The sequence below is a fragment of the Lissotriton vulgaris genome, chromosome 9, assembly GCF_964263255.1.
Source record: "Lissotriton vulgaris chromosome 9, aLisVul1.2, whole genome shotgun sequence".
Classification (NCBI taxonomy): domain Eukaryota; kingdom Metazoa; phylum Chordata; class Amphibia; order Caudata; family Salamandridae; genus Lissotriton; species Lissotriton vulgaris.
Window position 1 is genome coordinate 256,723,696 of NC_141697.1, and position 71,622 is coordinate 256,795,317.

Consider the following 71,622-nt stretch of genomic DNA (forward strand, 5'->3'; position numbering starts at 1 on the left):
GCCTGTTAGCATCAACGATCCAAGCAACTGATACATTTATGCAAGACTGGAGCAGGAGCTAGCAGTGTGCCTTCCTTCCCTTCTTGTTGATTGCAAGACATTATTCACAGTTCACAAGACAGCTGTTGGATGTAGTCCTAGTGACTCCAATTTGGTGAGCACTCGTAGTTCTTCTAGAAATACATTGGGCTTCCCTGAATCCCATTCCTCACTTTCTCGACATCACCCTCAACATTCCATGTATGCCTGCATACATCATGAATACAAGGATTTAAAAATGAATGCTGCTGATTGGTCGTCTGAATTGACCTTTAAGAAATTCTACTTTAAACCAGTGATGGTGTACCCACCTATGAAGGTTTGACATTATAAATACTGTTTCAGGTCGATTCTGAAAATGTGATCAGTATGTATAATATTAACCAGTATGATACTTTTGGTGCTAGTGTAGTAATTAAGAGACTCTCTTGGTAACGAGAAGTCAGGTAACCAGTTGATGTAATAAAAATGTAGGTTTCTTTAAGAAGTTATAGCTTAGGTTACAAGTTGCATAGTAAATACCCCACCAGGAGCAGCATCCTCCCTGATCAGCCCGCTCATCAACATTCCATGATATCACACACTGGCTGAGCAGAAGGGAAAAGAGAATCTTTGGGGAGGATGCACTGCAACTAACAGCAGGTTATAACACATCCCCTTAGAAAAATAATGAAAATACAACAGGAAATGTAAGTTAGAAAATAATACAAATTGATAAGTCATAAATTATTCAGACAGGCCAAAATAACAAAACCTTCACCACTTGCCCTGCTGCAGTGCACACAGGCTGGGACAGGGACATACAGTTGGCACACCCTCTACTGCACACTTTTGCATATTGGCAGGACTAGTTTAACAAGTGGCAAGACCAGCGAAATCTACACACCCTAGACTACACACAATATCTGGAAACATACTAAACGGTTGCCCTCTACTGCATACCTTGCTGGAAACTGGAAGAAAAGCACTCACCATGTATTACAGCTAACAGCAGGTTATAACTGTTAGTCTGAGGACTTGGCTATGGAGTGCTGGATGGATAGGATCTGAGTCTTTACTTTATGCAATGCGGGTGCTGAGCAGAGTCAAACAACTCATTATGGTCCAAGGTGCTTTGCGAAAGAAGAGGAAGGACTGGACAACCTGTTAATGGACCGAAAGAAGCTGTAATTAGCGTCCTGTTTGTTTTACCCAATTCATGTTTGTGTTATGGGAAAGGCAGCTTATTATTATTGCGGTTACTGCTTGTTGGTTGCTTAGTATTTGCGACTGCCCGCGGCTCATGCAGTGGGCTACCTAAAAAGGCATCCACCTTAGTGCCACTTAGGCACACCAACACCCCCCCCCCCCCCGTCTTGGAGAGGAGTTTGCAGCCCGACACGCAGGCTGCATCCTTTCCGGCGCGCAGAGGGTTAGGGGAAGGTACCCCTGCCTTTTAGGTGCCCTCTTTGCTGTTGGACACACTCTTTCCCGCCCTACCGTATACCCGGCGTGTTTTGCCTGGGTAGCACGGCTAGGTAAGACTATTTAATGTTAGAGTTACAGGGCGATCCGGAGGTGGAAGGGTACTTCTTCGGGAGAACAATAGAGGTGCCTGTGCCTAACCCCAGGAGTCTTTATGGCAGAACCCTGGAGAAAGAATCGTCGGCACACCGCTAGTCCTTCGGGTGGTTGGAAGCCTATACAACCAAGGGCTTGCCTTGCAACGCTCCGCGCTAATAAGGGTGTGAGTAAATTGGTGGACCACTGGTTCACGGTATTCGAGGGGGAAGCCCCTCATAACTGGTAGCACCGATTGGATTGGCCACGGTGCAATTTGCCTCTGCAGGCGGTCAGGGCAGCGTAGGTCAGTCACTGCTGCCTGCCCTTGTCTCGCCCGTAAGTTAACTCACCATGTTGCATACTTTTGTATGGAATAAACCTGCAGCAATCTTTTCCCAACAAAGAATTCTGTCAGGACAGGAGGCTCCGATTATGCTTTCTCATTTCTTTAATGAAATGCTCAGCAGCCAATAAAAACAACCAAAAAACTACATTTCCCATGAACACCAGGGAATAACCATAGAGAGTAGTGTATAAAAGGTCCCAACATTAGTCCTTCTTCCTCTTTCTTTGCTGCTCCGCAGCCAGTTAAGTGCATTATTTTCTCTCTACTAGCATATTGTTACTAGCTTACTTGCTTTAACATTGTTGCTTGCTTTATCTACTGTGCTTTTGCGCATTGTGGTTCGCGCGTTTGGGGGCTCCGTCTCCGTTCTTCGTGCGTGTTTTTTCTCCGCTGCCGGCGTGCGGCTTGCTTTGGCTTCGGAGCGTGTGTCTCACCTCCGTTTGTTGGTCCGGGCGCTTCCTAGCTGCTCGCGTACCTTTGGTGGAGCGGGAGCAGGGGTTTCCGTTTTATTGGGGAGCGCGAGCGCTCTCGAGACGGTGTTTGGTGGCAGGCGACAGTCGCGCATGCGCGCTGTCCTATTTCCGGTTTCTCCTCAGAACTGGTTGAGTGACGACGTTCGTTTGACGTCCTGCCCACGGCCTGTTTCCAGACTTTAACCCCGTCAGACACCGAGGTCTTCTGAGGGCTTTGGTTGCAACATTGTAGCATAGGCTCTGCCTAGAGTGTTTTTTGTGCTGCGCAGGCTTTGGCTCCCTCCACGCTTGAATATCTTTGGAAGTCAGGTTCGCTCCTACTTCTTTCAAAGCCTGCCTTGGGGTCATAACACTGCCCCTTGACTTGTGTTTTGACACTCCATATTGTTGCAGTCGTCTTGTGGGCATTTACTATCTACCCTTGTGTAGAATGGCTGATTACTACGACGCTGATGACGACTATTACTATGATGATGAGGAGGAAGGCTCCTTGGAACAGAATTTGGTGGAGCAGTTGGATAGGGGTGTCCAACAGTCTGTTAACAAGGCACTGGTGCGTGCTATTAACCCCTTAAAGCAGGGTTCTTCAATCTGTGGGGCGCGCCCCCCTTGGGGGGCTCGGCGCCATCCCAGGGGGGGCGCGGGCTCCACTTCGATCTTCCCTTTGTGCCCGTTTCTTTGTCTGGGTGATTCTCCCAGGAGGGGGCCAATTCACGGACTCGACACCTTTGGCTGCGTGCGAGGCAGGGGTCTCCTCTGCTAAAAAACGAAAGCAAACAAACAGACACGCTTTCAGTTTTAGCAGAGGAGACCCCTTGCCTCCCACTGCAGCTGAAGCTGTCAGCTCTGTGAATTAACCCCCTCCTGGGAGAGTTAGCTCTTCCCAGAAGGGAGAGAAGGTTTCGAGGCACGGGCAGGGTGGGCTCTGGTCCAGGGCCCCAGCCTTTCAAGGGGGGTGGGAGTGAGGGGGAGTTGGGGGGCGGGAGTCCTTCAGTTATTTTGGGAAGGGAGGGAGAGGTTGCAATCCAGGTTTGGCCATGAATCGGGACAGTGGGCTCTGGTCTGCGGTCCTCAACTCATGAGGATCTTTGTGTGGGCACCCGGTATTCAGGGATGTTGGTCTGCAAATTCGAATTTGAATCATAAAAGGTGTGAGGGTGGAGTGGTAGATGTATGGGTGGGGGGTGGATGGATGAATGAGGGGATGTATGGTGAGTGAAGGGGTGAATGGATGGTGGGAGAGAGGATGGATGCATGAGTGGAGGGATGGATGGGAGTGGATGATGTGTGTATGGTTGGAAGGGTAGATGAATGGGTGGAGGGGTGGATGAATCAGTGAAATGGTAGATGGATCGATGGGGGGTGGATGGTGGACGAGTCGGTGGGTGGATGGATGAGAGAGGTGATGGATGGATTGATGTATTGATGGGTGAAGGGATGAATGAATGACTGGATGGATGGATGAGTGAAGGGGTGGATGTGGGGATGGATGGGTGATTGAGGAGGGTGGATGGACGGGGGGATGGATGGAGGAGTGAAGGGGTGGATGAGTGGTCAATGGATGGATTCATGAGTGGATGAGTGGATGGATGAGTGGGTGGATGGGTGAAGGGTGGATGGAGGGATCGGTGGCTGGGTGAGGGGGGAATGGAGAGAGAGGGGGAGGATGGATGGATGGATGAGTGATGACATGGATGAATGATTGGCAGAGTGGATGGGCAGGTGTGTGCATTGATGGATGGGTGAGGAGAGGAGCATGGAGATGGATGGTTCAGAGAGTGCATGCATGAGTGGGGGGGAGGGTGGAGAGCGGGATGGATGGGTGGATGGATGAGTGGGGGTTTAGTGGGTGGACGGATGAGTGACTGGGTGGATGGATGAGTGGGTGGGGGGTGGCTGGATGGGTGAGAGGGTGGGTGGTTGGATGGATGAGTGGATGGATGGATGGATGGATGGGTGGAGGAGTGGATGGATGGGTGGAAGAGTGGATGGATGAGTGGAGGAGTGGATGGATGAGTGGGAGGATAGCTTGGGTGAATGGTTGGATGGATGAGTGGGTGGATGGATGGGTGGATGGATGGGTGGAAGAGTGGATGGATAGGTGAGGGGATAGATTGGGTGAAGGGATGGATGGATGATGGATGGATGGGTGAGGGGGTGGATGGAGGGATGAAGAGGTGAGATGATGGATGGAGGGATGGAAGGTGGATGGGTTTGCAAGTGGTTGAAGGGGTTTGGATGTGGATGGGGCTCAGATGGAGGGACGGAATGAATGGTGGGGGAGTTGGTGGATGACAAGGTGTACATGATGGATGGGGAGGGTTGTGATGACTTCCTTTGCTTTCTTGGTGCCATGAGAGCTGTGGTTCAGAGTGGAAGGTATTTGAATTGTTTGGCTGCTCCCTTGCCTATGTGTTACTGTTCTGTATTCTATGTGTGCTCATGTGTGGGATCTATGCATCATGCGTGTGACATTTTGCGTGACGTCCAGCTGCTACTTGAATGCGGGGCCCCCATGGGCAAGGTCGGGTTCCATGTTTTGGGTTCCGCTTGGTCAAGCACCCATGGTGTGCTCCTTATAGTGGGTTCATCACGGCGGTCCTCCCTTTGGTTCACTTGTGCATGGTGCTTTACATCCTACAATGTATTTGTTTATTTGTTGGGGAGTTTGTGAGATTGGGTTCTCAGCACTTGCGGTGTTGAAGACTAGGTACCGTTTAGAACTGGATGTGGAGCATAGCCTGAGGATGGCAAAGGCAGGGATTCACCCACAGATTGAGAGTCTAGGTGTGGCTGGGCACCGGCACACCCGTCACATTCATGTTGGTGGTGTTGTTGTTGATCTGTGTCCTGTGTAAGGCAGGGCATCCTAGTGGGGAGAATTTGCGCACATTTTGTCTTGGAGGATTGTGTTTTGAGCTGTCTGGTACGCCTCTGTCGTTTCGTCACACCCACTCACAGGCCTGCAGTTTACTAGGCACTCTTGTTGTGTTGAGCATTGTTTGCCGGATATGGCCAGTGGTGTGCGCGTGGCAGTCGATCATGTGGTGTGCCGGATTCCCGAGGTTTCTGTCGGGAGGTGGGGGGGCCCAACATCTGGGGGAATTCAGCTGGGGGGGCTCAACCTGGAAAAGTTTGAAGACCTCTGCCTTAAAGCATCATTTGAATCTTTATGCCCAGCAGCAGGGCTGGTTGCCTGATTCCAAGAAAACGGCGAAGTCTCCGGTTAATCCGCATAAAACAGACTTTCAACGCCTGGCTAAGAGTTTGGCGGCTGCGCCTTCCGCTACTTCTACTCTGCATGAGACCGAATCGGACAATGCCCAGTCTTCCGCTTCTTCGGACCATGCTTCTCCACCTCCTACAAAACGAGTCTGCAAGGAACATTTTGTGGATGCCCCAAAGCGCCCTCCGGTGCTCAATTTTGAACCGGCTGATATCATTCACCCGAACTCTTCCACATGGCTGCCTTCGCCTGCTGTGGCTACCTATATTGAGGCACACATTCGACAGCCTTTTGAGGCCTCGTTTCGGGCACGGTTGCGCTCGGAGTGCCCGAGACCTGAGTTGGCTGACCATTTGGCCGAGACTCCGGAGGTTAACCCCATGATGGTCACATACCTGAAAAAATATGCGAAGGACCCGAAGAAGGGCCTTGATAGATCTTGGCGGTCCTGTCAGGATAAAGTACTAGACTTGCTTGGTCCGCTCACCAAGATTTTAGATCTGGGTTACAAAGCAAAGGAGGCCTCTGCCCTGGTGAATCCGACTGAATTGATTGAGTGGGCCCAACGGGCGATATGCTACTTAAGGAATGCCAATTGCGCGATGTCTGCGGAACGTCGCAGATCCATCCTTCTGAAACTTGATCCGAAGCTTTCCGAGTTAGCCACCTCGGAGTCTGGGCCTGAGGCGCAAGGACTTTTATTTGGTCAGCCGTTTCTCAAAGAACTCACACGGTTTGTCTCCACCTTCAGTGGGATAGACAAAGCGCAGGCCTCCTTAAGACGGGCAATGCGTCCGGTTTTTGCAAAGGCCGGACGAGGTAGGGGACGCTCGTTCGGCCGTGGCTCTGCGAACCAGTCCCAGAGAGGCAATTCCTCTCAGCAAAGAGGGTCTTACGACGCCGGTTATTCCACCAGGGCCAACTTTTATCCCTCACGAAAAGGAAAAGACCAGTACGGCAAAGGACGTTCAGGTGGTCAACAAGGACACTACCAGGATACCCACTCTACAGGTGAGCCTGATTCATGCATGCGATGTAATGTTGGGGGGTCGCATTCAATTTTTCCTGCAAATTTGGCGCATGATCTCCAGCGATGCATGGGTGCTACAAACTGTTCAAGGGTTCAGAATAGAGTTTTATCACCCGATGCATCAGACCCGTCCTCCCCCTTGTTTGCATTTTTCTCTACAGGATCAGGTTTGTCTCTCCGGGGAAATAGACACCCTCCTCAAGAAAGGGGCGATTGTTCCAACAACCCGTCATCCGATGGGGTTTGCCAGTTCAGTCTTTCTGGTCGAGAAGAAAGGAGGCGGCTCTCGCCTAGTTCTCAACCTGAAAGACTTCAACGGAGGGGTGGTCTATCGACATTTCAAGATGGAGGGTATCCATCTCTTGAGGGATCTCCTGCGAGAGGGGGATTGGATGGTCCGTCTGGATCTCAAAGATGCGTACCTCTCCGATTCCCATTTACAGGCCTCATCGTCGTTTTCTCCAGTTTCACTGGCAGGGAGTTTGGTACGAGTATCAGGTTCTCCCGTTCGGTCTCTCGTCGGCACCGTGGTGCTTCACGAAACTGTTGAGACCAGTTGTGGAACATCTACGGTCTCGGGGTGTCAGGTTGATTATTTATCTGGACGATATTATCCTTATGGCAGATTGTCCTCTGCAACTTCTGCGACATCTGGAATGGTCCATCGATCTGTTACAGTCTCTAGGTTTCCTGATCAATGTTCAGAAGTCGGTTTTGGTCCCTGCCCAGTCTATAGACTTCCTGGGTTTCCAGATCGACTCTGTGGCTTGTCAACTTCTCTTGCCCAGTCAGAAGATGCGTTACATCAAGAGAGAATTGACGTCTGTTATTTCCAGACCGGCTGTGTCGTTGAGGTCGTTGGCACGTGTAGTAGGTCTGTTGGCTTCGTCCATTCAGGCGATCTTTCCAGGTCCTCTGCATTACAGAGCGATGCAAAGGCTGAAAATCCAGCATCTCCAGAAAGGTCTCAGATACTCCGACCAGATTCCTCTTACGGAGGAAGTACGTTGGGAGATGCAGTGGTGGTTGGACCACATGGAGGCCTGGAATGGTCGAACCCTATTCGGTGCGTCTCCGGAACTGGTGATAGAATCCGATGCCAGTCGGTGGGGTTGGGGAGCCCGCTGCGGGTCTGTCTCGACGGGGGGTCGTTGGTCTCCTCAGGAGTTAGCTCTCCACATAAACTGCCAGGAACTCCTAGCGGGTTCATTTGCGATCAAGTGTTTCTCTCCCCTTCAACCGAGTTGCTGCATTCTTCTCCGGATGGACAACGTGTCCGCAGTCCGCTATGTGAACAAGCTGGGCGGGACCAGGTCCAAGGTGTTGGCGGAGATCGCCAAGGATTTCTGGCATTTTTGTCTTCAAAGGAAGATCACTGTTATTGCGGAATATCTTCCGGGGTGCAACAATCAGATTGCGGATTGGCACTCCAGACATCTTCGGGATTACAGCGACTGGAGGCTTCACCCTAGAGTCTTCAGTGCTCTCCTTCGGCGTTGGGGTCAATGTCAGTTGGATCTGTTTGCCTCTCGCCTCAACGCGCAACTTCCGCGTTTTTACAGTTGGAGGCCGGACCCTCAGGCTCTGGCCACGGATGCTTTTCTCCAGCAGTGGCCTTCGACCCTCTGTTATGCCTTTCCACCGTTTCTAATGATTCCCAGGGTGTTGGCTTACACCAAACGGTTTCGTGCGGATCTGATTCTGATTGCCCCTCTCTGGAGGGCTCAAGCATGGTTTCCGGTGCTTCTGGAAATGTGCTGCGCTCCGCCGTTTCTTCTTCCCCCGTTGTGGAATCTCTTGTTGGATCCTCTCGGAGATCCGCATCCCCTGATCCTCTCCGGCTCTCTGCAGCTGCTAGCGTGGAGGATCTCGGGGATCGCTGGACGCTCCCAGGCATTTCTAGCGACGCTTCCAAATTCCTTAGTGAGGCATGGGCTCCCAATACTCACAAACGGTATAAAGGGGCTTGGAAGCGATGGTGCGATTGGTGTGCTCAACGGCAAGTTGATCCCGTTTCAGCAGATATCAGTATGATTATCAATTTTTTGGCATCTTTGGCCACCTCTGGTCTGGCTTATTCGACGGTCAATGGTTTTCGCTCTGCTATTTCAGCGGGTCATGCCCACATCGATGGGAAACCTGCGGGTGAGCATCCCTTTATTTCCAGGTTGCTTAAGGGAGTTCGTTTTGCGAAGCCTCCCGCGCCTAAATATGTCACTTTATGGGATGTTTCTGTTGTTCTCAGGTTCTTAGAAGCTTGGCCTTCGAACCCTTTGTTATCTCGCAAACAGTTATCTGCGAAATTGACGATGTTACTATGTCTGGTTTCCTGTAAGCGTGTGTCGGATGTCCACGCTTTGGATCTAGCAGGTCGCAGTTTTACTCCTGAAGGGGTTACTTTTCGTCTTTCTAGACGTACGAAATCTAATACGCCTTCTATTACATATCCTTCTTTTCCTTCTCGTCCCAACCTTTGTGTTGTGCAGTGCCTTAAAGATTACGAGGTGAGTACTGCTTCTTTCCGTTCAGACATGCAGGGTCAACTACTGATTGCCTTACAAAAGCCTTTTCGCCCCGTCACTCCAGCTACTTTGGCGCGCTGGGTGCGGTGGCTTATGTCTGAGGCGGGTATTGATGTTTCTGTGTTTGGCGCGCATTCTGCACGAGGGGCGATGGCCTCTAAAGCTTATTCCATGGGTGTTACTCTGTTTGATATTATGAAGGCTGCAGACTGGTCATCTGATTCTGTGTTCAAAACGTTTTATTATAAACCTATTGATAAGTGTTGCTTCTGTGGTGGTGGATCAGCTTTAAAAAAGCATAATCGGAGCCTCCTGTCCTGACATAGAATTCAAAATTTGCAAACATTCGTGACAAGAATTTTCAATTCTATTAAGGACTAGGAGGCGAGGATTATCCCACCCGTGGTTCATATTTGCATACTAATGTCTTGTGACTGTTTTCATGCAATTGCAAATATTTCACTCCTTGTTTTTTCCCTCCCTGGATTGCTCTTGACATTCTTGTTACCTTTGGATGTTACGGCTCTGTATCTTTTCCAGGTTCAGACCAGAAGTGATGTGATTTGTTCCCCTCCGGAGTCTCGTTCTCCTGCTGGCTTCTGGACCCAAAGTTCTTCTGCTGCCTACTTCAGGATTCTCTGGATTTCTGCAGCTTGTTTGGAGTTATTGTTCTTACTTTACTTGGGATTTTACTTTGACTTGGACGTGTTTCCACAAAGAAAGAGGAAGAAGGACTAATGTTGGGACCTTTTATACACTACTCTCTATGGTTATTTCCTGGTGTTCATGGGAAATGTAGTTTTTTGGTTGTTTATATTGGCTGCTGAGCATTTCATTAAAGAAATGAGAAAGCATAATCCTCGCCTCCTAGTCCTTAATAGAATTGAAAATTCTTGTCACGAATGTTTGCAAATTTTGAATTGTGCTGTGTATTAATTTATTCCATTGTGCATGCCAACCTTGCAAAGGGTAGGGAGTGTTGCCTATAGAGGCACTAAGAGCGCAGAAGGTTGATGCAGATTCCTTGTCTGCGTGTAGTTAACAGAAATTAAACATTACGTATCGATGGCTAGAAAATGTTAGCCTGATCAATTTGACATGCTGTAAATGCCATTTACTGGCATGGCTTTTATGGATGATCCACTTTTACTGATAAAATGAAAGCCTTCGAGTTCTGTATCAGAACTCTGTAATAAATGGCAGCTTTGGGTTTAGAGAAGGGGCGCCCTGTATCCTCCAGGGCTGTAGCCGTCCGATTATGGCAGTCATTCCCACAGAAAGCCATAGGAACGTGTGCATCGGCCAAAAAGGTTTGCCTGCGGCCAGCCATGCACAGAGCGTGTTCAACCACCGTTCACTCTAACCACACAGGGTCCTAGTCACCAGTGCCCAGTTCCTTCTCTTCCTTACCGTCTTCCATCCTTAAACCTCTTTTCCCTCCCTTCTACATCTTCAGCATCGCCAGGGCGGTGCTGCCCGATACAGGCTGTCACCCCCAGGTCTAAAATTCTAACTAATCTCAGCCAACACCAAACATTACAGCCCGTCTCGCTCGCCAACTTTCGGAACATGGGGACAGCTCAGAAGCAGTCTGCAGGAAGTACTTCATAGCCAATAAGGGCTTGTCAATTCAGGGGCGGGCTGCGCCCCGATGTGTCCCCCAGTGCTCCAATCCTGTGTCACCTTACACATTAGCAGTACCTCCCACTTTCAAACGACTCACAGAATAGGTTCATGCGCAAAAATAGTTGTCATACGAACCGGAAGTCCTTATATTGGGGCTAAATGACATATTATTTCAAAGAGTGACATTAGGATTAATTCACGGACGACTTGTGTAAGCAGTGGTCAGGTGGTTACCTTACGAAAGGCGGTACCTTATAGTTTTTCCTTTGAAGACGGCGGCTTCTCCTCAGGGAAAGCAAGACGTGGAACGGTGCAGTATGCGATATTGAATGGAACTGCTGACAGCCATATTGGCCAGTGGGCGTGTGCAAAGTCACGGGGTGTCCAATGGAGTGCAAGGGGCGGGCCGTTGAGAAGATGGCGGTGGCTGTAATTCTACGGAGTTTGTTGATGCGACGTCTACATTGGTCTCAAAGGTAAGGTTAGAGGCATGACAGGAGACTGGTTGAAGTAGGAAGGGAGGCTTCTAATTAAAAAATAGAATTGTTTCTGTCACTGGTCTGTCTGGTAACCTTGTTCCGTTACTTCTGTCTGTTCACAACTTCAGTTCTAAGCAAGAACATAAGTCTTACAAACCTGACTGCTCCCCATAGCTGTCAAGTTTTCAGATTGCGTAACTGTGACATTTATACGGTTTCAGTGCTTTGATAAGTGCCATTTACTGACAAACGAGACACACTATACGTAATATTTGAGATAAAGTACCACTGTCTTACATTTTAAGGATAGTGCGTCACCTAGGAGTTCTGTAACCATATAGAGGTCGAAGAGGAGTTTGTCACCGGTTATTTTAACTTGGATTTATCTTTCATTTAAGGCATGTACGCTATTTTATATACAGTTACCTGAAGGTGAAAGACAAACAAAATAATTACAGAATATTTTGTTTACTTTAGCCATGTTTTTGTCCGGAACAACCGACGCTCTGACACCGCCCCCGTTGAGTTCAAGATGAGTTCAGTGCTGTGCTGGACTCAATCAATCAGAACATTTGAAAAATGCACTGCTCACCTGTGGGGGTCTCTGGGCGCGGGGGGATGCTGCTCGAATAGCCAGGTCTTGAGTTGTTTTCTGAAGGTTAGCAGGTCCTGGGTCTGCCGTAGAGTGATGGGGAGGGTGTTCCAGGTCTTGGTGGCGAGGTGGGAGAACGATCTGCCTCTGGAGGTCACTCTTCGGATGCCGGGGATGGTGGCGAGGGCGAAGCTAGTGGTTGGGGGTGTAGAAGGTGAGTCGTCTGTTGAGGTATGCTGGTCCGGTGTTGTGGAGTGCCTTGTGTGTGTGGGTGAGAAGCTTGAAGGTGATCCTCTTGTTGATGGTGAGCCAGTGCAGGTTTCTCAGGTGGGGTGTGATCTGACTGCGGCGAGGAATGTCTAGGACAGGGGTCTCCAAACCGGTCCTGGAGGGCCGGATCCATGCCAGATTTTTAAAATTACTACATGTATCTCAATGGGGATATCCCAAAAATGTGGCATGGATCCGGCCCTCCAGGACAGGTTTGGAGACCCCTGGTCTAGGATCAGGCTTGCGGAGGCGTAATGAATGCGTTGTAATCGTTTCAGGAGTTTGGCCGAGGCTCCTGCGTAGAGGGCGTTCCGTAGTCCAACCTGCTGCTGACGAGGGCCTGGGTGACCGTTCTTTTTGTTTCGGTGGGGATCCACCTGTGGATCTTGCGGAGCATGCGGAGGGTGTTGAAGCAGGAGGCCGTGACGGCGCTGACCTGCTTTGTCTTGGAGAGAGTAGAGTCGAGGATGAACCTCAGGTTGCGTGCGTGGTCGGTGGGTGTTGGTGCTGTTCCCAGTGCTGTCGGCCACCAGGAGTCGTCCCAGGCCGAGGAGGTGGAGCCGAGGATGAGGACTTCTGTCTTGTCCGAGTTTAGCGGAGACAGCTTTCATTCCTTGGTGGAGGTTGGTTTTGGAGGTGAGGGCGTGCTTGGTGATGGATAGGGTCAGCTAGGTGTCGTCGGCGTAGGAGATGATGTTGAGGTCATGTAGTCTGGCGACATGGGCGAACGGTGCCATTTAGATGTTGAACAATGTCGGGCAGAGGGATGAGCCCTGGGGTACGCCGCAGATGATCTCGGTGACTTCGGTGCCGAAAGGGGGGAGGGGTCGGACGCTCTGGGTTCTGCCAGAGAGGAAGGAGTTGGTCCAGTCCAGAGCCTTGTCTCGGATCCCAGCGTCGTGGAGGTGTGTGCATAAGGTGTGGTGGCAGACCGCGTCGAAGGCGGCCGACCGGTCCCGGAGGATGAGGGCCGCGGTTTCGCCGTTGTCCAGCAGGGCCCTGTTGTCATCAGTGGAGGCGACTGGGACAGGTCCAGGATGCTGTTCTCCTCTAAGTAGCGGGTCAGTTGTTCGTTGACGGTCTTCTCGATGACCTTCGCGTGGGAACAGGAGCAGGGAGATGGGACGGAAGTTCTTGAGGTCCTTAGGGTCGGCCTTGAGTTTTTTGAGTAAGGCGTTGATCTCGGCGTGCTTCCAGCTCTCCGGTAAGGTTGCTGTCTTGAAGGAGATGTTTATGGCTTTCCGTAGATGGTGGTGCTGGCTTTGTTGAAGATGTGGTGTGGTGTGGGCATGGGTCTGACGGAGATCCGGAGTGGATGGTGTTCAAGATTTTGATGGTTTGTCGTCGTTTATGTTGGTCCAGGAGAGCAGGGGATCAGTGCAGATGGTGGCCTTGTGGACGGAGGACTCTGTGGATGTCGGGGCGGTCGCGACGTTGAAGCTGTTGCGGACACCTGCAATCTTGCGATGGAAGAAGGTGGCAAGGGAGTCGCACAGGTCTTGCGAAGGTGGGATGTCGTCGGTGTTGAAGCTGGGTTTGGAGAGTTCATTCATGATGTTGAAGAGCCCTTTGCTGTTGTGTGTGTTGTCTTCTAGGTGGTTTTTGAAGTAGGCCCTTTTGGCGGATCTGATGAGGTGATGGTGTCTGCGGGTGGCGTTCTTGTGGGCTGCGTAGCTGTCCATGATCTGTTTCACGGTGCCATTTCTTCTCTAGTTTTCAGCAGGTTTGCTTGGAGGGCTGGAGGTCCTCTGTGAACCAGCTGGCTTTCTTGCTGGTGTGTCTGTTGAAGGGTTTCTTGATCTGTTGGCGCAGTCGTCGATCCACTGTCTGAGGTTGCAGGCGGCAGTGTCTGGGTCCGTGGGTGGGCTCTGGGCGAGGGTGGTGGTTAGCTGGTCTTTGGTGACTTTGCTCCAGCATCGGCGAGGGATCTGTTGGGTGCGGTGGTGCTTGGTGGGTTTCCGGAAGGTGAAGTGGATGCATCGATGGTCGGTTCGGTGGTGTGGCTAAAGGAGACGTGGGAGCTTGCGGAGAAGATGGGGTCAAGCTTGTGGCTGGCAGAGTGGGTGGGTGTTGTGACGAGCTGCCTAAGTCCGAGGTTGTCGATCAAGGTGAAGGAGTTGGTGTCGTCGTTGTTCTCGAGGCAGAAGTTCAGGTCCCGAGGAGGATGTAGTCTGTGGAGGCGAGGGCGTATGTACTGACAAAGTCGGCGATGGAGTCGCTGAACTGTGGCCGGGGTCCGGGGGGTCTGTAGCCGAGGGTTCCTCTGAGGGACTTACCTGTGCCAACCAGAAATGTTGACATAAGTGATGTTATACAATATTTGCTCAGTGATTTGAATTAATATGACAGCATACATTTAAACAAGTATTTGCAATGCAATAGGTCTAGTGTTAGCGAGAGTTTGCGCTTTCGGCATTTTAAATGACAATGCCTTTTAATTATGTGTTTTGAAAACCTGCAAGCTGCGCGTAAACACGCACTTTGTAATTATAGTCATTGCTTACGAGAAGCAAGGTTGGCAGTAAAAGAGGCACAGTTACTGCCAGCCTTTCTTCTCTTAAACAACGACTATAAGTACAAAGTGGGTGTTTACGCACCGTTTGCTACTTTTCAAAACACATAAACATTTACAATGCCAATAGCTCAAACTCTTGCAAATAAGAGGCCTACTGCATTGCAACTTCTTGTTGAGTTCTGCCATGGAGGCAGCAGCCATAGGAAGACAGGGACTGTGACACCAGGTTGTGCATTTCAAACGTAGGAGGCAGCTGCAGCCAAAACAGACCTCGGTCTTTGAAACCACACCGAATGTGTCAAGATAAGAGCAAGATTTACAGTCCTGGTTACAACGGAGCTCTGTAAACCACTAGCACTGGTCTCCAGTGCCCAAGCTTAAAAGGGACTAAAAATATACAATGAATAAAATAAGACAATTTCACACTGAAAGGATATTAAATTTGAGTATCATGATTAAATATGCCAAATGTATCATCCCTTGTAGTGGGGTTTATAGGTTGCCTCACTCTGTGGAGGGAGGGTCTCTTGCTGCCATCCAGCTGTTAGTGATGGCTTTGTACATATTTGTTGCAATGAGTGGAGTAACATTTCAACACACAACAATACACAGTTGACCTTGGTATCCAGGACCAATGGGCCACCGACCTTGGGAAAGAGATTTCCAATAAACAATGGAAGAGTATCACACAACAAGTAAAAAGTGTCTCCAGGAACCCGTGTTTTCAATACACGCAGTTTAACGGCCTACACCAGACTTACCTCGAAACACATACAAAGTTTGTTCGCAGTTAAATCGTTAGAATGCCCCAGATCCTGACAATCTGAGGCAGGGTTCTATACATGGTGTCGGAATGCCCAGTGACCCATCGGGATAGGGGAAAGTGGTGGAGGGTGTTTCAGAGCTGGTAGACCCTAGTGCACCATTGACACCAGCATTATGCCTGCTGAGCTTAATTCAAGGCCTAAAGGTGGCACATTACTGTGCAGGTTTATAGATTTAACTCTTACGCTGTTTAAACAATGTATAGCTATACCATGGAAAGCCTGTATGTCACGTGACATTAATGTTGGCAAAGTGATCTGCAGAAGTAGACCAAAGCCAAAACTGATGTCATTACGCAGGTCCAGTTGAGTGGTGGAAGGGGCCCAATTTGAACAATCTGTGATGTGTAGGTCACAAAACATGAAGCTAAAAATGACATTTGACCACCTTGATCCAACAGATAAATGATCTCACTGGACATGGGGACAGGGATGATCTCAGAGCACAATTTACGGAATAAGGTGACGTGGGTTGGAGGTCTGCTAACCCCATATTAAGTTAGACATGAAAGTCTGCACCCAGAACCTCCGATTTTCATGACTGTTATCCTTCGTTCAAGCCTGTGGAGATAGTGAGATGGCTGCACCTGCAATGGGCAGGACCTCCCAGGGTCCTGGAACCACATCAGCTCACTATTTATACAACCTGATTGCCGCCTTTGTGTTTATTGCTCAATTGTTCATCCCAGGGAACCTCGGAAAGACTCTTTTCTTATGCATGTCGGGTGGACTTGAATTACCAAATTGGGTCCTGTACACAAATGTTTTTTAATAGATGGACTTTCAGTGACATTAACGGAGAGCTGATGTTGCTAGAAACCCACAACAATTTTGCCTTTTTGCAGGTAAATGCCAGCAACGTTGTTACTTGGTCAAAAATAAATGCAGAAATAAAATAATAAAATATTAATAGAGTAACATTTGGAGATGCAGTTCTCATCCTTGCTTAGCAATTGTGGCAGTGTGTTTAGTGTGATGGAAAGCTCAATGTGACCTCCAAAGTATGATTCTCACCTGCAGTGAGCGAGGCTTGAGGTCTCTGTCAGACACCCTACTTGGACTCCTCTTCACCTTTCAAACAAACAAAACTTCTGCCTATACTTCCCTAGTATGACTTGTACTGAAACCCTAGTTCACCCATGCATGCTAGTACTCCAGAGTTAGACAAGAGACTCTGAGTTTTAACGGTAAAAGTTACTTTGTCAGTTCTCTCATTTTTAACGAGTTTTCTGTTTCAATGCACATTATTCAGAAAATTAAATTTCCCAATTTTTATTTATTGTAATTTTTTTTTAAATCACTTTCATTTGTTCTGAAAATTTGCCAGGCATGTTTGCCCTAAAAAAAGTTGTTCATATAATTGATTTCAATGGGCTCATCTCTGGACAACGACTCGGTCTTACCCTTCCTTATCCTCTTTAGAGATGAAAAGCATAAAGAAACATGAATTGGCATTTCAAAGTTGTACAATCCTTTCCTGCCTGTGGACTTAGTCACTTTTAAGCTGGAGTGTTATTAAACACCCCAGATAAAACTTAAAACTTTAAATGTAAGAGAGTAAAGTTTATTGTTTAGTTAATTAAAACCTTACAAGTTTAGCATTGTGAAAACACAGAGTAAACACAGCCACATAAAAAAGTGATGCTTAATAACAGTTCGAAAAGTTATCTTCACAAGTATGGTTAAGTAATAATCCAAATGTAATATCATTCCTGAGTAGTGACGAGATAAACATTTTGTCTAATAATCAATACTATGTGCAAGAGCGCCTGGTACCTGGAACGTCGGCTTAGGGTTTTAACATGTTATTGTGCCTAAGGTCGATTCTGTGTGCAAAACGAGCGTAAAGTGTTTTGTGCTGTTAAACTGTCCTGCGACCCCATTATAAAAGTTGAACAAAATAGACAGTACATTAAGTTCCTTATGCAGAGTGAACTTGGTGGTCTCCAACTTTGGTCATATAACTGCTAAGTGTTCATGTGATCTGAAGTAGTTTGTTTTTGTCCATCACTATGGGGAACACATTTTCTTTTATTACTTCAGCACAAGCATGTGAGTTTGCCATTTTATTTTCTTGGAGTAAAAGCTGATTCCTACTGGGCTGTTGTTCTCAAGGTCAATTCGTATTGTTTTAGATATTTTACCAATTTGCAATTCAGTTGTGGGTCTGACAGGTCTAGATCTTGTATTGATTGATGCTCTGCATGTCCTTATCCCTCTTATGATTAAAGCTTTTCTTAATAAAGAAAGGCATGCTGTGTGCAGATGCGGGCAACTACATATTAGTTGAATAAAATCCTTTTTGTTACCACAGAGTCCGCATGCTGTGATACCATGTTGCTTCCAAGAAGGCTGGTCGGCAATTGATGCCATCAGTTATATTTTTAGGTCTCGGCTAGCGTAGGCTGCGCACATGCGCAGTCTCACTGGCGAGATTTAATGACTTGGAGTAGCGAGGTTAAGCCCCGCCCTGCTTCTCCATTGGCTGGCCTCCTAAACAGTGGCCAGCCATTGGAGAAGAGGTCCCAGTGACGGTCTTCTTTTGATCTAAGCCCCTTCCTTTTCAGATTGGGGGGCGTGTTTATTTTTCGACTGGGGAACGGAGCTTTTAGCTCCGCCCCCAGAGAAATCTGTAGTTTCCAGTATGGGTGCCTTGAATACGCCCCTCTGTTTCATTGGCTAGCTCCATAAATGGAGGCTAGCCATTGGAACAGAGAGGCGTCTGTCATGGCCAGACCAGATTCGGGGGTGTTCCCGAGAATTTTTGGCTTTTGGCTACGTCATGCTACGTCAGCCAAAAGCCGGGAACGCCCCCGAATCTGGTCCGGCCGGGCCGTGCCTGCTGCTGTCCTGCCTTCCTCCGTGTCCCTCCTCCCGCCGTCCCCCCTCCCCCCTCCTCGCTGTCCTGTGCACGTTTCCCGCCGTCCGTGTCCTCTCCCGCCGTTCGTGTCCTCTCCTGCCCCCCTCCCGCCGATGAGCAAGGCAGAACTGCCGCGAGGACGTGAGATCTTTATGTGTGGGGAGCAGGGCTCGAGCTCAATAGAATTACAACCGTCTTGCTTGGAGTAGTACTGGTCAGTCCCACATCATGCACTGCCCTCTGCTGAGAAATGCCGGTACTTTGACTTTGCAGCAGTGGCCGAAACGTGTGCTATCTTGGTCATTGCATGTACTGTCAAATAGCATTGTGAGCACAGAGGACTTGGGAGGGTCTCCGGAGGTTATGATGATCAACAAGGTAGGTTCAAGAAGCACCGCCTATTACGAGACGCTAAGTTTCCACTACTCCCTTCAAATACGGCACAATCTGCGCCTTCAAAGCAAGTGTCAAGTGCAATTATCTCTTCTCCTAAAGATGTCACGCGGCTCGAGCCGCAGAGGCCGACGCCGGTGGCAGCACTTTGTGTCACCTCAGACAGCCTAATCGATAGTTTTCATATCTCGTTGTTCGTGTCTCTTTACTGCAGAGTAGAGGCGGCCCCTTCCATCCTCCCGCGGGACAGCTTCACACAGAAATAGAAATCGCTTACATCGACAATAAATGCTAACATGGACGGGAGGGAAAGCCCTCTTCAGCGCGCTGTCAACCACACAAGCCTGGACCTTGTTCACACCGATCACGCAGCTTCTCGTTACACAGGGTCTGAAACATTCAGTTACGCCTTGCCTGCAGCCTCTCGTTACACAGGGGCTGAAACATTCTATTGCACCAAAACGGCAGCCTCTTGTTACACGGGGTCTGAAACATTCCGTTACACCTAGACTGCACTGCAGCCTTTTGTTACACGGGGTCTGAAATATTCCGTTACGCCTAGCCTGTAGCCTCTCGTTGCACAGGGGCTGAAACATTCCCTTAGGCTTAGCCTGCAGCTTATGTTTAAACGGGGTCTGAAACCTTCCTCTTAATCTAACCGCTGCCTCTAGTCACATGGACTTTGAAACATCCGCTTATTTGGAGACCGCGGTCTCTTCGTATCCTGGGTCTGAAACGTTCCTTACACCTACCTTGCAGCCTCGCGTCACAGAGGGTCTGAAACATTTAAGCTAGGTTTCAAGTACGGCATACATGTGGCCCGGGGCCCGCTGCCTTTCAGTTGGATAAGGCCAGCAGTTTTTCACAACAGCCCACAAACATCTGGTTACATATTACAGGGAGTAAAAGGGCCCGGGGAAACTGTAAACAATAAGCCTGCACTGGTTTTTAGAAGGTGCGCGCGAAGGTCCCAAATAAAATTTTACTCTACCGAAAATAATCCTGGGGACAGGTACTTAATATGGGTAAATTGTGTCAGACCGTAATGACTAATTTGTAAAGAAAAAAACTATCTAGGGCCGATGCCACCCACTTCTTTCACTGGAGTAGCCAACTTCCACCACTCCTGCTGCAACAACTAGAGGCCTTCGCAGCAACAAATGACCAGGTCTGGTCTGGCCAGTGCCGAAAGTGCCGCACTTCAAACTGAGCTTCAAGTGGCCCGGAGGACAGAAAGGGCGGTCCGCCATTTTAAAAACCTGTCGAGAAATAAACGGTTGAGCCAGGTGAGATACAGCCCATCGCTCTCAAGGGCGTTCCCAGGGAAAAGGGGGTCTCCACTCTAGAACTTTTCATACAAAAACCAAAAGGGTCAAATGGCGCACGTGAAGGACGATTTTTCACATTAATTTTCTAAACAAGCATTGGCAAAGCCAATAGGTCTGGCAATGCAAAGGGTGACCAGGCGTCCGGGGTTTGTCGGGGCAGTCCCGGATTTTTCACAAGCTATCGCGTAGATTTTGGGAAATGTAACCCCTGGCCCCGTTATTAAAGAGGGTTAACTGAAAACGGTGGGCGGTGACTTTGTTTTCGAAAGCAGGGATAATTCGCAGCTGTTATATGAAATTAATTTAATGAACAGGCATGCTACTGGCTTTAAAAATTGCATTCCATTTATGTTCTTACTGCCTCTTCTCTAATTCTCTGGTGAGGAGCACGGCCATTCTCTACAGTCGGTTGACACAAAATTGTACTCCTATTTTTGTGCAATGTCCTATTTTTGTACTTTTTTTCACCCTACAATGCGAGAGCTATTGTTTATGTCAATGTTAATGTTTTTTAACCGTCTTTGATCGTAAAGGGGGAGGGGGGTGGGGCATCGCCAGCAGCCGTGGGGGAAGTGGTGATGTAGCAGGGGCAGTCTGAACTGGGAGCAGGATTCGCAGCCGTCGAGCTCGGAGGTAAAGTGACAGGGCGGGGCCAGCCGGCATATAGAATTAGATATACACTTCTTTATAGACACCTTAACAAAAACACGTAAAGCCAACTTACCAAAAAACGCACCCATGCACAGATAGAGGCAGTGTTGCGCAGTATCAGAATTAGGAGTGTTTATTTTATAGACCTTAGAAGGCTAAAGGGCCGAATCGGCCCTGCGAGGAGCATGTCTCATTGGTATCATAACAGAGTGCGGTTTTTAGCGATGACTCAATGCGCAGTAACTCTCCAACACCACCCCTTTACCTCTCTCGGGAGGATAAGAGCCTGAGCAGATCTGCTTGGGAGTTAATTTTCTGACTCATGTATCACATACTTCTCTGCAGTGAGGACATTAGTCATTGAGCTATCTTGCAAGGCTGCACTGGTTCTAGCACGGCCATGTCCAGTTAAGAGGGAGACCGAAGGAGAACAGCAGAGACAGCCTGAGAGTGTATGAGCGAGAGAAAGACAGAAAAAAGTGAAGCGCAAGTGAAATAAACAAAATGAAGAAAGTGACGGGACAGAAAGAGCGAAGCAGATAGTGTCAGAAAGAGAGAACTAGACAGCCTGAGAGTGTATGAGCGAGAGTAATAGAGAAAGACGGAAAAAAGTGGAGCGCAAGAGAAATAAACAAAATGAAGAAAGTGACGGGACAGAAAGAGCGAAGCAGATAGTGTGAGAAAGAGAACTAGCGGGAGACAGAGGATGCAACAACAGACAGCGAAAGAACAGGGAGTGAGAAAGCAACAGAGGTATTGCGAAAGGCTGAGAAAAAAAAAGATGGAGGGAAACTAAGGGTTTTGAGGGCGGTGAGAGCTGTGTGGGCTGTGAGAGCTGTGTGGGCTGTGAGAGCTGTTGGCAATGTAAATAACAATGCCATTTATTTATAAGTAAAAAAAAAAAAAGAAATGTCATGAGCAATGCCAATAGCTCTAACTTTTCCAAAGGCGAAACCATTGCATTGTAAATGCTTGTTTTGACTTTCTTTCTAGGCTGTAAACACCCCCAGTCTGAAAAGGACGGGGCTTAAAGAAAACTTTCGTCATGTCTGCCGCGGCCACAGACGCGACGCCAGGAAAAGCCTCCCTTACCTCAGCTGTGGCCGCCGGTGCAGCGATGCTGCCTCCTTTCTGAAACCCCCAACGCCATTTTGAACGTGTCCCCTGAGCTGCTGCATCTACAACGCAGTGAGTGCTTACCTCCCCTCTGTACCCCGCCCGGTCTAGGGTAGTACCCAGGGCTGGACGTCCCGGCTAGGGCTGCGGCCCAGGGGGGAGGGTTTTTTAAGCCGCTCTCGGCGTCGAGGGTGGTTGAGTTAGAGGCTCTCCCCCTCCGGTTTAGGGGGGGCGAGGCAGGGCCCCTAGCCGGCAGTGCTTGCCTTATGGGGCTACGGGGGTCTCTGCCCACACGGTCAAGTCCCCGAGGCTGCCGCTCAGGAAAGGACCCGAGCCGGGGGCGAGAAGGCCAGTGAGAGTAGCCTGGCTCCGAGCGGCTTGCGGCAGGAGCACTTTTTACACGGTGGGGGAGGAGCGCGATGTGCTCGCATCCCCTCCACCAGCCTGCCACCAGTGGGCCTGGAGGGGTGGGGGCAGAGATCCGCGTGACTCTCACCTCTGTTGTACCACCATGCCAGCCACGCTGTTGCCGGGCTATGCAGGGTAATATTTTCCCCAGCACGGCCACCTCACGCACGAGGTAGTGGGCCCCTGCCACAATGTACCACGTAGAATCAGGTGTAATTGGTTGGCGCATGGGGGGAGAGAACATCCTACCCCGGCATCAGCGCAGAGAGTCGGGGTATTCTTATCTGAGCCAGGCCAGTGGGCCTGTGGGACACCCGATGCGTGGTGGGGGGCGGGTAGTCGCGTAGCCCTGAGGACCCAGCTGTTGGCTGCGAGCAGGCGAGCCCCTTCAGTTAACGCAATGGTGAATGGCAGCCGACCCCTGATGTTATAGTGGAGCCAGGCTCACCGGGCCTGTTGTGGAGTGGGGGAGCGGTGAGTCTCGTGCCTCCCCACCCCCCACGTTGTGTGCAGTCTGCACTGTTTGCAATGGCGGGGGACCCTGACTTTGGGCTGGGAACTGGCTCCGCAGCTGTTCAGTGGGGGTTATCAGCATCGGGGGATGGCCGAATGTCAGTCATCACGCTCCCTTCACTGCCTGCAGGGTTTCCTGCTCAGCCGGAGCGAGGGCCAATGCCGCTGCCATGGCAGGGACCCTGTTTTCAGGGGGAGTGGAGCTAGCGAGCCTCACTATGCCGCTCCTCTGCAATCCCTGCAGCCCAGGTGGTCGTTTGGTGGTGGTTGGGGCAGCCAGGTCGCGTGGTATTTCACACATATTGGATACTAGCGAGTGGCACAGCCAACCAGGAGCGCTGACCGCATGCCCCACGGCCCCCTCTCTACCCAGTGGGGACGGGCAATCAGCAAATAGCGGGCCGCTCACCTCCCACTGTTTCCCAGCACTGGCACTGGTCCACAATGAGTTGCTCCAGTCTCCGAATATATTGGTCCTACTCCCTCTGCTGCCAGTTATTTCAGCTACAAATAGAAATGCAGGTGCTTACGTGTACACGTTGCTGCACGCACATGGGCTAACACACTCTTGCAGAGGCAGGCATTGTCATCATACCCCCTCGGGTTGGCGGCAGTGGGATCATGTGGTTTAGAACAGTAGTTGAAGACCCTCTCAAGCAGCACCGCAATCATTTGCTGAGCAACAGACGCGCCCCCCCCTCCGCAGTGGCGGATGTGACATTGCTATGATAGGTGGCGAGCAGCAAAATATTTCCAGCTTTTGTCCGCTATGCAATGCCCCTGAGTTTTCTTTGGGGGCGGGAGGGGGGCAAGAAAGATTGGAGTTGTTTTCTGTGTGTGTGGGGGGCTCTGTGTGTGTGGGGGGCTCTGTGTGTGTGTGGGGGGCTCTGTGTGTGTGTGTGGGGCTCTGTGTGTGGGGGGGGCTGTGTGTGTGGGGGGGCTGTGTGTGTGGGGGAGGCTGTGTGTGTGGGGGGGGCTGTGTGTGTGTGTGTGGGGCTGTGTGTGTGGGGCTGTGTGTGTGTGTGTGTGGGGCTGTGTGTGTGTGTGTGGGGCTGTGTGTGTGTGGGGGGGTGTGTGTGTGTGTGTGGGGCCCTGTGTGTTTGTGTGGGGCTCTGTGTGTGTGTGTGGGGCTCTGTGTGTGTGGGGGGGCTCTGTGTGTGGGGCTCTGTGTGTGTGTGTGTGGGGCTCTGTATGTGTGGGGGGGCTCTGTGTGTGTGGGGGGGCTCTGTGTGTGTGGGGCTCTGTGTGTGTGTGTGGGAGGCTCTGTGTGTGTGTGCGGGGGGCTCTGTGTGTGTGTGGGGGCTCTGTGTGTGTGTGTGGTGTGTGTGGGGGGGCTCTGTGTGTGGGTGGGGCTCTGTGTGTGGGTGGGGCTCTGTGGGTGTGTGGCTCTGTGTGTGTGTGTGGGGGGCTCTGCTTGTGGCTCTGTGTGTGGGGTGGCCTCCCTGTGTGTGGGGTGGCCTCTGTGTGTGTGGGGGGCTCTGTGTGTGTGGGGGGCTCTGTGTGTGTGGGGGCTCTGTGTGTGTGTGGGGGCTCTGTGTGTGTGTGGGGGCTCTGTGTGTGCGCGGGGCTCTGTGTGTGTGGGGGGGCTCTGTGTGTGTGGGGGGGGGGCTCTGTGTGTGGGGGCTCTGTGTGTGTGTGGGGGGGCCTGTGTGTGTGTGGGGGGGCTCTGTGTGTGTGTGGGGGCTCTGTGTGTGTGGGGGGGCTCTGTGTGTGTGGGGGGGGGCTCTGTGTGTGTGTGGGGGCTCTGTGTGTGTGAGGGGGGGGGCTGTGTGTGTGTGGGGTTCTGTGTGTGGGGCTCTGTGTGTGGGGCTCTGTGTGTGGGGCTCTGTGTTTGGGGCTCTGTGTGTGTTTGTGGGGGGGCTCTGTGTGTGTTTGTGGGGGGGCTCTCTGTGTGTGTGGGGGGGCTCTGTGTGTGGCTCTGTGTGGGGGGCTCTGTGTGTGGGGTGGCCTCTGTGTGTGTGGGGTGGCCTCTGTGTGTGTGGGGTGGCCTCTGTGTGTGTGGGGTGGCCTCTGTGTGTGTGGGGTGACCTCTGTGTGTGGGGGGGGCCTCTGTGTGTGTGGTGCGCTGTGTGTGTGGTGTGCTGTGTGTGTGTGTGTTTGTGGGGGGGCTCTGTGTGTGGGGTGCTCTGTGTGCTGTGTGTTTGGGGGGGGGGCTCTGTGTGTATGGGGCTCTGTGTGTGCGGGGGGCTCTGTGTGTGCGGGGGGCTCTGTGTGTGTGGGGGCTCTGTGTGTGTGGGGGCTCTGTGTGTGTGGGGGGACTCTGTGTGTGTGGGGGGGCTCTGTGTGTGTGTGTGGGGCTGTGTGTGTGTGGCTCTGTGTGTGTGCGTGTGTGTGGCTCTGTGTGTGTGGGGGGGCTCTGTGTGTGGGGGGGCTCTGTGTGTGTGGGGGCTCTGTGTGTGTGGGGCTCTGTGTGTGTGGGGGGGGCTCTGTGTGTGTGTGGGGGGGCTCTGTGTGTGTGGTGCTGTGTGTGGCGGGCTCTGTGTGGGTGGGGCTGTGTGTGTGTGGGTGGAACTCTGTGTGTGGGTGGGGCTCTGTGTGTGTGGGTGGGGCTCTGTGTGTGGGTGGGGCTCTCTGTGTGTGGGGGGCTCTGTGTGTGGGGGGCTCTGTGTGTGTGTGGGGGGCTCTGTGTGTGTGTGGGGGGCTCTGTGTGAGTTTGGGGCTCTGTGTGTGTGGGGGGCTCTGTGTGTGGGGGGGGCTCTGTGTGTGGGTGGGGCTCTGTGTGGGTGGGGCTCTGTGTGTGTGGGGCTCTGTGTGTGGCTCTGTGTGTGGGGGGCTCTGTGTGTGTGGGGCGCTGTGTGTGTGTGGGGGGCTCTGTGTGTGTGGGGGGGGGCTGTGTGTGTGGGGGGTGCTGTGTGTGTGGGGGGGCTGTGTGTGTGGGGGGGCTGTGTGTGTGGGGGGGCTGTGTGTGTGGGGGGGGGCTGTGTGTGTGTGGGGGGCTGGCTGTGTGTGTGGGGGGCTGGCTGTGTGTGTGTGTGGGGCTGTGTGTGTGGGGCTGTGTGTGTGTGTGGGGCTGTGTATCTGTGTGTGGGGCTGTGTGGGGGGGGCTCTGTGTGTGTGTGGGGGGGCTCTGTGTGTGTGTTGGGGGGGCTCTGTGTGTGTGTGGGGGGCTCTGTGTGTGTGGGGGGGGCTCTGTGTGTGGGGGGGGCTCTGTGTGTGTGGGGGGGCTCTGTGTGTGGGGGGGGCTCTGTGTGTGGGGGGGGCTCTGTGTGTGGGTGGGGCTCTGTGTGGGTGGGGCTCTGTGTGTGTGTGGGGCTCTGTGTGGGTGGGGCTCTGTGTGTGTGTGGGGCTCTGTGTGTGGCTCTGTGTGTGGGGGGCTCTGTGTGTGGGGCGCGCTGTGTGTGTGGGGGGCTCTGTGTGTGTGTGGGGGGCTCTGTGTGTGTGTGGGGGGGGGCTGTGTGTATGTGGGGGGGGCTGTGTGTGTGTGGGGGGCTGGCTGTGTGTGTGGGGGGCTGGCTGTGTGTGTGTGTGGGGCTGTGTGTGTGTGTGTGGGGCTGTGTGTGTGTGTGTGTGGGGCTGTGTATCTGTGTGTGGGGCTGTGTGTGGGGGGCTCTGTGTGTGTGTGGGGGGGCTCTGTGTGTGTGTGGGGGGGCTCTGTGTGTGTGGGGGGGGCTCTGTGTGTGGCGGGGGCTCTATGTGTGGGGGGCCCTGTGTGTGTGTGTGGGGGGGGGGCTCTGTGTGTGTGTGTGGGGGGCTCTGTGTGTGTGGGGGGGGGCTCTGTGTGTGGGTGGGGGGCTCTGTGTGAGTGTGGGTGGGGGGCTCTGTGTGTGTGAGGGGGCTCTGTGTGTTTGTGTGTAGGGGGGCTCTGTGTGTTTGTGTGTAGGGGGCTCTGTGTGTTTGTGTGTAGGGGGGCCCTGTGTGTGTGTGTAGGGGGGCCCTGTGTGTGTGTGTAGGGGGGCCCTGTGTGTGTGTAGGGGGGCCCTGTGTGTGTGTGGGGGGGCTCTGTGTGTGTGTGGGGGGGCTGTGTGTGTGTGTGTGGGGGCTGTGTGTGGGGGGCACTGTGTGTGGGGGGCTGTGTGTGTGTGTGTGGCTGTGTGTGTGGCTGTGTGTGTGTGGAGGCTCTGTGTGTGTGGGGGGGGGCTCTGTGTGTGTGGGGGGGGCTCTGTGTGTGTGTGGGGGGCTCTGTGTGTGTGGGGGGGGCTCTGTGTGTGGCTCCGTGTGTGGGGTGGCCTCTGTGTGTGTGGGGCCTCTGTGTGTGTGGGGGGCTCTGTGTGTGTGGTGCTCTGTGTGTGGGGGGGGCTCTGTGTGTGTGGTGCTCTGTGTGTGGGGGGGGGCTCTGTGTGTGTGTGTGTAGGGGGCTCTGTGTGTGTGTAGGGGGCTCTGTGTGTGTGGGGGGGGGCCCTGTGTGTGGGGGGGCTCTGTGTGTGTGGGGGGGGGCTCTGTGTGTGGGGGGGGGGGGGCTCTGTGTGTGTGTGGGGGGCTCTGTGTGTGGGGGGGGGCTCTGTGTGTGTGGGGGGGCTCTGTGTTGGTGTGTGGCTCTGTGTGTGTGTTGGGGGGGCTCTGTGTGTGGCTGTGTGTGTGGGATGGCTTCTGTGAGTGGGGTGGGTAGGGGGCCTCTGTGTGTGTGGGGCCTCTGTGTGTGTGGGGGGCTCTGTGTGTGTGGGGGGGCTCTGTGTGTGTGTGGGGGGCTCTGTGTGTGTGTGGGGGGCTCTGTGTGTGGGGGGGGGCTCTGTGTGTGTGGGGGGGCTCTGTGTGTGTGTTGGGGGGGCTCTGTGTGTGGCTGTGTGTGTGGGATGGCTTCTGTGTGTGGGGTGGGTGGGGGGCCTCTGTGTGTGTGGGGCCTCTGTGTGTGTGGGGGGCTCTGTGTGTGTGGGGGGGCTCTGTGTGTGTGTGGGGGGCTCTGTGTGTGGGGGGGCTCTGTGTGTGTGGGGGGGCTCTGTGTTGGTGTGTGGCTCTGTGTGTGTGTTGGGGGGGCTCTGTGTGTGGCTGTGTGTGTGGGATGGCTTCTGTGTGTGGGGTGGGTGGGGGGCCTCTGTGTGTGTGGGGGGGCTCTGTGTGTGGGGGGGCTCTGTGTGTGGGGGGGGCTCTGTGTGTGTGGGGGCTCTGTGTATGTGATGTGCTGTGTGTGTTTGTGGGGGCTCTGTGTGTGGGGTGCTGTGTGTGTGTGGTGTGCTGTGTGTTTGTGTGGGGGGCTCTGTGTGTGTGGGGGGGGGCTCTGTGTGTGTTTGTGGGGGGCTCTGTGTGTGGGGGGCTCTGTGTGTGTGGGGGGCTCTGTGTGTGGGGGGGCTCTGTGTGTATGTGTGTGTGGGGGGCTCTGTGTGTGGCTCTGTGTGTGTGGGGTGGCCTCTGTGTGTGTGGGGTGGCCTCTGTGTGTGTGGGGTGGCCTCTGTGTGTGTGTGGGGTGGCCTCTGTGTGTGTGTGGGGGGCCTCTGTGTGTGTGGTGCTCTGTGTGTGTGGTGCTCTGTGTGTGTGGTGCGCTGTGTGTGTGGTGTGCTGTGTGTGTGTGTTTGTAGGGGGGCTCTGTGAGTGGGGGGCTCTGTGTGTGGGGGGCTCTGTGTGTGGGGGGTTCTGTGTGTGTGTGCACATGCAATAGGTCTCGCATTTGCGATAGATTATGCTATTGGCATTGTAAATGACAATGCCATTTATTTGTCTGTTTTCAAAACCAACACATAATGCCAATAGCTCTAACTTTTGCAAAGGCGAGACTGTTGCATTGTAAATGCTTGTTTACGTGTGCCAAGAATGTGAGGCCTAAGTAAGGAGCTGGTTTTAAAGCTTTGTAGTTTTTAATCACCATCCAACTGTGTGATCTATGGCTGAAGATGTTTTTGTCTAATAGTAGCAAATTCATTTTTTCAGCTTTATTTATGTTGTGTTTGAATAGCTCAGCCGTATTTGGGAATGTTAATGCTTTGAGCAGCTATTGATTGTATATAGATTTTTTTTGTCTTTTTCAAATCCAGTCCATAGAACCTTGTTGATCGGGCTGTGTGCCAGATTTTGTATTATTTTGTACCAACGTTTTATTGTGGAGTACATTCTCCCTACTGTTTCATTTATAAGGCTGAATTCTAGGAGTCCAACGTTGGTTAGGCTCATTAACACCACATTGTCTGCGTTTGACAGGTGTGATAGTTAGCTTTCCCAGATGTGGTGGGTGGGAATTGATCAGATTAAGCCGAGGAGTTAGGCCAGATATAAACAGATTGAAGAGATGTGGAGCCAGCACACACCCCTGTTTGAGACCCTTGTTTGTGGTCAGTTTTCTTGAGATTCTAGAGTCATCCCCCAGCTTTACTCTTATCCAAGTATTTGAGTAGAATAGCATTATTCCTTTCAGAATTTTTTCAGGGATATTCCTGTCTCTTAGTTTTCCCCACAGGCTGTTTCGATCGACACTGTCAAAGGCCGCTTTCAGGTCAATAAAGCAGAGATCTAGCTTTTGCCTGTTTTTGTTTAGACTTTTCTGCTTTTAGGGTAAGTGCTTTTATGTTTGCAATAGTTCCAATCCCTTTTCTGAAACCTGTCTGGATGGCCGGGATCAAGCTTTTGGTATCGGACCGGTCGTCCAGATCTTCTGGGATCTGAGAGGCATAGTACTTGGCTTCCATGTCTAATAATGCTATGAGCCTGTAGTTTGCTGGATTCGTTCTATCTCTGCCTATTTAGATAGGTGTGATGACTGAGCCTTGCCAGTAGGTGGTATTTGATTTAGTAGCTCTATTTCTTAAAATAGTATGGATGGAAGGTTACTCCAGAAAGCCTTCTTTTTGATGGCTTCAGGACTCTGGGTACTTTATCACTGCAAATCAATGCTAACATGCATGTGCTTTCTCCTTTAATCATGGTATGATTGGTTTACACGTTTGGCATATGTAATTTACTTGTGATACCCTTGTAACGTGGTATCACATATTGCCAGGGCCTGTAAATTAAATCCTACTAGTGGGTCTGCAGCACTGCTTGTGCCATCCACAGACATAGGTTTTCAAACCTGTCTCAGGCCTGTCTCTGCAGGGCCTGAGTGTGCAGTTCACTGCCACTTGGCTTTTAAAACTACTTGCCAAGCCTTAAACTCCCCTTTAATTACACATTGGTCACCCCTAAGGTAGGCCTGAGGTAGCCCCATGGGCAGGGTGCTGTGTAAGTAAAAGGTAGGACATGTGTTGCATGTCCTGGTAGTGATAAAGAGCCTATTTTGTTTCTCACTGCTCTGAGGCCTACGTCTCTCATAGGCTAGCATTGGGAATTCCCATATATACCTTTAAGTGGTAATTCCTGGTCAGAAAGGAGTGGCGTTGCAGTGTTTGGTATGTTTAGAACAGTGATGATAAATCCTGCTTACTGGTGTAGTTGGATTTTACATTACTATTTTAGAAGTGCCACTTTTAGAAAGGGAACAAAGCAAACACAAGGTGATGATGGACGGGGTGCTGAAACTTTTCAAATACTCACCCCCAGTCACAGATCTGGGTTGACTCCATCATTCTTTAGCTCACTTTGCCACCTTAGTTCAGACACAGCTATATGCAAATCAGTCTTGACCCTGTGCCTCATGGGAACAGTCCAGCCCGAACTGCCAAGCCATGTCTTCCCTGGACCGGGAACAAGCATCCTGGGACTGGTTTCGGGCTATCAGCCCTCATCAGGCAGGTTAGCTTAAATTCAGTGGCAAAGTGAGCAAGGCTTCCACGTCTGGGCATACCCTGCCAATGTAGGGCGAACAAAGCAACACAAGGAGATGATGGATGGAGTGCTGAAACTTTTCAAACACTCACTCCCCAGTCACAGATCTGGGTTGAATCCATAATCATTCTTTAGCTCACTTTGCCACCCCAGTTCAGACACCGCTATATGCAAATCAGTCTTGACCCTGTCCCTCATGGGAACAGTCCAGCTCGAACTGCCAAGCCATGTCTTCCATGGGCTGGAAACGAGCATCCTGGGACCGGTTTCAGGTTAACAGCCCTCATCAGCCAGGCTAGCTTGAATCCAGTGGCATGATGAGCAAAAGAATGATGGATTTAATCCAGATCTCTTGACTGGAGGTGAATGTTTTGATTTGTTCTGTTTTCCGTCCATCAATTGTGTGTCTTTTGCTTTCTTGCCCCAAGTGCGCCAGGTATGCCCAGACGTGGTTTCTGGACTCACTGTGCCACTGGAATCAAGCTATCCTGTCTGAAAAGGGGTGCAACCCCGAAACCGGTCCTAGGATGCTTGTTTCCGGTCCAGGGAGGTCCTGGCTTGGCAGTTCGGGCTGGACTGTTCCAGTGAGGCACAGCTTCAAGGCTGATTTGCATATGGCCAGGTCTAAACTGGGGTGGCATGGTGAGCAAAAGAATTATGGGTTTAACCCAGATCTCTTGACTCGGGGTGAATGTTTTGATTTGTTCTGCATTCCGTCCATCAATTGTGTCTTTTACTTTTAGAAAGTGGACATTTCTCTGTGTGTTATGACTTTGTACCTTGTAGCCTGACTCCAATACACGTCTGAGCTGGCTGACAGCTATACTAGGTGCATACTTTCCAGACAGTCACAACACAGGAATGGCTGGATGTGACTGGTTACATCTGCATTTATCTGCATAATGATGGTCTTCCTGGGCTTGGAGAGGGAGAGGTCGTTCACACTTTAAATTTGTATAGGTTGTGTCCTACCCTAGCACGAAGGGCTGATTTACCCCCTAATGACGTCTGGAGCCAGGGCTGGGTTTAAAGGGATTATTGCGCGCTTCTAAGGGCTCCTTTGAAGTATAAGTACAGGGGCTCTGACCCCATGTATCTTTTTAGACATCACATGAGAATTTTAACCAGATGCCTCTTGCTCTACATTCTGCACATTGCCAGAGGACTGCTGTGCTGCTAGAAGAAACTGCTATTGGGAGTGCTTGCTTTGTTGTGCTTGCCTGCTGGACTGCTGGAGAGACTGCCCCTCTGCTCAAGTAAACTAGTATGCTGATCTGCTGCCTGTCTCCGTGCTCTGTGTGTGTACCAGTGCTTTCCTGTGACTGTTGGCATGCCCCCTTCCTGTTCTTGTGTTTTTTTGAGGATTCAGAAGGATTCCATCATACCACCCACAATCGGTCGTGTGATTAGTGATTCCGCCCATCAACATTGTTTTCATCAACATGTGTTGAGCGCTGGTTGCAAAGAAGGTAGTGCGTGCTGAACGCCCCACATTTCGGCAGAGCGGCCTTTGAAGCAGGAGTGCCGTGTCGAGGCACCTGCTCTCTGTGCACCCCACCTCCGTTGGCCCCAGGGAAATCCTTCACCAGAGCGGGTCCCCTCCTGTCTAGCAATGTGTGGTTGCATAGGGAATAGAAAGCCTTCGTATAGTGGCAGCGCCACCGCACCCCACTCCCTCTGGGGACTAAGGGCCAACGTGGCAAGGCCGCAGCCGTCTGCCATAGAAACCGGAGAGAGAGGAGCCTCGGCCGTGAGAGGAATCACAGCAGCGGTGTTACTGGGGCTTCTGGGCTGCCGAGTCTGCCCCAACTAGTGGCCGCCTGCACAGAAGGCACAGAGCTGAGATCCTCAGTCCTGTGTTGTCCCCACAGCTGACTTGCGAGCAGCAGATTCCTGGCCCCTTCTCTGGCAATCTGTCCTGGAGGACCCGCAAGGCCTTTCAGGAATTGTATAGCCGCCCTGTGCTCCTCACAGGTGGTTTTGGGCTGCACTGGGAATAGCAGTCCGAGTGGCCCCCCCGGAGACTCTATTTTTGGGAACCTTACTTGTTGGACTAGGGACTCAGTGGAGGGCCCCAGGAGGGAAGCACTCATTATCCCCTCATGCGAAAATGGCCACATCGAGAGTTTCTGTGGGCAGTGACCAAGTGGGACATTGACATCTGCACTAGCAGGGCTGCTGTAAAGTCCTTAAGAGAGGGAAGGGTATTTTACCTACCTGCAGTCATAACGATGACTCAGGTGGATATCTCTAAACCAACTAGTATTACTGCACTATGCATTTTTTCGTTGCTAACTGGTGGCATATGGTGATTCCTGTGAATGTTCCTTACTCCTGCTTTACTTGTACTTCTGGTGTGCCAGAGCAAGGTTTGACCCATGCCCCTAAGAAAGTGTCAATCAGTGCCTTATGGAATGGGAGAAGATGCTCTCCAGAAGTATGTCCTGTTTGTAGGACCTCTGTAAGTACGTTCGTTTTCGCCTTCCTGGCAGGGATCTGGAGTTCGAGATCTACAGCTGCCTTACGTATAACCATAGCTTAAGAGGCAGATTCCTCTGTGGCTGATCCATAGGGAGAAAAAAGAGCTGTCCCTGAAGAGGTATTGAAGCACCTAGCCTCCTGCAAGTCATTGTACCAGTTGTCATCATTTACAGGGCCGAGCTAACTCATTAACATGGTCATAGTCATCAGAATCAGTGCCAAAGAGGGAGTACAAAGTGAGTTACCTCCCTTCAGGGCCTTAGGCGGATTTGGGCATGGCTTCAGGCGAGGTCAGGTCTGCGCAAATTCTACTTCAGAGACAATGATCGGGTCCTTCTGCAGAGACGTCAATGGAGTCTGCATTGGCGTTGAAGTACAGGGGGCTGGCACAGTTCTCTGGGTTGAAAGCAGGGTTGAAAATTGAGCTAGAGGCAAGATGAGCATTGAGGTTCCAACTGGCACAGAGGGCAAACCCGCTGGCTGATCTCCATATAAATGGGGATGAGGGTATTTCGGCTCCTTCGGGCCCAGAGTCGGGCCAGAGGGCGTTTGGTAGGGATGGTGCCAGGCACTCTTCAATCTGAAACAGCGTGGCTCTTGGCTCTGGAAACTGTAGTTGTTTCAGCACAAGTTGTGGGATGGGCTCTGAAAACGTCCGACTTTGGGAGCAAAATCAAGAAGAGTGCTGTGCCCCCGGGCCTGCACAGGTGAATGTGAGTGACCTGAGTCCAACGTCAATCTTAGAGGCTAAGAGCTAAAACAAAAATCCTAGCTTCATGATTGCAGAGCTTCTGACGACCATCCTGTGGATGTGGCTGTCCATACAGCCAGATGGCTAGAAGTTATATACGGACTGCTTGTCTAGCCATGCACAGTGGATTTTATCTCAGCATTGTGCTTAAGCATCAAAAGACCCTTTCCCAATTGAGAAAACACAATTTTGCATTTTAAATTAATGTTTTTCAAGATACTAAACGGATATTTTCACATTTTGAATGTATCTCATCATATGGGCTTGCCAGTTATTGTGTAACTTGTTAATGCCATGGCACCTTTTCTTAACACGATGTTAAAAACTGATGATTTTAAAATCAAACCAAAATTATTGCTGGCTTATGTGGCCTTGCTTTAGAGGTACCTCCCTCCAAATTTCTTACTTCCATCTCACTGTCACTAATGTGTTCTGTTTAATTCTCGTTTGATTTATTATGGCTCTAATTTCCTAGATCCACAAGCCAGGGTTATTGGGTATTAACCATACTTTGGTAGGGTTAGACGCAACAGCAAGTTTACGTGAAGACCTTTCTGAACTGTTTTCAGTGTACTCGTGGTGAATATCTTTACTTTGGTATCTTAGGGTAACCCCATATCCCACACACAAGTCTCTTAGGATCTCACAGAGTTAACGGATACAAATTAATATTGAAGACTGCACTGAGCACATAGGGACCCCTGTGAGGTAAATGAGCACTCACCTTGTTTTTTTTAGGTCGAACATGGGCAGCACATGTGCTGCTGCGAGGTATGCAATATTGGAGAATGGCTTTGAAGCACCGCCCAATCTCCGCCCATATTTTGAATTAGCTTGTCATTGTCCTTCGTAAATGCATGCTTCCTAGTGGTTATTAGGCTTGTTAGTCCTATCTTGGTACCACCTTTTCTTCATTTGTTTCCTCCCATAACAACTGGACATTTTACTTGTCTTGTTACACGGTCTGCTTCATTTTGGCTATGAGCACTATTTTGTTAAATAATTTGCCCCTATACCACCCACTAGGTCGCAGCACGCCGCCCGATTTATTAATGGCAGTCCGCTTTAAATATACCGCTGCATTTCTTTCTTTCACTCTTTATTTTACTTACTAATTGTGGTCCGCTTTAAGTATAGCGTCCGTGCTTACTTATTTTTGTAATTCTTTATGCCGAGCCGTGGTAGCACATGTGCTGCTGCAAGGCACGCAGTCTTGGAGAATGGCTTTGAAACCCTGCCCACGCTCCGCCCATATTTTAAATTGGCTTGTGTGATTGTCCTTCGTAAACACTGGCTTCCGAGTCGTTATTAGGCTTGTTGGTGCCTCATTGGTACCCCCTTTTCTGCATTTGTTACCTCCCATAACTACTGGACCTTTTACTTGCCTTGTTACGCGGTCTGCTTTTTTTTTGGCTGTGAGCATACGACCCACTAGGTCATAGGACGCCGCCCAACTTATTAATGGCGGGCCGCTTTAACTATAGCAGATGCGTTTATTTATTTTACTAATGGCGGTCCGCTTTAAGTATAGCAGTTACGCCTATTTTTTTGTTAACTATCGTCCATGCGGCGCTTTCACATTCATGTAGGCCAAACCCCTTTCTTTAGACAAGTCAGATCTAAAGAAGGGTGGATGCCCGCTATGAAAGTGAAACCGCGGCCTGGGCGCTCTTACAAAAAAATCCGTTTGTCAACTTGACAAACTGTGGTGACGCTCTAGTTGTTCCGTCACCGGAACAGGAAGGGGAGCAAGCGGAAGCGGAAGGCGGCCATCTTGTAGAGGCGCCGACCGCTAAGGCATCGGTCAGGGTTCCCGGCGCTCCGGCAAAATAAAGATAGTAATTCTTTACCGAGCAGCGTGAGAGTGGTGATTATGAAAACGTTATAATGAGGACGAGCGAGTGAACCCACGCACCACCTGCAATCCCACACAGCGCCACAGCAGGAGTAAACGCCGGAGCGTGGCAGAGGTCCCGATTTCAACAAAAAAAAAAAGCGCAAAACGGCGCCAGCCCCCAGTACACCGCCACAGGCCAGCAAGTAAGCACCAACTGCTTTACCTGCGGGAGGGGAAAGGACTAGAGGAGTATTGAGCTTGGGGACACTGCGGGCACTACAGAGGCAGCAGAGCCCGGGCCACACGTGCACAGTACCCTGAGTGGCAGCAGAGGCTACTGAAGGCGAGCACAGGCAGTGCTGCGTAGAGAGGGTGAACAGTAGGCGCTGTGCCCCACTCATTGGAGTGCCCCGCCCTAGGCTTAAGCTACAGGGTGCCCGGCAAGCTGGCGGAGCAGCGATCGGGCAAAGAAGTGCCTGGCTCGTCAGACCCAGCCAAGGGAGGAACTTCACGGGCTTCACCAGGTCCCTCGATAGTGAAAGGCGAGGAAGATAGCGAAGACAGTCGCGACGAAAGGCACGCAGGCGAGCACGAACATTCCACGCCGGGGAGTCCACCCAGCAGAGCGATCCTAGCTGATACACGCCAGAGAGGCGAGCCCAAAATGGCTACCCAGTCATCCTCCCTCACCCAGCTGGTGCCATTCTTAACAAAGAGCGGAGAACCGGACATGCTGGAAGAGGTACTTCTTGAACTACCTTGATGCCTTGGAGGAAGAGGGTGATACCCCGTTCTCTAGCAAGAGGAAGAAGAAAATATTGTTGCATAACTTGGGCCCTGAAGGGATAAGAGTATACGACACCATAGTCAAAGGTGCAAGGGACGCCAGGGACACAGACGTTTTCAGCCACGCCATTGCCGACCTCGACGCACATTACCGGCCGGTGGTGTGCGTCGCCATAGACAGATACAACTTCTTTCAAAGGAAGCAAAAGAGCGGCGAGTCCGTGGACGAGTATGTGGTGGCCCTCCAGAAGTTGGCCCTCTCGTGTAAATTTGGCACACTACATGACGAACTAATCAGGGACCAAATCATCATGCACACATCAAGCACCCACGTCCAAGAAAAACTGTGGGTAAAGGGGGACGCACCCCTCAAAGAAATCTGGGCGATGGTGAAGAAGGCCGAATTATCCAAACGTTGTGCACAAGCGGCCAAGAAAGAAACTGGAGGATCACAAACAGTGTGCAAGATAATGACACCGGGGAAGAGTGAGCGGCCAAAGCCAAGAGACCAACAGAAGAATCAAGACGGACGACGCCCAGCCCCAACCAATCAAACGGACCAGAGGACGAGCAAAGGAGGGCGACTAAGCTGCTACAGGTGTGGGAGCACAGCGCATCTCGGGAACGACAAGGCGTGTCCGGCATTCAGGGCAAGATGCTCCTTCTGCAACGTGTTCGGGCACTACGAGAAAGTGTGCCGCCGGAAGCCAAAGGGAGCAATGGTCAGGTACGTCGACCAAGAGCAACAAGAGAATGTGGACAACCAAGACGAAGAAGATGACCTAGAAGAAGTTCTCTACATTGACGTGCAAGTGTTAGAGATGGATGGCTCAGAGTCGGACAAACCCAGGCTGGACATGCACATAGGAGGGATACCCATAGAAATGATTGCAGACAGCGGTGCTCCCATCTCCATCATACAGGGACGAGTGTGGGAAGAAAAATTTGTCTCCAACGTCGAGGAGGATCTACGCCCAATGGACCTGAGACCGGTCACATACACTGGACAGAAGATCCCCATGTTGGGGTACTGCCCCCTCCTGTTCGAGTTCAGGGGACGTCACGCACAGTGCAAGCTATACATAGCAGAGAAGGGACCCTCGGTATTAAGCTGGAAAGACCAGGGAGCGTTGGGGATACAGCTCAACCCAGGAGGCATTGAGAAAATCCTACTAATGGATTGGGAAGAGAAAGATGATGCGGAATCGTGGCACAGAGCATACCCCAAAGTCTTCAATGGACAAATCGGAGAACTATCGAAATACAAACACCTCATAAAACTCAAGGAAGGGGCCAAACCCGTAGTTCACAAGGTGAGGAACATCCCGTTCCGTTGTAGGGAAGCAGTACAGATGGAACTGGACAGGCTAGAAAAAGAAGGGGTGATCAGAGCCATGGAGAGCGCAGAATGGCTTTCACCAGTGGTGGTAGCCCACAAACCCAACGGTAAAGTGCGGCTATGTGTCGACCTCAGGGAATTGAACAAGAACATTGTGATCGACAAATTCCCTCTGCCCCGCATAAATGAGATGCTGGCGAAGACCAAGAACATCAAGTGGTTTTCCACAGTGGATCTATCGTCCGCCTACCACCAAGTGAAACTGCACCCATCATGTTGTCACCTCACGTCCTTCATCACGCCTTTCGGCTGCTACGAGTTTGTGAGAATGCCGTTTGGTCTGGCCTCAGCGGCGGCTGTATTTCAGAATATGATGCACAGGATCCTGAGAAACGTTGAAGATGTACAGTTCTTTCAAGACGACATCTTAGTCATGGGAAGAACCAAGCAGGACCACAACGAGAAGCTTCACAAAGTGCTGCGCACTTTACAAGACAATGGCCTTACAGCGGAATGGACCAAGTGCAAGTTCGGAGTGAAATCCGTCACCTACCTGGGTCACGAGGTGAGCGAAAAAGGGATAGAACTAAAAGAGAGCCAACATGGACGCCATCCTACACGCCCCCACTCCGAGCAAGGAGGAGGATGTTCAGTCATTCCTGGGAATGGCCGAATACTACAGCAAGTTCATTCCTCACTTTGCAACTAAGACTCATCTCCTGCGCCAACTACTGAAGGAAAAGAACAAGTTTGTATGGAGCCAGGAGGAACAGACAGAATTTGACACCCTCAAAAGGGATATGGGAGCCGCCATTCCACTAAAAGGGTTTGACCCAACAGCAGCGTCTATCCTCACAACAGACGCCAGTGACCGGGGTTTGGGAGCGGTACTGATGCAGAAATCCGAAAATGGAGACATGTCTACAGTCAGCTTTGCCTCAAGATCGCTAGCGCCCAACGAAGAGAAGTTCAGCGTGGTGGAAAAAGAAATGCTGGCTGTTGTTTGGGCCATGGAAAGATTCAGGCAGTACTTGTGGGGTGCAAAATTCCTGGTGAGGACTGACCACAAACCCTTGGTCAAAGTGCTAACCTCCAGTGGCCATGCCCATGCGACACCTAGAATCGCGAAAATGACACTCAGACTTTTGGACTATGTGTATGAAGTAGAGCACATCCCGGGGCCGCAAAACAAAGTGGCGGACTTCCTCAGGAGAGCGGCAGCCATGGAAGTGGCGGGTGACCGGGAGAATCATAAATGGGAAGGATTCGTGGTAGCCACCATCCAAGAGACAGAGAGTGTAATCAGTGCCCAGGAATGGGAAGAAGCCTATAAAGAGGACGACGAATTGGAGGCCATCAAGGGGTACGTGGTCCACGGGTGGCCGGAAAAGAGGCACCTCAAGGATGAGCTCAGGAGATATTGGGAAGTGAGAGAGGAACTGTCTTTAGCAGAGAATCCTATATTCCTATTACGTGGCGACAAAGTGATCCCACCACGGGGCATACTGAATCATCTCATGTCCTTGCTGCACGAAGGGCACCAGGGCATCACAAAGACCAAAGCCCTTGCTAGACAAGCGTACTGGTGGCCGGCCATCGATGCGCAGATAGAAAGATATGTACGGCAGTGCGAATCATGTGCCAGGGCGGACAAGTCGCAGAGCACGTTGAGACCACCGTTGGGACGGTTCCCCATCCCGGATGGCCCGTGGGAAATGTTATCAGTGGACATCATGGGCCCCGTCCTCAACAAAGCAGGAACGCCGAAGTATGCCATGGTTCTCATCGACAGATTTTCCAAATGGCCGGAAGTGGAAGTGACAGAGTCTGTGGACACGGACGCAGTGGTGAACTTCTTACGCTCCACATTCGTCAGAGAAGGAATTCCTAAGATGGTCACGTGCGACAATGGGCCGCAATTCACATCCGCTAAGTGGACTGCCTTCACGGCCAGGAATGGGATAGAAGTCAAACATACCCCCATCTACCACCCTGCAGGAAACGGCCAAGTGGAGCGTTTCAATCGAGTGATCATGGGCACCATCCAAGCGGCGATCAACGATGGATTGGACTGGGAAAAAGAACTGGAGAAGATGATTTGGGCCTATCGGATCACCCCGGGGAGCACGGGATACAGCCCATTTAAAGTTTTAAGGGGAAGAGAAGCCTTCACTAGAGACAACTTAGCATGGAGGAAACTAGTGGTGCAAAGCAAGTGGTCACCGGCAGTGGTCACAAGGAACTTGGAAAGAGCACAAGAAACATACACGACACACTTCAACAAGAAACACAAAGCGCAGAGTTGGAGAAGGGCGACTGGGTAAGAGTGAAGCTAGCCATCCTCAAGAAAAAGGGAGAGAGCAAGTTCTCACCGCCCATGCGAGTACTGGAGCCCTACACGCGTTCTGCCCTACTCAGTGACGGGAAGGTGTGGTCAATGGTCAGAATGGCAAAATGCAGCAAGATCATCAAGTGGGGCAGTGAACCGGAGGAAGGCGCAGAGTATGTAGACGAAGGCGAAGAAGCAGGTAGAGGAAGGCGAAGTGAGGAAGTCACTGAAGGTATGAAGCAAGTGGAAGACAGTGAAGGCGAAGAAAGTGTGAACGAGGGAACAAGGAGCTGGTGCAAGGAAGAGAGCAGTGAGGAAGTGACAGAAAGAGAAAGAGAAGGAACTGGAGGAAGGATGGACAGTATGGTACGGGAAGATGGTGAAAGTGAAGGAGTGAGAACCAGAGCGAGAAGGACAGTGAAGGTACCTGAGAAGTTCAAAGACTTTGAAATGAACTGGAAGTAAGGACTCTATTGTTATACTGTTTGTGTTGATTAAAAGGGGGGAGATATGTGGTGACGCTCTAGTTGTTCCGTCACCGGAACAGGAAGGGGAGCAAGCGGAAGCGGAAGGCGGCCATCTTGTAGAGGCTCCGACCGCTAAGGCATCGGTCAGGGTTCCCGGCGCTCTGGCAAAATAAAGATAGTAATTCTTTACCGAGCAGCGTGAGAGTGGTGATTTTGAAAACGTTATACAAACGGATGCTTTTTTTTTGTCAAAGTGCCGCATGCTGCTGTTTCACTTTAATGTCGGCCACACCCCTTTCTTTAGACACGACTTGTCTAATGAAATTAGCGCGGCCTCCATAAATTTGAAAGCGCTAGTAAACAAACATATTTGTAATGCAATAGGTCTCGCATTTGCATGAGTTTAAGCTATTGTATTGCCAATAGCTCAAACTCTCGTAAATGTGAGACCTATTACATTGCGAATGCTTGTTTTAAAGTGCCACCATGCGGGTGTAGCAAGAAGCACCTTGGTGAGGAATACAACACTTCTACCTCACTCTGTACCTTTGCAATAAAGCCATGTGATACAAGCTGATGTACTTCTCACAGTTGCATTAACACGAATAGGCTGCAACCCTTACTTACCCCTCAAGAGTGCATGCTATGAAGGTTTTGGGTCTCTCACACAACCCTACCAAGTACTGTTTTTTTAATGTTATAATTCTATACCAAATGTTATGTTCATTGTTTAACACATTTGTGCGATATTTTTAATCCAAAAGAAACTCAAATCAGTACAAATATTAACAATTAGCTCTGACCCCGACCCACTTAATTGCTGCAGTCCTGATTGCAGGATGTCTAGAATGTCATTTGAGTTAAAAAGTAAATGCTGGAGTTCTGGAGTCACCACAGGCACCATTGCCCCTGGAGCAGTGCCGTTTCACTGTGAGTGGTAGTTTAGTACTCTCTTTTGTGTTGGTGCAATCGTATAATATTGACCAATCCCCATTCTTGGATTTCAGGACTGCATCCCCGGGTCTGTGCCGCCAGTTGCTGGTGCTGGACAATTCGTCTTCAATACCGACGGGAGCTTCAGTTCCCTTGTCCAGAGTTCAATGGCTTTCATCTTCTAATCCGGAGGAAGAAAAAGTGACTGGACCAGCTCACATCCAGCTCAGTGACAGTTGTGTAAAGGTGAGGTGTCATCACAGATGAGGAATAGGAGAAAGAGCCAGAGCTCACCTGGGTTTAGAATGGGACAGAATATCCTCATAACAACTCCAGCTAAGGACACAATTAGTGTGATCGGCACATGATCTGTGGTTACAGTGACCTGCTAATAGCCCTTGACCTTGTCCTGTGCATAGCGCCCCTGCATGCATGAGCCCTATGGTATATGATCTGTAGCCCTGCCAAGTGGGTACAGGACATGACAGCACCATATTGCCCAGCAGCCCTACTCTGCGGCCACTGGCACAGAACATGTATATGGTTATGATCTGTTTACCCCTTACACTTATTGTTTTTCACATTTTTGTCAGGTGTACAGTTCATAGACATTGAGATTTTTGGCTGCACGAATTTTGGAAAATTGCAATAATTTGCATATTTTTCTATAAATTGGATTCCAGTTTCACAAACACCAGAGCTGAACATCCAGTACTTTTTAAATTTGAGTTTGTATACTAGTCTACCTATACCCATATTGCCCTTACTACCCTGTTCTATTTACCATCTGTATGCAACCTCTGCAGGAGGACATCCAGTTATTTTTTTTCCCCATCACTAGCGTTGCTTCTGATGGTAGGGGCGTACATTAGTAAGCACTACCATTACAGTGTGGGTTGAGTCTCGTATAATCTCTCAGCGTCTCTAAAATGGAGCTGTTACTGGGGGTCTTGTAGTTTGCTATTCCAAAACTTTATTCTGAGTATGAGCAGTTTACGGAGATCACAATATTTTAATTTTATTCACCAATAATATAAAAAACGTAGCCTCGCGCCTGTCTTTTAAAGGGATAAAACATTACTCCTAGTTTATCAGATTGTTCAGTAATCTTCGACCTTTCTCAGAGTTGAAATGGTGAGCCGCTATGCCATCATAGGCTCTCCAGTTGGGTATTGCAGTATTTTTTATTTTTTTTTAAACCCACAGAAGCCAATTAACCAACTCCAAAATATTTAGAATCATTCAGCCAAAACGGTGGTGGTCTGCTAAATAGCCCACTTCTTCACCATAAGCTTGCTACATTGTCTCATGAAGTCAAGGATGGTGTTCAGAAGTTTAGTGTACATGCAGAAGTTTTTGTATCCAGGAGATCCTAAGCAGGGTACACAGACAAAATATCGAGTTTTAAATATCGATATACAATAATATCGAAGTTTAAATATCGATGGAACAAAATATCGAAGGTAAGTAATATCGACAGTCTTAATATCGATATTAGTATGATATCAGTAATATCCAAGTTTTAAATATCGATGTCAATAATATCGAAATAAATAACTTCGATGTTACTAATATCAATTTTTAAATAAATTTAGTGTATATTATATTGTATTTATTATGTTTTATTATTTATTTTTAATGTAATTTAATTAAATATTGTCTTTTACTACTGTAGCGGGTTGTGGGTTTATAGGGGAATAGGGTGGGAAGTAATTTAATTATGTTAAATTAATTATTAATTAGTAGGAATTAATTAATTAATTTTTAATTAATTTTAATTAATTGATTAATTGATAAATATGTTCTTTAGCGGGTTATGGGTTTATAGGGGAATAGGGTGGGAAGTAATTTAATAATAATTAATTAATTATTATAAGTTTGTACATATTTTAATTAATAATTAATTGGTAATTAATTTATTAATTAATTAATATAATTTTGTACATATTTTTATTTTTTAATTATTTGGTAATTAATTAATATTAATTAGTTAATTACATTAATTATAGTAATTTTTTAATATATATTTTTTGTTATTCTTAATTAATTAATTAGGAAAAATAATATTAATTATTAAATTAAATTAATTACAGCTAATGTGCTAATATATTTACTTTATTGTTATTGTTAATTAATAATTAATTGGTAATTAAATAATATTAATTAATTTTGGGTAAAGGAGTATTTTTAGGGTTCAGGGTCAGTTTTTGGGTAAAGGGGTATTTTTAGGGTTCAGGGTCAGTCTTCAGTTCTTGGGTAAAGGGGTATTTTTAGGGTTCTGGGTCAGTTTTCAGTTTTTGGGTAAAGGGGTATTTTTAGGGTTCAGGGTCAGTTTTCAGTTTTTGGGTAAAGGGGTATGTTTAGGGTTCAGGGTCAGTTTTCAGTTCTTGGGTAAAGGGGTATTTTTAGGGTTCAGGGTCAGTTTTCAGTTTTTGGGTAAAGGGGTATTTTTAGGGTTCAGGGTCAGTTTTCAGTTTTTAGGTAAAGGGGTATTTTTAGGGATAAGGGTCAGTTTTCAGTTCTTGGGTAAAGGGGTATTTTTAGGGATAAGGGTCAGTTTTCAGTTTTTGGGTAAAGGGGTATTTTTAGGGTTCAGGGTCAGTTTTCAGTTTTTGGGTAAAAGGGTATTTTTGGGGTTCTGGGTGTTTTGGGTTTTTGGGGTACAGGGATATTTTTAGGGTTCAGGGTCAGTTTTGGGTTTTTGGGGTACAGGCGTACAGGGTAAAAACAAAAAAAATTAGATTAAATCAATTAAATAACATTAAAAAAATAAAATTACATTAAATTATTAAGTGTTATTTATTTTAAATGTATATGTATTAGTTTTAATTTTGTTTTAATATTTTTATTTAATATTTGTAAAATTATATGTATTTTAAAATTATTTCTACATTATTATTAATACATTTAAAAAAACGATATTTTTAATTCCGATATTTTTGTACTACGATATTATTTTTTCGATATTTTTGTACTTACCTTTATGAAGATATGATTCCGATATTTTGATGTCGATATTTTTGTTCCGATATTTTTGTAGTTTGATATTCTGTCTGTCGATATTATGTCAGACATTCCTAAGCAGTGAACCAGCCTTGTGTCTGTGTTCTCCCGGCAGGGCCTTGGCGCCTGCTCAGGGCAGTATTGCAAGTTTTCGTCCTTTCAAATGGAAATCATTTGAAAGTAGTACCATGACAATTTGTAGTAATTAAGCCGGCTGGCAAACTAACTGACTCGTTTTTAAAACCAAGATTCTCTTTAGAATGCCACAGGTTAGAACATGATACAAACGGCATTCTAAGCATGAGAAGAACATTACACAATTGTATTGTTGAAGCTTGATATGCCCCCTTAGCCAAGAAAGACTTAAGCTCACAAACTCTTTTAGAAGAGACTAAACCCACATCTTTATTGGCAGATGTTTAAGGTGTGGGAAACGGACCTTTTTACCTAAACCCTTGAGAGAGTGTGGGCTGACTACCTGATAACTCTATGTAATATGTGATTACTATGGCACTTCAAGCTCCCTGTTAGTATGCAAAGTGTATATGAGCGTGTTTTGGTAGCATGATGTGGGTTACCTATTTGGTGTCCCTGTATGCATTTTTATTCCCTAAAGTCAAGTGTGCTTCATAGGGTTAGTGGTAATCGCAGTCCGCTGTCTCCATTCTTTCTGTGTGTCCTTCTGCACTGCCTCTTAGATTCCTCCTCCACGATCTGGAATTGCCAAATGCACTGCGTGGAATTATCATAAGGGGGTAAAGGATCTTTTGTTGCTCGGGGCTAAACCCATATGAGTTACAGCAGGTCAGAGTGTGGTCGGACCAGAGCAACAATTGTATTATGACTATGGCATCCAGAAATGCCAAGGTACACAACCCTCCCAGGTCGCCATGGACTGCCTGCCCAGTCTGCGCTCCCCATGATTTGCTGGTGCAACAGAAAGGACCTGAGAGATTCTTCAATGAGTGAGTCGCTGTCTCACCTGAATAACGTAGCCATGGAGTCGTTGCCCACTGGGAAGAAAATTCACTCTGTAGATCAAGGGATGCGGAAAGGTGTGACCGCAACACAACACCTTAGCCCGCCAGGGCTATGAGTCACTGCACCTATTGCGTGAAAGTTTTCTCTCCAGCAACCTTGAAGGCATGAGGCTGATATGACTATAACATGGTTCCTTCGGTTGGTGACCGTCACTGATGTGAGTCACTGCATTCAGAGCGTGATGGCGTTGTATCCCATCTCTTGTGCAGAAATGAGGCTTTGTGTGAATCCTGCCCCACGCCCCGAGTGATAGCCCATCATCGTGCTCATTTCTGTCTGATTTAAATTGGTTTTTAATCCTTCATTATTATCACACCAGGGGCACGGTTTTTAACAACCCATCCCCCCCGGCCCCCTCTCCCCTCCCCGTGCACTCGGCTCACCCCGTTGCCGTCCCTTCACCGTCTCACCCCTGCTGACACACACCAACATAGTCAACTCAGGGCTACATAACATTCCCCCGCCCCACATACCCAAACCCGCAAAGGAAACACAGACAAATAGAGTTTGGGTCAAAATTGCTGCAGGATTTATTTACATACAACATATGTAAAGATGGTGGGTTAGCTTACGGGCGATCCAGGACAGGCCGCATTCTCGCCACCTGTCCGCCTGTTTGAGCCAAACAGCACAGTGGCGAACCACCCAACTGCTGTAGAATATAATTACATACTGACACACCCATTTGCTGGGCGTGACTAGGCAAACCCCCGGCTGCACAGGCCCACAACCGCCCGAAGGACTACTGGGGTGCCGACACGGATTCCTGCACCTCCCATGAGGTTACAGGTTAGGCTCTGGCACCCCTATGTGCCCGCTGAAGTACATCATTTGCACCTCTCTTCTTCCGGATCGCCCCGTAACTCCGCCTGCAACGACAAACAAGACACATTAAAACACCCCCCCAGCCCCTATTCATGACACTCTGGGTAAGAGGACGGGAGGGGAAAGAGTGTCCCGCAAGATAGTACGGCGTCCGGGCGGCAAAGAGGCTTAGGATAGGGGTACCACGGCATAAGTACCCCAGAAGCCCCTCCCCGCCGTCCGGACGAGATTCCCGGCAAGCCGCCTCCTCCAACCAGAGAGGCGGATGTGCCGGACAGGCAAGTGGGGGCGGGACCGCCCTCCTTGACTAGGTACCCGCCCTCTTGATGGCCACTGCGTGGCCTCGGGCAGGCGCATAGTCAACTCAGGGCTACATAACATTCCCCCGCCCCACATACCCAAACCCGCAAAGGAAACACAGACAAATAGAGTTTGGGTCAAAATTGCTGCAGGATTTATTTACATACAACATATGTAAAGATGGTGGGTTAGCTTACGGGCGATCCAGGACAGGCCGCATTCTCGCCACCTGTCCGCCTGTTTGAGCCAAACAGCACAGTGGCGAACCACCCAACTGCTGTAGAATATAATTACATACTGACACACCCATTTGCTGGGCGTGACTAGGCAAACCCCCGGCTGCACAGGCCCACAACCGCCCGAAGGACTACTGGGGTGCCGACACGGATTCCTGCACCTCCCATGAGGTTACAGGTTAGGCTCTGGCACCCCTATGTGCCCGCTGAAGTACATCATTTGCACCTCTCTTCTTCCGGATCGCCCCGTAACTCCGCCACAGCCTGTGCGGTGGTCACCGCTGCCGCACAGGCCCCCCACCATTGTTACCTATTCTACCTGCAACCTCTGCTCATGAGTTCTTATTTCAAGTCCAGCAGAAAGAGGTCTAAGCCAACAGGCGAGAGGAGAACACCATCTTCCTCAAAGTACCCCATGACCTGTCCCTGAATCACGTCATGGTATGAAAAACAGCCCACTGTGCTGCGTAACTTTGTCATGGCCGCATATATGCGCCTTCCTGCGCTCACGATAGCCTCGCTGGACTTAGCGCCCCGCCAGTGTCTTCTAGGCTCTATTTCAGACCACCAGACCTCGCATTCGCGCAACATGCTGCCAATGATACCCAGGTCTGTTTTCAAGCAGCCGGTATCCCCTGCCCCCCTTGGGTTTAAGGCTGGGAGCGGCTACCGACAAAGATACCGTTAAGTTAGCTTGGACTGGAGGCCAACTACGGACACCTCTCGGGGACCGCAGCGCCTGCAGCAGGGGGCCCCCTAGGCTGACCTGCGCAGGGGCATGTATGGGAAGTACCAGCCACCCCGACACCAATGTGCCTAACCACCCGGGAACAGCCCCACTGCCCCAAGAGGGAAGACTATCCCAGGCAAGAGACCGGTGATGGGAAGGGCCCCCCCTGCAGAGACTCTCTCCCGGAAAACAAGCGCTGTCACAGGAATTAATCAACTGCAAGATTACGCATAAGCGACTAATCCTCCCCCGGATACAGAGTCTATTGCAGTGCGCAAAAGCATATATTGGAATGACTTAGCGAATTGGTCTTACAAGAGGCAAACTGGAAGCCACGGGGACAGCCGAGAACACTTGCCCCCCCTGGAAAATGCCTGAATTCCTAAAAGACTTCTCGGGCCCACCCCAAACAATTATTGGCAGTCCGTACTCTGGCTGTGGGAGCCACAGCTGTTCTCTGTATAACTGAATAGAGTGTTACACTGAAGGCTGCAGACTGCGGGTGAGCTGCCAGCAGGCCCCCGAGCCTAGGAAAAGAAGGCAGGAGCGCCAAGAAGGGGGGGGGGGGAGACTAAAACGAATGACCCTCCCAAGCATGGCAGACCAACACATGTGCCGTAATCGAGGGTACCAAGTACTATTTCTCAGTTACAAGTTGTTGCCAATCATGCAGTGCTCCCTATAAACCTGTGCTTGGTACTCATTGTTGCATGCCGGGCCACATCTAAACACACTTCTTTTGACCCTAGTTAATGATACAACACTCGGAAAATTCCATCCGTGTTCAGCTCAGAAGTAGCCTGAGATATCCACCCCACTAAAATCGTCTGGCCTAAAAGAACATGTCTAACAGACGCTTAGGTGGAAAGAGGAGTATTTCGCAAGAGGTGCCATGGGGGGAGGAGTCTTAATGTAGATCCATTCAGATTTCACAGGTGACACTAAATCTCAGCCTGTGCTATCATACAATTAAACCCCAAGACATTCAAATAATGGCAAACCTCCCGCTTAACTTACTGCAGTAAATACGAGGACCCATACATGGCAGACGACGACTGCGAATATGAAAGTGGCATAACCAGTCTATATCGTTTGTGACATGACATAAGAATATTAGTCTCCAGCACTACGCCGCATGTTAGCAGTAGACTAACAGAGACCGGCCGTTGTGCCTACCCATTAGGCTGAAGACCTCTTCGTGGTAAATGGGGGCAAGGTACGTAAGTGCTTTGAAAATCATAATACATAAAAGGATACTGTTTTTTCTTTGAAGAATATCTGCGTGTCAGATACATGACAAACTATCAAAATAAAGTAGTCGTGCCATGCCTAGACGTCCGGTTACTATGTAACGGGTCCCGAAAAGCAGCACTATAAAACGCTGCGTTTTCCCTTGGTTACTTTGGGCTGGACTCGCAAGGATTGGGTGCGTGTTGTCTGAGAATAGGGCAATGGGAGTGTCATAGGTAGCGTTAAGGGGAAGAATATGGGCCCCCAGGAAGGAGATAGGATGATAAAATTGCAGCCATGATCACTACAGCAATGAGGAGGAATCAAGTGTCCTAGGAACCACTGCACCTGCTGCAACTACGCTCTCGATTATGCCTGTCTCAGGGAGGGAGCGTCTTCGACAAGGAACAGGTGTAGGGTCTTATTCTTCATACCTGTCCAGCATCCTGCTATAATATTCTTGGACCAGTTCTATCACATGCTATGCCGATGACAAACTGCCACACACAACGTAGAGATCACTACCTGCAATGCTGATCTATAGCTTGATCAGGGAGTGCAATTGCTAAAATAGAGACCAGTGTCAGCACCACTTCCCTAATTTACAAGGGGCAAAAGCAGTCATAGAACAAGCCCATGCCCTGGGTGAAGACCCAAGGTACTAGGGCTAAAGCACCCCATGACCCATGCTAGTGCGGCAAGAGAACCTCCGTACCACACACGCATACGAAACATGCCACCTCGTACCTACCCTTCCAGCTAAAGGGGGGATGCCCACTAGACACGCACGAGAAACCAAAGGAGGAAAAGCAAGCACCTACTAGACTTTCGCATAATACCATACAGCGGCTAGGTCCACCTGCGGCACCTGAAGACGCTGGCTGCAACACCAAACTTCCAAATACCCTCTTAGCTATCAGGAATGTTAAAGCTTACGTGTGCGCCGCTCAATGCATGCGGTAGCAAACTCATCCCCTGCTGACTATGAGTCTATCCCACTTATCGAGTTAGCGAATACAGACGTGCTCGAGCATCTACTTCAAAGACTCGAGTACTCTGACACTGGAGGGTAACCAAATATACAGGGTACAGGATAGGCCATAACGACCTACAATATAAGCTTATAGGACTAGAAGCCAAGGTCGATGAAAAGGATAGTTTCCAATGTACAAGTCCATAATGATCCACAAGCACCCTCCCCCACAGACAGAAATGTTCTGCTGAATAATCTGTGGTGCAGGACAACATACGATATTTATCCGGGATATTCGATCGTAAGCAGGTCGTAAGTTACCCGAGAGGTAGTAGAAACAACGTGGTCTGGAAGGAATACATAAGGCCTAGTTTCCCCCGGGCCTCTGTTCGCATAGGACGCGGGAGGCCAGCCACGTTGGCAGCTTCTACTTTGCATAAATACATTTACATAAACCTCGCTGCTAATACCAACGCGGGTGCAATCATGCTTATGATACCTTGCGACATGCTCAAAAGGAAAGGCCGTGCTTAGGCAAAAGCTTGAATTGGGACCAAGATGTATTTAAGCACACTGAGATATAAAAGCCTGTTCTGAATGCTGGTCGTGACTGGACGATGTTGCCGCCTACCAACCCAAGACAGGGCAAACCATTATGTTCTGCTTGGATCTCTACAGAGGCATCAAGCTGCGATTAATGTTCAAAACCGGGCTGACGCAAGGGAATTAACAAGACAAGAAAACGGGAACAGGGAGGACGTAGGCCATATACGAGCACTAACGAAGCCAGTAGCACCGATGTGCTGCTAAAGTCAGCGCCAAGTTTGCCTACCCTGTTCCCAAGACATATGGGATAGATCCCGTGAACCCGTTCGGTAAAACCTAGGAGTTCAAACTGCTGTGATCGGAAGGATCCCTGTTTCCAGCAGACCAGCCATGCCCTGTGGCCCACTCGTGAATTGCAGAAATTTTCTGATGAGGCGACAAATCCCTCTGCCCAAAGGGCAAGATCAGACCGAGGGAGGGGGGGGCACTGACAACGACCGAGCAGACATGAAGCATTCCTAACCCGTGCACTATCAGAGGGCGCGCAGCCGGAGCTTAGCGCACCGGCATCCCTTACCCGCGCGAAACTGGGACAAACCGAAATAGAATAATGGGGGGAGCGGGGGGGGTGGGTACACGAGCTGGATAATCACACACTCCCCATCCGACACTAAGCACGTCGGAACGCCTCGCTGCAACCTGGTCACTGACACATACCTTACCAGATGCTTGAATCTCCTCCCATTGTATACTGGCCATCCTTGTTAAACTAAGCCGAATCCAGATGGCAATCTGCCTACTAAGTACACCCGCCCAAAAAGAACACTCATAACATATATGCTACTAACGAGGCCACCTGGGGAGGGAGGTGAGAAGGTATGCGCACATTTGAGTGACCCAAACTACATATTTCAACATGCAGCGCAGTGAGTTCTGCGCACCATGCATGAGAGCACCCAGTACTTCCGTTCTACTATACACACAACCTGGGTGAACTCGCCTTTATCAGTTTTGTCCAGGGTGATAACCCCAAAGGGAGGCGGATGGCAGGAACACAATACCATGATTCAGTGGATATTACAACGAGACATGGCCAGCTCTAGTGTACTACCCCAACCAGCATAACTGATTGCGTCCTAAAGATATAACCACCAAGCGAATTGCTGCGCTACCACGCCCTTTATTGATTTCAGGAACCCCTGCCAAAGCCCCAGGAGCGCCCGTACAACGTGCCAAGACTTCACTGTGTGCGCCCTGGGGGCTTTGTGAATATATAATGCTACGCAATTCAAGCCAAAGAGTACAAGGAAAGTGAAACGAGTAACTACCACATCAAAACCCTTTCTGCAAACCTTGTTGACATTAAATCATTACAAGCAGAGGCCGGTTCACGGAGAGAGAAATTTATATGGGTATTAAGGATGGGGGACTTAAACTTAGTTAAAATTAACGTTTCTGAATAGCAACGCTACTTCAAACTGGCATACATTCCTGTGAAATTCATGTATAACATGAGTCCCATGAGTACCTATATGGTATATACGTACATGGTACGACTATTGCACGTGTTTAGGAAATGTCATTATGTTCCATAACTGTTTCACTACTGCATTGGTAGCTTTACTAAGTTACAGTGCAACCTCAAAACCGCATCACATCTCCAGGAATATGTCAACCATTCTCATGAATAACCCCCACCCCTCGCCGATCCGCGCTCTGAGAAAACCAGCCCATGCCACAATAGCCCGGCATGTCAGACAGGAAGCGGACCAAGCCGAGCCAAGCCCTCGATGAAAACTGTCCACAAGAGTAGCATGCTCGCCGCAGGAAAGATCCCCGTGCCCCGACGAACACGAGGTGCTCATCATAGAGCACCACACCCCCAACGCGCCACCCGCGAAACACTAATAAACCTGACTCACCCAAATGGTGTCCACGGGCGAAAACCCCTACCGCCGTCGGAAGTAAGCAAGTCGCCGCAACAGTGCCAAAACATCTATCTGACCGTGTAGCAGGGGAAAGGAAGGGAACGAGCATACACAAGCGGGTGGCACCCGCTCTGGGATAACCCCGGCATGCCGATTCTGAAGGCCCCCCGCCCGAAAGGAATCGAAACATAACCCCACATGACAAAATTGGCCGGGGGGGGGCAGTCGGCCATTTGCCCTCAGGCCAAGCCCCCACATGCGACACCGCCGCTGGGTCCCGCCGATTGAGGATACACCACGCCACGTACCTGCCATTGCAAGTGATGTGCAATGCGCCGAGGAAAGTCGCGGGGGGGGTAAAGATCCTGGCCCCAACGTGTCCCCTGGATTTGCCCAGCGCCGCGGGAAAAGGGACGGCAAGCGAGGCTCGCCCCATAGGGGGATACCCGCACCAGACGGGGAAAAGTGGCGCTCAGTGTTGAGCAAATAGTATCCGAACCAGATGGCAAAACGTAGCATGGTGAGCCAACGCTGAAGGAACGCATTATGAGCAATGAGGACAGATTCTTGAACGATCAAGTCAGCAGTAGACCGGCCTTAACGAACAAGTTCTGCTTACGGGCGAGGCACATCACGAGGATATAAGGGGAGGCGAAGCCATACAAGTAACGGACAAACAAAACTCACCACTCGCCGACAACATCAAATAAACGCGCTGCATCAGTGATCGCGCTAGAATTCTAGCAAACAATGCCAGACTGTGGGCCCCAAAATACCAGGAAAGCGCCATAGTAAGCCTGCACTCGCACGATGCAAACATTCACGGCATACAGGGGCCTGAGACGGGCGTCATGACGATGATACAACGATACAGCTTACATGCGCGCGTGATTGTCTTCCGCTCCCCCCCTGTAGCCTCCCTGAACGCGCTACACAAAACAAGGGATGAATCAGCCCCGAAGCCTTGCAAAGTGTTGTTTTATATTCAGACCTCATCATGCTCTTAACATAACTTCTACCCCGGACGAACGAAATATATCCTCATAGCACGGCCATATTGGCGCGAAACCGGACACGGAGGAGAACAATCAGCTGCTTCAGCTAGGCACAAACTCACAACCAAAACTCAAGGCAAGCACAGCGTGCAAGTCCCTGGCACCTGACCTATAGTGCCACTAGAGGTTACCCGGCGAGTGGGGGGGGGTGGGGGGGGTAAGACGGACGAGGAGGAGGGAGCCGTACCAGTGACCCCGCATACCCCCGAACATATAAATGGCCAACCGTGCCTCTCCGTGGGAATGCGACCCACCTAACCGTCCCCACTCACCACAAGCAACGCAAACAGTCGAACGACGCAAGACCGAAAGCATACAATTGCCGCCACAATACCACGCAAACATGGCCACTCCAACGCCGGAGAGATCACACAAAAGACGCCCAAACCTTAGGAAAAACGGGACTCGGTATAGCAAATACCGCGGGGCCCGACAAGAACAGGCCGGGCCCGCGCTGACCGGAGGACAAAGACCGGAACGAAAACCGGACGTCCCCCCCCCACAGCAGCCCGCTCTAGCGGGCCGCCTCGCCAGGCTCACACCTCACACGGAGGGAGCAGGCGGCTACAATAAGGGGGGGGGGGGGGGGAACGGAAGGCCCGAGGCCACGCTTACCTCGAGACGACGCGGCGACGAGAGCAACGAAAGAGTGTCCCGCAAGATAGTACGGCGTCCGGGCGGCAAAGAGGCTTAGGATAGGGGTACCACGGCATAAGTACCCCAGAAGCCCCTCCCCGCCGCCCGGACGAGATTCCCGGCAAGCCGCCTCCTCCAACCAGAGAGGCGGATGTGCCGGACAGGCAAGTGGGGGCGGGACCGCCCTCCTTGACTAGGTACCCGCCCTCTTGATGGCCACTGCGTGGCCTCGGGCAGGCGCAAAACCACCATCAGCGTGAGGTAGCTAAGCAATCGGTGATTTAGATGCGCTGGGGGAGGTCCGAAGTAGATGTTTGTGTTCCGGGCCAGTCCCTGCTCTGCCAGGGCCTGACCCGTGAAAGCCCCCCACACCTCTGTCCCATCACTGAGCTGACCATGTGATACAACCTCAACTGTGACAAAGAGTCACACATCAATAAGACAAACTAAACAGCGACTAAAAAAATTCGAAATGAATGTGGAGTAATGAGGCTACTGCCTCGGTATTCAAAAACTCATCACTGTCAGAAGGAATCTGACAGACGAAAAACAAGACAGACCCCCCCGCACCCCCACCCCCACCCCCACCCCCACCCCCTACTGCCTCATTTAATTTGCGAGCAACAGCAAGGGCACCAAATTTCGCTCCGCCCAGGGCGCTGTCTTAGCAAAGTCCGGCTCTGGGGGGAAGTGACAGTCAGTAATGATAACAGGTCATGGGGCAAAGCTCTTCTTGGGGCCAAAAAGTATGGCTCGTGATGTGACCAAAGGCTGCACTCGTGCCGGTAGGGGTAGGAGGTAGAATCGTTGTAAGTAGGGTGTAGGGGAAGCGAAACGTACCCGGAGTGAACAGGGACTTGTGGGGTTACTTTGAAAGTTTCATTCCGTACTGACCTCTAAATTAAGCTGTAGTCTCAAGAAGTTTCACAGATTTGACAATATTGTGTTATGTCCTGAGTCGCTGTCCCAATATGCACCCTGGGGTGAGCTTTTATTGCTTGCTTTTACTACCTTTAGCAAGTCGAGTGTACAAAGGAAGTAACCAGTGTTTGAAATTGAAAAATAGAAGTGCAGGTACCTGTTTGTTTCTGAGAAGTGCCGGTACTCTCTAATTCAAAGTATTAAATTTTTCTTGAGAAGTGCAGGTACTCTGCCTCTCAAAAAAAAGTGCTGGTTCTCTGTACCGGACAGTACCGGCCCATTTCAAGCACTGGAAATAACCTTTATTGAATTGGAATGCAGTTGGATCTTAGGCCTCACAATCTCCCTATGCCTTTAGCCTCTTATCGTAAACATTGGAAGTGCTTAGAAACCGTTTCTGTTGAGTTATCAAGTGCCGTAAAAGTTCTTGATAAAGTTTCCCCAACAAAGTGTGCAATTCACTGAGATGGGCAGACGCAACACTCAAACTCCACCGTTAAATATGAGACAGTGAGAAAGTTTTAGCCATGATACTATTAAGAGTTGATGTTTAATCCTGCTTAACCACTTTACAAAATATGCTGGCAGGGGAATCTGTATTTAATGTACGGGTAGGTTCAAAAGCACAGTGGCTTTTCTCTGCTCAGAGTAGTCAATGAGTCTTACTATTGGAACCACTCACACCACAATTGTTGTGTAATGAACAAGATGGCAATTTAGGAAAAAGAAAGCACAGTTTTTATTAATATCAGCTTGTGGCAAACTGTGGGCGGTTGGGTAATCACTTTCTGCACACGTTTCTTTGCTGCTTTTAGTAGCAGAGATAGAAAAACGTAAATCAAACTAACCACTGCTAATAAGTATGTGATAAGAAAACAGGATTGTAACTAAGCAACCATTTGATTTTACCAACGAGGGAGATAATATCTAGTCTCCTAGTTCACTTACTAAAATATGATGTAGTGAGAGAGTTAAAATCTTATATCAAAAAGTCCCTGGCACAGGACGGGAATCAGTGAACTGAAGCATCGAGTGAAAGTGACAGGCCATAGTATAAGTGCAACATTGTCAACATATCTGTGAGAAATTGGCACGGTGTGACAAATATGTGAGAGAGAGTGCATGGAGCAAGAGGCTGATGTTCATAAGGCCATACGAGCTGTGTCCACATGGCCTTACAGTTCTGCTTGTTGGTCTCGTCATGGTAGCTTTGATAATGCTGATCAGCTTTGTGTTCATGCAGAGACTCCGTGAGATCGGCGATGGAACGGATTTTCTGCGGCTGCAAGTGGAAGGTGGTGGCTGCTCTGGATTCCAATACAAATTTTCCTTGGACACAGTGATCAACCCTGACGATCGGTAAGAGTTCACCCTCTGCCTGGGTGTGGGGCATGGGTTGCAGCTCCGGCTAGGAGTGGATTGATAGCACAATGGCTGTGAGGCTGTAAGTGACTACTTGGTGCAAGGAACACGTAGTTGTTGCTTGGCAACCTAATAGTTCACAGTAGTACCTGCAAATGGGAGTGGCTCATTGCCACTATTATAGACGCAGCTGGTTTGTAGGGCAGTTTCTTCCACTGACAACCTTTGTCAAAGACTCTCTGAATAATAGAGTACACAGTGTCGGCTTTAGTTCAGCCCGTTGCTTATGATTGGTTCTTGTCTATCTCTCTTCCTTGTTCTTAATGTTATGGCTTTCCTCCCTATTCCTATGTTTTTGCCTCACACAGAGCAGTTTGGTCTCACTGTGTTTTGATTGGATGGCAGGTTTCCTTCCACTGTATTGCAGTGCATATGACGGACTGTTTTCTCTCACTCTTTATTGCTGCCTGTTTACCTCAGAAGCTCCCACACCTCTCGTTATTAAAATATACAACCCTAATGCACCCACTTGGCCCATCTGCCTCTTACCACTCTGACCTTTTTATCAGTGAGTGGCTTTTTTAAACTATTGTCAGATTGCCACCCTTGATTGGGCATGTTTGGTGGCCGTCATTGAATTCTTTTTTCTTATACCATATGAAAATCCATTCTGAGATGGTCATCAAAGAGGCGTGCATCTACAGCATGAGGACAAGGTAGCACCCACCCCCAGGATAACACCAAAAATTCCAGTGGACATAGAAATGAAGGAATGAGGGGCAAAAAGGGGACAAAAATAAATAGGAGGGACCACCCAAAGGGCTGACAGGTCTAACAGAGGTATATTGTGTTTTTATTTTTGATGTAAGGTTTTTTATATCGTATGGAAAATATTTTCTATGTGTGACCACATGCTTGGTTATTTTTAATAACATGTTTGTATATATAATTTTTGAGCACGTGACCCTATGACGGTGTGGGTGTTATGTTCTGGTGATATGTTTATTTGGTTGAGTGTATGAGTTTGGGTGTTTTGATTTACCCAAAGGGGACTATTTTTCTGACTGACATCTAGGGGGCAAAACAAGCATTGGCAAACATATAGGTTTCATCTGCGGGACCTGTTGGCTTTGCCAGTGTTTGTTGGATTAGGAATGTGTGTCAGCTGCAGCCTGAAATGGGGCATAGCATTGCTGGGGCCCTGGAGCACATCTAATACCTGAGGGTTAGACTAGTCCACAGCTATTGTCTGACAGTATGGAATAACTCAGCGTTGCTACCTGATAAGTATGCGTGAGACGTGCACATGATCCTTAGCAATGCCTTTGTGCAGAGCATGTCTCCGCCTCTGCCTGACTATGGAATACATCCACTGCATTGTGACCAGTGCTGCCTGGTGCACTTTCATTATGAGTAGCGCGCCATACTTACTTGTGTAGGAAGGATTAGCTTCTAAGATCCGTTCTTAAACACATGGTTATGTCTCCATCTCCCTTCTCTTGCCAGGTAGTTCCGATTGCTTTCTTCTGTTTAAATCAGAGTAGTGCCTTGTGGTTTGGTATACAAATTTCAGTTTCACCCTCGTGCTTTTCCTTTTGCAGGGTCTTCGGTCCAGATGACGCACGACTGGTGGTAGACTCGGACAGTCTGGACTTCGTGAAAGGCTGCATGGTAGATTTCAGCCAAGAGCTGATTCGAAGCTCCTTCCAAGTGGTGAACAATCCTCAGGCTGAACAGGGCTGCTCCTGTGGGACTTCGTTCTCCATCAAACTCTGAAGCGGCCATCCTACTATTCCCATACTAAGTCTGTCCTAAAACTCTGTATTGCTTTCCTCTGTGCTTCAACACACTGAAATCTCAATTTCCCTTGAGCTCACCCTCCCTATCTTCCTGAAGTACACTCCTTCCCTCCCATGATTTCACCCTCACTCGCCGTCCCATTTCCAACCTCAGATACTCTCTCTCGCACTTCCTGTGAGTGGGCAAACTCTTTGATCCTCGATCATTTGTAAACATCCACTTTTCTAAGAAAAGCTTCATACTTCGCAATATTTTTCCATTAGCCCTGGAAAGAACTGATACCCGGTGTGACGTATTCCATAACTACATCCTCCCTCAGCCACCTGCCCCTCAGCTAGCTATACCCACATCAGACACTGCCAGAGAAAAGGGGATCACTCATCCCAGCAGAGCCTTTGTCAAGACCATAGTATTCAGCGTCTTGGCAACTCCCAGCCTAGAGGCTTACTGTGACAATCTTTGTTTTAGTGATTAACTCACGCTGGATGCATGTTAATAATTAAGTTATTCTGTGTTAAAATGTTAATGCTAACGTGCAAGTTTTATCTTTCATATGGGATATGTATAGACTGTGTGGCTGCATGTTTGTACGTTTAAAATGCTAAAGAAATCCCTTACACTGCTGCACAGCTTGAGTAGAGGTCTACCTCCTTCCCCATTTGATGTCAGCTTTCCATTGAGTGGTGTATCAGACCTCAGATATCTCCAATAAATACCCATCCCCTCTCCATAATACCTACCTCTTCTCTAAGTTATTTGTTCTTTCCCACCTCCCCTATGCTTCATCTCTCACTTCTGCTCCCCAAGGCCCTCTACGATGTTGCAGAATCCTTGTTCTCCAGACTTCTGTTCTGGTCCTCACCATTCTCTCCTGACACTTCTTATGTTTAAAAATAATAATAGTAATGATTATACAGTGCACGCCCGCACTAAATTGTCATTTATCACATCAATAAGAAGTGTCTTCACCATTATATTTTTTCCTCCCAAACATTTGTTATATACACTTGCCTTCCAGTTCATCACACCCCTGCTGCATTTCTGTAGTTTTCTTCATTGCTTGTACTGTCACTGTGGTTGCTACCTTAATTTAATGAATGTTCGTTAGCCTTCACTTCTAAACTTTCTAACCTCTTCTCTTCATTCTCACCAAATCCTCGTCCTACTCCAGTCATGCAGCTCACCTCCTATCCTACACCTCTCTTCCTCAGGTAACACCTTCCTCTACTGTTGCTGCAGTTTTATCTCCTCCCTGTGACGACTCTTGTCTTCACTTTATCACTGAGGTGTCATCTGTCACCTCTTCCCTTCCTGTCACTACTACTGCTCTGCCACCTAAACATCACCATTCATCTCTTTCACATGGTTTGTTTTTTATTATGACTCTGTTGTGCTGCTGAAGGTTCTCCCTCACAGTGACTAATTGCCTCTTCCATGTTTTTGAGGTAGCTTGATTGTTTTCCTTACAGTGATTTCAGAAGTTATTTCTTTCTCTACACTGTGACTCATACCTTCTTGTCACAGCTGCTGAGGTCTTGTGCTCTACATATTTCTTCCCCTTTAGACTTGGTATTGTCTTCTCTACTGTGCATACCTTCTTCCTCCTCCTTTGGCACGAAGAATCCCAACTTCTTTATGCTTGCGGCTTTCTCCCATTGACTCCTTGCTCTCTCGGTTGTGAAGTTCTTGTGTCCTCACCTGCTTCCTTCTGTAGCACTATTCTTTACAAGTTGAAAAACTGACAGCCCAGTATATCTTGGTGGCCATAGTGTAGTTACATCGCTATTTATTTATTCATCAAAGCAGTCTGTGTATCTACATATGTCAAGTAGACTGTGTGTGCCTGTAGTACACTTTCAAGCCAGCAAGCTTCTGTAGCCATCCTGATGACATCCTCTGAACCAGGATCAGAACCAAGTAAGTCCTCTCTCACTGCTTTCTTCTCTTTCCTTTAGCATTGCTTCTTCCACCATTTGCTCCCTTCTCTCCAAAGTTCTCCTTTTACTTTTCAGTATGCATATACGCCTAAACCTTTCATCCCTCACCTCAGTAACAAAAGCAGGTTTATATAGTGAGATGCAAAAAACTGTGCGATTCCCCTAATAACTGCTCTTGGGAATAGACGCAGGTATTTAGACTCCGTGCCTAAAACCCATATCTCCGATCTGATATGACTGTGTACTAATAGAAGCCTGTCCCTTAAATACTCAGACTAATGCCCTGTTATAGCAGTGTGCCAACAAATGCAGGCCTGTATGATGTGCCCTTAATAACCAGAACTATGATGTGGTGTAGCAGTGTGTGTGTGATCTCAAATCGGAGTAGTGGACACAATCGGAGCATGTTCTGCTGCCTTAATACTCATATGTGGTCTGTCGATGTTTCTTGATGTGAAAATTGTATATATTGTATTATTTAAAAGCAGTTTATTTTTTAAAAATAAATCTTTGTATGTTATCGTTATTCTGGCAGCTTTTTTGGCTCCATTTTCTGCTGTCAAACTGCATAACTTTATTTTTTGTGGCGTGTGAATTGATAAAAAGAGCATTTTCACATTACTCCTCACTAATGGCTTTGCAGTGGTGAATCTGTTTGCAATCTGAACGACCTACTACATCAGCCTTCCTCAGAAATCCGCGTCTTAAACTCACTTATCCTGCAGAATGAAAGCAGACCATGGCATTGCAAAATACGGTTCAGTTGCAAGATGGCCGGAAAAAGCTTTATTGGGCTTTGGTCAAGACAACTCGAAGAGAGCATTTGCTGAAATATCTTTTTTTATAGTGGGAGTAGACATTACAATAGTAGGCATTATGGTAGTGGCATGGTTGTGCCTAGCCTTTGCATATTTTACTGATTTTTCCAGTTGGGAGCAGCCCCAGGTCTGTCAAGAAAACAACTAACTTGTAGTCAGATCTTGAACTATGATCAAAGGGAGTCCCAATCAAATACATATGTTAAAATAGCCTGACTGACACAACTATGAGGATCCAGGCAAGGTTTAGCGTTGAGTGGATCGACCCTCATTTTGCAGGGAAAGATAAGCATATGGTTTGTACCTTATGAAATATTTGTAATTGTGCATCATGTAGTAAGAAAAGCCCTACTACGCACTTGTCTTTGGTTAAAGAACTTAGAGGCAAACCATCTAAAGGATGTAGAGTAACGGAGTAGTCAAAAAAATGCTACAGGGACACTTGCCACAAATCTTCAATTTCGAAGGTGCAAAGAACATGATGTTTTTAATTATTTAATATTTGAATTGGCTTACTTGTGGTCCTAGTTCTCCATCGTAGTGATCCTTAAATTAAGTCATGAATGTTAGAATTGCGTACAAGACACTTTAAATCCAAATATATTTTTTTCTCAAAACTTCTTTGAAGCACACTTAACTATGTCCTGCTGCCTAATACTGCTCAGAAATTAGAACAATAGCTGGCTAGGCGTCATGTTAAGAAAATATACAAGCACCCAGTCCCTTTAAAGAACCCTCAGACTTCCAATCCCATGATGCCTTTAATTGGCAGTTGCCGCTCAAAGTCCATTCTGTTTTCAGCTCTTGAGAGTGGGATCTTGGAACACTATTGATGTCGTTTTACCCATTTTTTTTAAAACCCAGAATCTTTTTTTTCTACCTTTTTTTTTTATTTTAACAGAAGTAACAATCCCCCAAATGCCCCCCTTCCACTTGTTCATGGAAGAACTCACATCAACATTTATGCACATAAGATAAGGCCACTGGTTTTGCGCGACACCTCTGTACATTATCACAAGTAATATCACATCTGCTCAATATATATCGGAATCCCATCCTATCTCTCATAGGCTCAAGGCTGCTCAATGGGTCTCTTGGCTGCAGTTTCTTCTGCTTGTTGCAATTCAACTTTTATCTTATTCCATTCCATTATTCCCCTGTCTGACTCCAGTATACGTCACATATGCCACATTCAGTTTGTACCCGTTGGGTAAAGTCCCTGCTACACCATCCTTTAGTCGATACTTGACTAACTATCCCCTGTAATGCAATACATTTTTTTGGACAACGCTAATCCTTATTTCACCACTTTGATCATTACTTTTGTGTGCTTAGAGAGGTGTATGCAGCACAGTAGCCATAACTGTTTCGTCGGCTGCAACAGGATGCCAGTCAATGCACTCTGTGTGGTGATCACATCTCGCCAAAAGTTCCACACCCCCTGGCAAGTCCACCACATGTGTAATTATGTGCCCACTGTAATCCTACATTTGGAGCAGTTATCTATTTTGGATGGATCCATTCCGTGCAGCAACTGCGGCGTGACATTCTATCACGTTTTAGGCACATTTAGTGAGACTACGTGTCCCAGAATGCTTGCTGTGTAGTCTGTTCTCGCTGTCTCCTACTTTCTTCTTCCTGCTTTCCATATCTGTTTCCCTCGGTAAGCCCTCGGTGCTTGTCACCTGTGGTGTTGCCATTTCCTAGTGCTTATCGAACCTGGACCCCTGCTTATGGAGTACGGCGTTACTATTTCCTTGGAGATTGTTCTCAGCCAGGTTCGCGCTGTGGAGCCGCGTGAGAGAGTTGTGACTTCCACGGCGTTTGGTGACCTTTAAACCCCTCTGTGGAGCCGCGCTGGGAGAGCTGAGTCAGAATCTCGCATTTCTCGCGGTACAGAGACTCAGATCTTGTTTTCTATTTACCGCTGAAAGTCCCAACGTTTACGGACTTGGCTAGCGGTTGCTAGGGATAAGAGCGTGCCTTTTTGCTCTTTTATTTTTTGTTTACTTATTCACACTGCTGAAGCTTGGCATTCGGCCGAACATTTTGGAGTCCTCGGAGCTGTTGAGAGGCTCGGATTTGTTTCTAGAAGAACACTGGAGCTAGAGACATTACATGACGTGTTTCATTCAGCTGAACAAACAGAGACCAAATTGAAAGAAGATAAGTAGCGTTTCTCTATTGACTGATCGTTATTACAGAGAAAGTATCATTATCTTTTCAGAACTGGGGTTCTTGGGCTGTTCCCTGTTTCATTTGCTAGTTACTTTATTTTTCCGATTTTTGCCCTTTTCTGATTGGATGATTGTGGCAGCCTTGTTATGTAAGTGAAATTCTACGCCTTCATATATATATGTGTTAGTGTACTTCAGGGAAGAGTGTTATTATTCGTGTCCTTGTGTCCCTATGCAGGAACCAGAATACAGATCCAACGCATGGTGTCTCTTCTGTAGTTGAGCCCTGTAGATGGTTTATGGCTGCCAGTCCTTTATGTTTTATTTATCCACTTTTCCCCTTCCCTGGGTGAGGTCCTCATAGGAGAGTGTTATATGCAAGACTCACTTGAGGTGCCGTATCTAGGGAGGAGAGAAACTAGCAACTACATCGCTCCTGCTGTACCTGATGTTTAAGGTTAGTCAATCTGTATAACTTTGTGACACATTCCCTTTGTACACATTTATAGTGAATTAATTTTAATCGAGCATTGCGGGTGACCTTCCTGCAATTGCTGAGGATACTCCTCCATTCTTGCTCCCCCCAAGTCTTCCCTTATATCTTTTTCCCAGTGGGATTTCAGTGTAGTCATACATCTATCATTACATGAGATCAGAACGTGAGATCAGTAGCATTATATATATTATTGTGAAATTAGCTTGCTCCTCCTGTACATATCCTGTATTGTAGATTTAAGATGTGTGTTGGGCTCCCGCGGAAACCCTGACCAGGCTTTCCGGATTGCCACTCCCAACCCAGCATATGCAAGAAAACCGCTACTAGCAAGGCTCCATTCTATCGCAGAAGGCTACATACCCAATCAAAGTGCTATCCTCATATAAATCTCCCACACATTGGGGAATATCATCCCCATCCGTATATCTCAAGAAATTTGTACCGTAGGATAGAGGCCTGTATGCCAGGGAACCAATTGATATATATGTTAGAGCGGACATCTTCAAACCTTTGTAGGTTGAGCCCCACAGCTTTTTTGTGTGTGTGTGTGTGTGGGGGGGGGGGGGGGGGCACCCCCTGACAGAAATTTCAGGAATCTGGTACACTACATATTTAACAGCCACCCGCATATCCCGGGCCATATCTGGCAAATAATGTTCAACACAATAAGAGTGTTTAGTAAACTGCAGGTTTGTGAGTGGGTGTGGTTAAATGACAGAGGCTTTTTACACAGCTCCAAAACAATTGTACAAGATAAAATGTGCGCAAATATCTTTTTACTAGGATGCTTTCTTTTACACAAGACATAGATTTATAATAACATCACTAACATTAATGTGACAGGTGTGCCTATTTTTCGCCACAGAGATGGTCAATCTGTGGATGGATTTTTGCTACTGCCATCCTTATGCTGTGCTCCACATTCACTCATTTTACAGCGAATAATATCTGTGAAATCCTCCAATTTCTCATATGTGAGGGCCCATTTTGATGTAAAAAACTTTTTTATGGTTGTTGCATGAAACAAACACGTTTCTCTGCAAATAGTGATAGACTCTCCCACATCTATCACATTCAAAAGAAATAGAAAAAAATGGTATTCACAAGAATCTATTTGGGAATTATTCCAGGCCATCAGGGCAAAAACAACAGAGCTGTCTCTATCAAGGGGCCCCCTGAAAGGCTGGATTGCAGTGCCTGTAAATGTGTACTTTTGTACTTTAGGAGGAAAACTTGATGGGGCACGACATGCCCATACTTGTTACAGGGGCGCAACTAGACCCAAACTTCGGGGTGGGGGGGCTAAGACTCTCAGCCAGGGATGGCCATAGCACTGGCCGCACACAGTGCAAGAGTATTTGGCACCCCTCCCCCATTTCCTCCTCCATGAATTCCCTCAATACCACTCACAGTGCACCTCATTCTCTATAGCACCTTTCTGACAAACATTTCATTTTTTTATAGCACTACTCATAGTTTACACAGACTCAGTTCTTTGATCTGCATGGTACACATTCTTTGTAGCAGGCACATTATCCCTCTGCGCTGTGTGGGTGGCAGGAGTGCCCATGTGAGTGCACAGTGAGCGATGCATCAGTGTGAGGTGTGAGGAGTGACTGCAGGGTGAGCGAGATGACCATATGAATTTGGGTGCGGATATAAGTGCAGAGTGGGACGGATGAATGTATGGTTAGTGATTGGCTTGCTTGAGTGAAATTGCAGATTAAGTAGTGAGGGGGACAGGTGAGTGAAGTGTCACATGAGTGCAGGTTGAGTAGTGTGCTCGTATGACTGCAGGGTGAGGTACAGGGCGAGGTACAGGGCGAACAGCGCAAGTGCATTGTGAGTGCAGAGTGATCACTGTGAGTGCAGGTTGAGCTGGTGAATGCTGTGAGTGCATGGGGATCAATGTGAGGGCATTGTGGTCGCTGTGAGTGCAGGGTGAGCATGAAAGTGATGGGCGAGAATGAGGAGAGAGTTGTCTGAATGCAGGGAGCATTCCCAGACACTTGAGGTAACTCAGCATGTTATTGATAGCGGCGTAGGATTTCAGATACAAGTTAAACTATTGCTATTATGGCATTAACCAGAGATTGAGGGTGGAGGAAATGAATAATGTGCTGATATTGCAACAAACATTCAGTTTTATGATTAGGGTTGCCAGCTCATTATTTTGATGTCCCAGGCGGTACACAAATAAGCAGTCACCTAAAGCTGTATTTTCAGTACTTGTCTGCATACTTTAAACAGCGAATATTAATAGAAAGCACTTATTTTGTTCTAGGGCTGCCTGAATGATCCTTGACTGATAATTAAAAGGAACAAAAACAGAAAAGTCACATTACAAATGAATACAAACTTCTTTATTTATAACCTGTATTTAGTGTGAACACAAGCAATTTGCAGGCTCTTTAAACCACACATGGCATTTTCTTTTGGCAACTTGAAGCCATTTTAGCCCTGCGGACGTTGTTTTTCATTGACGTGGTGCACCTGCCTCTGTAATTTTAAAAGAGCGTGGTCTCCTTTCCGGGAAGAGGAGGGGGTTAAATTCCTATGGCTGAAATAATTCAGCTGCAGTGGGAGGCAATGAGTCTCCTCTGCTATGAAACCAAACCCGAAGGAACAGACAGTCCACAGTGGACTGTCTGTTGGTTGGCTTTCGGTTTTTGCAAAGTAGAGTCCTTGTCTCCCACTGCAGCTAAAGCATTTCAACCTCCCTCTAACCCTCTGTTACTGCCGAATACCTGGCCAATTCTTCCCCAACCCGCCCCCACACCCCTTCCAAAAAGCACTCTTATCTGTTGTAGATTTCATTTCAGCAAAGTCCTTCATAACCAGGCGACGGTAAAACCCAGGAAACAAAGAAGAAAAGGCAGCAAGCAGTGGAATGCAGGAACTTTATACACGCAAATTTCGCAGCACTTCCTGCAATCTCTGTTGCTGTCCCAACTTTGGTGGAACGTCAGTGGTGACAATCCTACGTGCTGATTAGCTGCTGCTGCTCCGGAGTTCTTCTATAAAAAATCCCCATTTGAAATGGGTCACAACTTACGATCAAAGCTCAGTGCAAGATAAACAGAGGTAAGATTTTACAGTGCAGTGCGTTCCCCCCCCCCCCCCCCCCCCACCCCAGGGGGGTGCGCCCCACAGATTGAGAAGAACTGTGTTAGAGGCATGTGGGCTGTAGATTACATACTTTGCATACTCCTGCCATCTAGTGTTGGGTCTGGATGTTTGCAAGTTGTTTTTCTTCGAAGAAGTCTTTCCAGTCACGAGGTAAGGTGACGCCTCCTTTCAGTGATAGTGCGCAAGGGCATAGACTCCATTGTTTGTGTTTTTTTCCCGCCATCTGCTTCGGACATGTATTGCTGCGCTCCGGTTCGAAACCGTTCTTCGGGTTCCCCTCGGTGCGCCATCCACTCTACCTGCATCGGTATTGTTTCGTACGCGTATCCCACTTTTCCGCATATCGTATTGGTCAAAGAAAATCTCTTATTTCAATCGGAAAACTCCGGGAAGGCCGTTGGGCCTAACCGCTTCGGTCCACTTCTCAGTCGATGAATCAGACTCCATTTAAGTTCTGTCCTCAGTGCCATGCGAATTATCCGCCCACCGACTCACACAAAGTGTGCAACTTGTGCTTATCCCTGGAACACAACGAACAGGACTGCGATGCGTGTAGATCGTTTCGATCGAAGAAAACGCTCCACGATAGTCTGCCTCAACGTCGTGAAATGCAAAGCCAAAACATCGAATACACGCCGGACATCTTCGGTGAAGGATCGAGCAAGAGGAATTCGATGCACAAGGGGCTGAAGAAGAACATAAAGAACTTGTATCCATTCCGGAATCTGACTCCAAGATGGAAGACGACCCTTTGCCCCAAAATCCAACTTGGACCAAGCAAAAGGCTTCGGTTCCACCCCCTGCCCCTGGGCCATGGTCGGCACTGAGAATGTTTCTGACGCCCTGCCTCAGCACCGAAACACGTCACTAAGCCTTCCGGCTCAGGATCGAGTCGGTCAAAGTCAGGAACCGAGTCAAAACCTTTGGGCTGGAAGCCGAATATGGCTGAGGAACTAAAACCTTCCGCGCCAAAATGTCAATCCACTCTACCACCAAATTCCTCGGTGCCGAAACCGAAAAATGTTTCTTGAAAGCTGCAGGATCCAAATTTCGATATCCCACCTCCTAAATCAGACCTAAAACAAAAGGAACTTCATATTAATCCTGATACAGGACAGGTTCTTACTAAGCCGCCTCAGAAGCTCAAACCTGAGTCAGAGGACATACATTATACCATTCCTTTGAAGAGGAATAATGTAGGTACAAACTAGTCTCCTCCTCCACCACGTTCCCCTTCACCAACGAACTCTCCACCACCACAATGTGATGGAGATGGTGGAGATAATCTTTTACCGGTAGATCCCTGGAAAAACTACAACACTGATTCACCCAGAGACAATGTCCCAGACCTTTACCCTGCAAAGCCCCCCCCCCCCACCTTCCTTTTAACGACAATGTAGGGTATCTCTAATTACTTGCTAGTGCTGCAGAATATCACAGGGTACAATTACACAAATAATCCCTAGAGGAAGATTTCTTATTTGAAACTCTCAGTAGCACACAAAGGTCTAGTCACACTCTTCCTATGCTCAAAGGCATGATGAGACATGCCGATGATATTTTCAAAGACCCTACAAAATGTTTTTGAGCATATACTCCTCCTTTATTTTATTTTAGTAGTCAAGACGATATCCCATTTTCTTTTTATGATGAGCTATTTTTTAAAATTATTTTTTGTGTTCTTTTCTTGATCCGACATATAGGTTACATACTTGATTTTCCAGAATATTATTTAGGTTACATCATTAAAACTGCACCAGCCGACAGGTGTTTCGCCCTAAGTGGTCAATCGGACCAGGGCTTTCTCAAGGCTTCTTAAAGCATTCATAGATTTGGGTTATTTCCTTTGAAAGTTTACCGTCATGACATTTGAATGCAGGATTGGCCCGGGACTGCCACTGCCTTAAATAAATAGAAACATCAACATCATTATGTTTGCTTGAAGACTGACACAGTTTTTAGCATGCACAAACCTATCTGGGAGCCACCATAGACACTCCAAGAGCTCTAGCCTCTCCCAATGCAGCCAGAATTCTTAGTATTCAGTCCTTTCGAAGTCCGTTTCAGCCCAACCAATCATTAACAGTAAAAGTATTCACATAACTGCTAGGAATAATGGCGTCTTGCATCGTAATTGTTCCCCACGCAAGACTTCACATGCGTCCCCTTCAAGAATGCTTAGTAAGTCAGTGGAACCAGTCACATGGTCAGTGTACTGATCTAGTGTTGGTAGATGGCCGCACCCATCACTCTCTGTAGTGGTGGAAACCTAAAAATGTATCCAAAGGGCGGTCCTTCATTGACCCTGTTCCACAGACCATGGTAACAGCAGACTCATCGCTCGCTGGTTGGGGTGCTCACCTACACAATCACACAATCCAAGGGTTGTGGAGTCCGAAGTACAAAAGTGTCCATATAAATCACCTAGAACCACTAGCAGTATTTCTGGCGCTCAGAGATTTTCAAATGCACCTCATAGGAAAAGTTGTCCTAGTCCGCACGGACAACATGACAGCTATGTATTATATACAGAAGGGGGGGCACACTTTCTCCAACTGTCTCGCTACCACAAGCCAATTGGAAATGGGCTATACACCACAGGATTTATCTCCTGGCAGAGCATCTGCCAGGAGTAAACAATCAGATTGCAGACCTTCTCAGCAGACAGAGGCAGTAAATCCACAAGTGGGAACTTCATTCTCAAATTCCCCTTCCCTATATCCAGGAATGGGGATTTCCTCACATAGATCTGTTCTCCACAGTACAAAACGCAAAATGCCCAAGCTTCGCCTCCATGTTCCCACACCGCTCTCCAAAGGCAATGCCCTATGGATGAACTGGTCAGGGATATTTGCCTACGCTTTTCCGCCTCTCCCACTCATTCCGCCTGTAGTTCGGAAGCTCAGGCAAACATCCCTCAAACTGATTCTCATAGCTCCCACATGGGCACGTCAACCTTGGTTCACCACCCTGCTGGAGCTGTCGGAAGTTCCACACCAAAAGCTGCCTTTCCCCTCCAGTTTCCTCACTCAGAGCCATGGAGAAATCAGGCATCCAAATACCAAAGAACTCGACCTGGCCATCTGGCTCCTGAAGTCCTAGAGTTTGGTTATTTACAATAACCACCAAACTGTATGAATATCCTAAAAGAGGCTAGAAAACCTACTACTAGGGCATGTTATGCAGCAAAGTGGAAACGATTTGTTATCTATTCTATTGTAACAATATCAATCCTCCTGATGCTTCTGTGCAAAACAGTATCTGTTACATTTACAGCAATCTGGACTAGCTTATACATCCATTCGCTTACATCTAGCAGCAGTAGCTGCATACTTTCAAAACAGACAACACTTGGGGGCGTGGCCAGCAGCATGGCCAGCTAGGACGTGTTTCCTCGTAGCTCCGGGCGAGCTGCTATTAATCCGACTGAAAACTGATGCCACAAAGCCCAAAACTGACTTTTAAAGAAGCAGCGAACCACTGTACCTCGCCGAGAACTGCAATCTGCCGGCTGTACGGTGAAACTAGCTGAATACGGCGAAAACAGAGACCGACACAAACCCGGCCACGGGAATCAAGATGGCGGCGGCACGCTGAGTGCCTGGATTCTGCCCGGAGAAGGAGAGCTGATCGGGCCGATACATAGGCAAAGGAACAACAGCCGGGCACCTCCGGCCGCCTACAAGCTCATCGCGGATGTGGGAAAGTGACCGGCGCCCATAGACAAGACGCTCCTGGAATTACCGATATTTGGCGGCGTACCCCGTCCGAGACCACTACACCCTCTCCTGAAGGGCTACGGGGACGCCGACGCCGGACTGAGCCCTGCCGCGGCACGGGTGGAGTGGAGACGGCGCCCGCTGTGAGGGGAAGACCGCACCCGCGACGACCGGCGCGGCACTCACGGGACCCCGCAGTATCATCGGCTGCCGGGAGGTAGGGAGAGCTCCTAATTCACTAAAACAACGCGAGCGCCTGGCTCACAAACATACGCACAGCATTGTAGGACCCCGCTGGGAGCCCCCACGGGCCTGATAAGACTTGGGGGATTGAGCGGACCTGCCACACGCCCCCCTGGTTCTTCTCCCCCACTCCCTGGGCATTGGAATGGGAATCTGGTGGTGACGCGGAGAGGATTACGAGACCTGGGCCTCACTGCGACCACGGAATAGAGTCTGGAGGTGGGCTGATCTATATGGGCCAGAGGTGGAGGCCTAGTCTGTGAGATCCTGGGGGTGACAGCGCTTGAGTGGCACTCGATCAACATGCTACGTCCGCCGCTGGGCGCTACGGGACCAGTAAGAAGGGACAGGACAAGGCGGGGGAGAGGCACGATATAACAAGACGCTACGCGCACGCACAGCGCTTCATCCGAATATACCACAGGGGAGTGTGTGCCATACGACCCATACTTTGTAGAAGGCGGCAAGAAGACAGTGGACTGCAGGCGGAGGTCGGGACCCAGGACGAGGTGCGAAACGGGACTGAGGATACGAGCTGCGAGGTAAAAGTCTCAAGCCCGCAGACCTTTGGCACAGGTGGAGAAAGACATCGGCTCCGCGCGGAAGGCACTGCTGGCGTCACCAACCAAGGGGAAGTAGGATACGCTCCCCAAAACTGCCAAACGGGGCCCCATGGATAACTTCACTGCGCCACGGTCGAACACCGAGGCAGCGCCCACGACAAACGGCCCGCGCTCAGACACAGACCTCTTGATGGCCGCCATCCAGGCGTCCAGGGCCGACATCCAGGAATCCAGGGCAGCATTGGAGGTTAAAATTGGTGAAGTGGGGTCGGAGGTGACATTACTGCGACAAGACTTCCGGAAGTTGACGGACCGGGTGACTACGGCGGGGACACGAATAGGGGAGGCGGAAGACTCTATCTCCACGCTGAGGAAGGATATGGCAGAGCTCCAGGCCTCGCATCGTCAGCTATTGTGGAAGGTTGACGATGCAGAAAATAGGGCGCGACGCAACAACCTGCGTTTTGTTGGATTTAGAGAAGGAATTGAAGGGACAGACATGGTGGCCTTTCTTCACTCTTGGCTGACGACGACCTTCCCAGTGACGCAGTTCTCAACCTGTTTCGTCATCGAAAGGGCCCATAGAGCCCTGTTGGCACGACCACCTGAGGGAGCGAGACCCAGACCCGTCATTGCGCGCTTCCTCAACTTC

General features: G+C 49.0%; 1 protein-coding gene across 1 annotated transcript; it reads left to right on the top strand.

Moving 5' to 3' along the window:
- Positions 1-10,978: 10,978 nt before the first annotated feature.
- On the top strand, positions 10,979-60,351 carry ISCA2 (iron-sulfur cluster assembly 2). Its single transcript, XM_086937490.1, has 4 exons — positions 10,979-11,280; positions 41,377-41,548; positions 55,970-56,085; positions 57,690-60,351. Exons 1-4 carry the CDS (start codon positions 11,192-11,194, stop codon positions 57,862-57,864), a joined length of 552 nt encoding a protein of 183 aa, XP_086793616.1. The 5' UTR covers positions 10,979-11,191; the 3' UTR covers positions 57,865-60,351.
- Positions 60,352-71,622: the final 11,271 nt, after the last annotated feature.

Excerpts from the sequence above, each read along its gene's own strand:
- ISCA2 (XM_086937490.1), top strand. The coding sequence starts at position 11,192 with ATGGAGTGCAAGGGGCGGGCCGTTGAGAAGATGGCGGTGGCTGTAATT. Across the intron at positions 41,549-55,969 it reads TCAGTGACAGTTGTGTAAAG|AGACTCCGTGAGATCGGCGA; the intron begins GTGAGGTGTCAT and ends GTGTTCATGCAG. Across the intron at positions 56,086-57,689 it reads GTGATCAACCCTGACGATCG|GGTCTTCGGTCCAGATGACG; the intron begins GTAAGAGTTCAC and ends TTCCTTTTGCAG.